This window comes from Hordeum vulgare, chromosome 2H (assembly GCF_904849725.1).
Source record: "Hordeum vulgare subsp. vulgare chromosome 2H, MorexV3_pseudomolecules_assembly, whole genome shotgun sequence".
NCBI lineage: Eukaryota > Viridiplantae > Streptophyta > Magnoliopsida > Poales > Poaceae > Hordeum > Hordeum vulgare.
Window position 1 is genome coordinate 239,555,955 of NC_058519.1, and position 72,089 is coordinate 239,628,043.

General features: G+C 43.1%; 2 protein-coding genes and 3 pseudogenes across 2 annotated transcripts; 1 reads left to right on the plus strand and 4 right to left on the minus strand.

Annotated features, from left to right (window-relative positions):
* Positions 1-22,808: 22,808 nt before the first annotated feature.
* On the minus strand, positions 22,809-23,101 carry LOC123429979 (ATP synthase subunit 9, mitochondrial-like). The gene has a single exon (XM_045113940.1). It carries the CDS (start codon positions 23,075-23,077, stop codon positions 22,835-22,837), a length of 243 nt encoding a protein of 80 aa, XP_044969875.1. The 5' UTR covers positions 23,078-23,101; the 3' UTR covers positions 22,809-22,834.
* Positions 23,102-23,562: 461 nt separating this feature from the next.
* LOC123426250 lies at positions 23,563-25,001 on the minus strand (annotated as a pseudogene).
* A 4,521-nt stretch (positions 25,002-29,522) lies between these two features.
* Positions 29,523-30,336, minus strand: LOC123429980 (annotated as a pseudogene).
* Positions 30,337-52,275: 21,939 nt separating this feature from the next.
* On the plus strand, positions 52,276-55,282 carry LOC123426252 (annotated as a pseudogene).
* A 719-nt stretch (positions 55,283-56,001) lies between these two features.
* Positions 56,002-61,143, minus strand: LOC123426253 (NADH-ubiquinone oxidoreductase chain 1-like). The gene is made up of 2 exons (XM_045110051.1): positions 61,133-61,143; positions 56,002-56,479 (listed from the first exon to the last, which is right to left on the minus strand). Exons 1-2 carry the CDS (start codon positions 61,141-61,143, stop codon positions 56,002-56,004), a joined length of 489 nt encoding a protein of 162 aa, XP_044965986.1.
* Positions 61,144-72,089: the final 10,946 nt, after the last annotated feature.

Genomic DNA, 72,089 nt, shown 5'->3' on the forward strand with positions numbered 1-72,089 from the left:
TCTTACGATGAAGGTGCCTTAAACCGATGAATATCCCAAGCACTTGAGTAAGCTGTTGGCGCGCATTGAGGATGAAGGGAACGCGCTTCTGTCCTTCTGTCATTAGACTGATCATTTATTTTTGCTTTCTAGGCCATAGATTAGTGAACTTTCTCTTCCAATGAAATACATCTTTCAAGTTTTCATATGAGTCTACTAGTCATATGTTTCTATTTTTTTTAGTTCTACTGGAGATAGGTATGGAAACCACTATGAGTATATATCCAAGTTGTTGGAAATATGCCCTAGAGGCAATAATAAAATGGTTATTATCATATTTCCTTGTTCATGATAATCGTCAATTGTTCATGCTATAATTGTATTAACAGGAAACAGTAATACGTGTGTGAACAAATAGATCACAAGGTGTCCCTAGCAAGCCTCTAGTTGGCTAGCTCGTTGATCAATAGATGATCATGGTTTCCTGATCATGGACATTGGATGTCATTGATAACGTGATCACATCATTAGCAGAATGATGTGATGGACAAGACCCAATCCTAAGCATAGCACTAGATCGTGTTGTTCGTATGCTAAAGCTTTTCTAATGTCAAGTGTATTTTCCTTCAACTGTGATATTGTGCAACTCTCGGATACCGTAGGAGTTCTTTGGGTGTATCAAACGTCACAACGTAACTGGGTGACTATAAAGGTGCACTACGGGTATCTCTAAAAGTGTCTGTTGGGTTGGTACGAATCAAGATCGGGATTTGTCACTCCGTGTGACGGAGAGGTATCTCTGGGCCCACTCGGTAGAACATCATCATGAGCTCAATGTGACTAAGGAGTTAGTCACACGATGACGTTCTATGGAACGAGTAAAGAAACTTACCGGTAACGAGATTTAACAAGGTATAGGTATACCGACGATCGAATCTGTGGTAAGTTCTATACCGACAAACAAAGGAAATTGTATACGGGATTGATTGAATCCTTGATATCGCGGTTCATCCGATGACATCATCGTGGAACATGTGGGAGCCAGCATGTGTATCCAGACCCCGCTGATGGTTATTGGCCGGAGAGGTGTCTCGGTCATGTCTGCATGCCTCCCGAACCCATAGGGTCTACACAATTAAGGTTCGATGATGCTAGGGTTATAGAGAATTGTTATACGAGGTTACCAAAGGTTCATCGGAGTCCCGGATGAAATCCTAGACGTTACGAGGACATCCGGAATGGTCCGGGGGTAAAGATTGATATATAGGTTGGATGGGTTTGGACGCCGGAAATATTTTTGGAACCACACGCAAAGTGTCGGGACCACCGGAAGGGTTCCGGAGGCCCACCGGGAGGGGCCACAAGCCCCAGGAGGATACATGGGCCAAGTGTGAGAGGGAACGAGCCCCTGGGTGGGCTAGTGCGCCCCTCATACCTAGCCCAAGGTGCCAAGAGAGGGAAGGGGGGAAACCCTAAGTCAGATGGGCCTTAGGCCCACCAGGGGTGCACCACACCCTCCTCCCCTCCTGGCCGCCACCTCCTCCCCCCATCTAGGGCTGCTGCACCCCTTGGGGGTGGGAACCCTAAAGAGGGCGCCATTGGAGACACGCAATTTGATCTCTCTCTCGGCGCAGCCCTGTCTCTCTTCTTCCTCCTCTCCCACGCTGCTTGGCGAAGCCCTGCCGGGAGACCTCATCGCTCCATCGCCACCACGCCGTCGTGCTGCCGGAGCTCTTCCCCAACCCCTCGCTCCTCCTTGCTAGATCAAGGTGCGGGAGACGTCAACGGGCTGCACGTGTGTTGAATGCGGAGGTGCGGTGGTTTGGGACTAGTTCGGAATCACACCGCGATCTGAATCGCAGCGAGTACGACTCCATCAACCGCGTTCTACCAACGCTTCCGCTTAGCGATCTTCAAATGTATGAAGATGCACTCACCCCTCTCTCGTTGCTGGTTTCTCCATAGGAAGATCTGAATATGGCGTAGGAAAATTTTGAATTTTTGCTACATTACCCAACAGTGGCATCCGAGCCAGGTTTTCTATGTGTAGATTCTTTGCACGAGTAGAACACAAAAAGCTTGTGGGCGCTGATTTTGTCAATTTCTTGCCACTGCTAGTCTTATTCTTTTCCAGCGGTATTGTGGGATGAAGCGGCCCTAACCGACCTTACACGTACGCTTACGTGAGACTGGTTCCACCAGCTAACATGCACTAGGTGCATAAGGTGGCTAGCGGGTGTCTGTCTCTCCCACTCTAGGCAGATTGGATTTGATGAAAAGGGTCCTTATGAAGGGTAAATAGCTTTGTCATATCATCGTTGTGGATGTCACGTAGGTAAGAAGGCGTTCTTGCTAGAAACCCAAATCAACCACTTAAAACTTGCAACAACAATTAGAGGACGTCTAACTTGTTTTTGCAGGGTTTTACATGTGACGTGATATGACCAACAGATGTGAAATTACATGTGTGATGTATGAGATGATCATGTTCTTGTAATAGGATTCACGACTTGCATGTCGATGAGTATGAAAACCGGTAGGAGCCATAGGAGTTGTCTTAATTTATTGTATGAGATGCAACGCCATGTGTTTACTACCTTTACTTCATTGCAAACGGTTAGCTGTCGTAGTAGTAGTAGTCGTTGGCGTGAAGAATTCAGGGAGACACGATGGTGGAGATCATGGTGTCACGCCGGTGACGATGATGATCATGCGATGCCCGAATATGGAGATCGAAGGAGCAAAGGTGATAATGGCCATATCATGTCACTATATGATTGCATGTGATGTTTATCATGTTTTTCATCTCATTGCTTAGAACGACGCTAGCATAATAAGATGATCCCTCATAAAATTTCGAGAATATATTCCCCTAAGTGTGCACCGTTGCGAAGGATCGTTGTCTCAAAGCACCACGTGATGATCGGGTGTGATAGATTCTAACATTCTTTTACAACGAGTGTAAGCCAGATTTACACACGCGAAACACTTAGGTTGACTCGACGAGCTTAGCATGTACAGACATGACCTCGAATACGAGAGACCGAAAGGTCGAACATGAGTCGTATGGTTGAATACGATCAGCATGAAGTTGCTCACCATGACGACTAGTCCGTCTCACGTGATGATCGGACACGGGTTAGTCGACATGGATCATGTATCACTTAGATGACTTGAGGGATGTCGATTTAAGTGGGAGTTCATACTTAATTTGATTAGATGAACTTAATTATCATGAACTTAGTCTAAAAGTTGTCTTTACAAATATTGTAGATCCAATGGGGAACGCACCTGTCAACCTGAATTTCAACGTGTTCCTAGAGAAAAACAAGCTGAAAGATGATGGTAGCAAATATGCGGACTGGGTCCGCAACTTGAAGCTTATCCTCATTGCATCCAAGAAGGCTTATGTCCTTGATGCGCTGCTAGGTGACCCTCCTGTTCCCGCGGCATTCCAAGATGTTCAGAACGTTTGGCATGCGCGGAGTGATGACTACTCTCTCATTAGGTGTGGCATGCTATACAATTTCGAACCGGGGCTCCAAAGGCGTTTTGAACAATGTCGTTTTGACGCTGTAATTGACAGAATCCTCCAGTCTCTCCCACCAAGCTACAAGAGTTTTGTGCTGAACTACAACATGCAAGGGATGGAGAAGACCATTCATGAGTTGTACTCGATGCTGAAATCTGCAGAAGTAGAAGTCAAGAAAGAGCATCAAGTGTTGATCGTCAATAAGACCACCAGTTTCAAGAAGGGCAAGGGTAAGAAGAACTTCAAGAAAGACGGCAAAGCTGTTGCCGCGCCCGGTAAGCCAGATGCCGGGAAGAAGAAAAAGAATGGACCCAAGCCTGAGACTGAGTGCTTCTACTGCAAGGGAAAAGGTCACTGGAAGCGCAACTGCGACAAGTACTTAGCGGACAAGAAGGCTGGCAACGTTAAAGGTATATATGATATACATGTTATTGAAGTGTACCTTAGCAGCGCTCATAGTAGCTCCTGGGTATTTGATACCGGTGTTGTTGCTCACATTTGCAACATAAAGTACGAACTACGGAATAAGCGGAGGTTGGCCTACGACGAGGTGACGATGCGCGTCGGGAATGGCTCCAAGGTCGATGTGATCGCCGTCGGCACACTGCCTCTACATCTACTGTCATGATCAGCTTTAAACCTTAATAATTTTTATTTAGTACCAGCTTTGAGCATGAACATTGAATCAGGGTCTTGTTTAATGCGAGACGGCTACTCATTTAAGTCAGAGAATAATGGTTGTTCTATTTATATGAGTGATATGTTGTATGGTCATGCTCCGCTGGTGAATGGTTTATTCTTGATGAATCTCGATCGTGATGTCACACATATTCATAGTGGGAACACCAAAAGATGCAAAGTTGATAATGATAGTCCCACATACTTGTGGCATTGCCGCCTTGATCATATTGGTATTAAGCGCATGAAAAAGCTCCATACTGATGAACTATTATAGTCTCTTAACTTTGAATCATTTGACACATGCGAGCCGTGCCTCATGGGCAACATGACTAAGACTCCATTCTCGGGAATAATGGAGAGAGCAACCGACTTATTGGAAATAATACATACTGATGTGTGTGGTCCAATGAACGCTGAAGCTCGTAGTGGCTATCGTTATGTTGTCACTCTCACCGATGATTTGAGTAGGTATGGGTATATCTACTTGAGGAAGCACAAATATGAAACGTTTGAAAAGTTCAAGGAATTTTAGAGTGAGGTTGAGAATCAACGTGACAGAAAAATAAAGTGTCTACGATGTAATCGTGGAGGAGAATATTTGAGTCACGAGTTTGACACACACCTAAGGAAGTGTGGAATTGTTTCAAAACTGATGCCGCGTGGCACACCGCAACGTAATGGAGTGACTGAATGTCGTAATTGCACTTTATTAGATATGGTACGATCTATGGTGTCTCTTACCAACTTACCGCTATCATTTTGGGGATACACATTGGAAACTGCAACATTCACTTTAAATAGGGCACCGTCTAAATCCGTTGAGACGACATCGTATGAATTATGGTTTGGCAAGAAACTTAAGCTATCGTTTCTTAAAGTTTGGGGCTGCGATGCTTATGTGAAGAAACTTCAACCAGAGAAGCTCGAACCCAAAGCGGAGAAATGCGTATTCCTAGGATACCCTAAGGAAACTATTGGGTATACCTTCTATCTTAGATCCAAAGGTAAAATCTTTGTTGCCAAGAACGGATCCTTTCTAGAAAAAGAGTTTCTCTCGAAAGAAATAAGTGGGAGGAAAGTAGAACTTGATGAGGTAATTACACCCCCTCTCGAACCAGAGAGTAGCGCACCGCGGGAAGTTAATGATGATGATCATGAAGCTTCGGATCAAGTTGCTACTGAACCACGAATGTCCACAAGGGTACGTTTCGCACCAGAGTGGTACGGCAACCCTGTAATGGAAATCATGTTGTTAGACAATGGTCAACCTTCAAACTATCAAGAAGCAATGGCGGGCGCGTATTCCAACAAATGGCTTCATGCTATGAAATCCGAGATAGGATCCATGTATGAGAACAAAGTATGGACTTTGGTGGACTTGCCCGATGATCGGCGAGCCATAGAGAATAAATGGATCTTCAAGAAGAAGACTGACGCAAAGGGTAATGTGACCGTTTACAAAGCTCGACTTGTCGCAAAGGGTTTTCGACAAATTCAAGGAGTTGACTACGATGAGACTTCTCTCCTGTAGCGAAGCTAAAGTCAGTCTGAATCATGTTAGCATTTGCCGCTTTTCTTGATTATGAAATTTGGCAAATGGACGTCAAAACAGCGTTCCTTGACGGGTATCTTAAGGAAGAGTTGTATATGATGCAACCAGAAGGTTTTATCGATCCTAAGAGTGCTAAAAAGGTAGGCAAGCTCCAACGCTTCATCTATGGGCTGGTGCAAGCATCTCGGAGTTGGAACATTCGCTTTAATGATGTGATTAAAGCGGTTTGGTTCATACAGGTTTATGGAGAAGCCTGTCTATACAAGAAAGTGAGTGGGAGCTCTGTATCTTTCCTCATACTGTATGTGGATGACATACTGTTGATGGGGAATAATATAGAGCTATTGGAGAGCATAAAGGCCTACTTGAACAAGAGTTTTTCAATGAACCACCTTGGAGAAGCTGCATACATATTAGGCATCAAGATCTATAGAGATAGATCAGAGGCACCTCATAGGTCTTTCACAAAGTACATACCTTGACAAGATATTGAAGAAGTTCAATATGGAAAACTCAAAGAAGTGGTTCATCCAGTTTTGCAAGGTAAGAGATTGAGTAAGAATCAGTCACCAACCACGGCAGCAGATAGAGAGAACATGAGTATTGTCCCCTACGCTTCAGCCGTAGGCTCTCAAATCTATGCTCCTATCCCACAGAAAAAGCGCCAGAAATTGACACGTTGACAGAGGTTGGGCTTGCGTTGGTTCTTCCCTTGAAGAGGAAAGGGTGATGCAGCACAAGAGCAGTAAGTATTTCCCTCAGTTTGAGAACCAAGGTATCGATCCAGAAGGAGGGTCTCATCAAGTCCAGAGTACCTGCGCAAACACAAACAAGCTTGCACCGAACGCTTCAAAGGGGTTTTCAATCCCTTCGAGATTGTTTGCAAAGTGAGATCTGAAGGCGGAAAATGCAACAAAGTAAAAAGTGTAAGTCTCAAAATATGGTGTGGAGTAGACCCTGGGGGCCTTAGTGTTCACTAGAGGCTTCTCTCAAAATAGCAAGTATTACTGTGGGTGAACAAATTACTGTCGAGCAATTGATAGAACCGCGCAAAGTTATGACGATATCTAAGGCAATGATCATACATATAGGCATCACGTCCGAGACAAGTAGACCGATACTTTCTGCATCTACTACTACTACTCCACACATCGATCGGTATCCAACATGCATCTAGTGTATGGAGTTCATGACGAACAGAGTAACGCTTTAAGCAAGATGACATGATGTAGAGGGATAATCTCAAACCAATGATGAAAACCCCATGATTTTACCCTTGATGGCAACAACACGATGCATGCCTTGCTACCCCATCTATCACTGGGTGAGGTCACCGCACGGTATGAACCCAAAACCAAGCACTTCTCCCATTGCAAGAATCATAGATCTAGTTGGCCAGACAAAACCGACAACTCGAAGAGAATTACAAGGATATTAAATCATGCGTAAGAGAGATAAGAAGAAACTCAAATAAGATTCATAGATAATCTGATCATAAATCCACAATTCATCGGATCTCGACAAACACACCGCAAAAGAAGATTACATCGGATAGATCTCCATGAAGATCATGGAGAACTTTGTATTGAAGATCCAAGAGAGAGAAGAACCATCTAGTTACTAGCTGTGGACCCGTAGGTCTATGGTGAACTACTCACGCATCATCGGAGAGGTCATGGTGTTGATGTAGAAGCCCTCTGTGTCCGAATCCCCCTCTCGCAGGGCACCAGAACGTGCCCAAGATGGGATCTTACGGAGAGAGAAGGTTGCGGCGGCGGAAAAGTACTTTCGATGATCTCCTGATTTTTTCTGGAATTTATGGGAATATATAGACGAAAGTCCTAGGGCATAGGGTATCTAGGTGGCCCACAAGCCTGGATGGCGCGCCCCCTGGTCGCGGGGTGGGGGCTTGTGGGGCCCCTGGGGCTCCCCTTCCTTGGCTCCCAAGCTCCCCGATCTTCTTCCGTTTGGACTCCATTTCAAAATCTCCTTTGAAAGGGGTCAAAAACGTGGAAAAAAAACAGGAACTGGCACTTGGCACTGAGTTAATAAGTTAGTCCCAAAAAATATATATAAGGCATGCAAAACATCCAAAGTTTGACAAGATAATAGCATGAAACCATCAAAAATTATTGATACGTTGAAGACGAATCAAGCATCCCCAAGCTTAACTCTTGCTCGTCCTCGAGTAGGGAAGTGATAAAGAATGAATTTTTGATATGGAATGCTACCTAGCATAGTTGTCCTGTGCAACTTCTTTCACATGACATGAATGTTCATATCCATAAGATTCAAAACAATAGTTTGTATTGACATGAAAACAGTAATACTTCAAGCAAACTTGCAAAGTAATCATGAACTTTCAAAATAACAAGGCCAAAGAAAGTTATCCCCAAAAAACCATATAGTCTGGCTATGCTCCATCATCCTCACACAACTAATGTAAATCATGCACAACCCCGGAATTGGCCAAGTAATTGTTTTCGCACTCTTACTTTCTCAAACTTTTTATAACTATCGCACAATACATGAGCGCGAGCCATGAATATAGCACTATAGGTGGAATAGATTGTGGTGGTGGTTGTGAGACAAAAAGGAGGAGATGGGCACATTGACTCGGCGTATCAATAGGCTATGGACTTGGCCATTAATATATATCAATGTGAATGAGTAGGGATTGCCATACAAATGATGCACTAGAGCTATAAATATGTGAAAGCTCAAAAGGAAAACTAGTGGGTGTGCATCGAACTTGCTTGCTCACGAAAACCTAGGGCAATTTTGAGGAAGCCCATCATTGGAATATACAAGCCAAGTTATAAAATTAAGATTCCCACTAGCATATGGTAGTGACAAAGCAAGGAGCTCTCAATCATGAAGAACATGGTGCTAACGTGAAGTACAAGTGTCGAAAAAGATAGTAGCATTGTCCCTTCTCTCTTTTTCTCTCTTTTTTCATTTGGGCTCTTAGGCCTCTTTTTTTCTTTTCTTTTCTTTTCTCTTTTTTTTTGTTTTTGGGCTCTTTGGCCTCTTTTTTTTTATTTCCTCACATGGGACAATGCTCTAATAATGATGATCATCACACTTTTATTTACTCATAGCTCAAAGATCAAAATGATGATGACTCCATAGGAAATGCCTCCGGCAGTGTACCGAGATGTGCAACGATCTAGCATGGAGTATGACGTTGAAACATCTCGCTAGCTACCTTACGATCATGAAATGGCAATATGAGAGTGACGGCACAAGTCATGAGACGGAACGATGGGAGTTGCCTGGCAATATATCACGGAATGGCTATGAAAATGCCATAGTAGGTAGATATGGTGGCTGTTTTGAGGAAGGAATTCGGTGGGTTTGTGCACCGGTGAGAATTGCGTGGCACTAGAGAGGCTAGCAATGGTGGAAGGTGAAAGTGCATCTATACCATGGGCTCACATTAGTCATGAAGAACTCACATACTTGTTGCGAAAGTTTTTATTAGTAATCGAAACAAAGTGCTAAACGCATACTCCGAGGGGAAAGGTTGGTAGGTGTAAACCATCGCGGGATCCCGACCTCAACACAAAGGATGGCAATCAATAGATCAATTATGCTCCGACTTCCTAACATAGCGGTTCACCATACATGCATGCTACGGGAATCACTAACTTCAACACAAGTATTTCTAGATTCACAACACCCTACTAACATAACTCTCAATATTACCGAATCCACGTCTCAAAACTAATTGAGAGGAATCGAAACTTCTATTTCTACTCAATGCACATGAAGATGGAGGTTTTTGCATCTTCTTTCGGTACCTAGCACGTTTGGGACTACTTTCATAGCATAAGCCAACTACAAAATCATGCACCCCGTGCTCTAAAGATATAAGTGAAGCACAAGAGCAAAAATATCTAGCTCAAAAGATATAAGTGAAGCACTATGAGCATTCTAGCAAAAATCACGATGAGTGCATGTCTCTCTCTCTCTCTCAAAAAGGTGTGCAGCAAGGATGATTGTGACACAACAAAAAATAAAAGACTCCTAAGATACAAGACGCTCCAAGCAAAACACATATCATGTCGTGAACAAAAATATAGCTCCAAGTAATGTTACTCATGGATTGAAGACGAAAGAGGGGATGCCTTCCCGGGGCATCCCCAAGCATAGGCTTTTTGGTGTCCTTGAATTTGGCTTGGGATGCCTTGGGCATCCCCAAGCTTGAGATCTTTCCACTCCTTATCTCTTTGTCCATGAGAACATCACCCAAAACATGAAAACTTCACAACACAAAACTTAAACAGAAACTTGTGATAACATTAGTACAAGAAAACAAACTACCACTTCTTTTGGTACTATAGCAAACTTGAATTCCATCTATATTCATGATGGGATACTATATTCTCACTTTTCCATGGCTAGTAGCCCCCGATACTAACCATAGTTTCATCAAAACAAGCAACCAACTCAACAAAAACAGAATATGTGAAAAATAGACCAGTGTGTAGCAATCTATATACCTCGTATACTTCTGGTACCTCAAAAATTCTGAAAAATTAAGACGGTCGGGGCAAAAAGCATATCTATCAGCAGGAAAAAGAATCAACTCAAAAGCTCTTTCTTACAAAATTGAAAAATCATCTCCTGAGCGAAAAGTTTCTGTCTTTTTCCAGCAGGATCAAACAACCATTACCAAGACTAGTCATAAAGACTTTGCTTGGCTCAAACAAAAAAGAAACACAAAAAACCCAATCACAACAGAATTATGAAAGTGTGGACGCAACAAAACAGAAATAAAAAGATAAATTCATTGAGTTGCCTCCCAACAAGCGCTATTGTTTAACGCCCTTAGCTAGGCATAGAAGCGATAGAATCACGTATCGTCGTCTTTGGTGCTCAAACCATAAGTGGCATGATCACTTATCATCTTAAGGTTTTCATCTTTCTTGGTGGATGATTCACCACTACTTCTAGGAACCAAAACAGACTTGGTGATCTTATTGTGGGGAAAATTTGGAGTATTCTGCACAGCGGAAAAAGCGGAAGCCAAGTTGGTTATAACATCCTCCAGTTTGCTAATCCTAGCGGAATCATGACCTAGCTTTTCGTTAACTCTGGGTTCCTTCTCCTTTAAATTTTTCAAAACCATTCCCACCTTTGATCCGTTCTGAGTGATTTGATTGTGGATCTTTTTATCCAAATTCTCAATGAGTTCAATAGTAGCAACTTTATTTTCAATAAAGTCCAGCCTACGCATCACATGTTCCAGAGTTAAGGTATTTCCACTAACCAAGAGTGGGGGTGAGCCTACCAAATTTATCACTGCTCCGTAAGAATCAACGGTATGGCTACCCAAGAAATTTCCACCTACGATAGTGTCAAGAATATACCTATTCCAAGGATAAACACCCACATAAAAACTGTGAAGCAAGACAGTAGTGGATTGCGTATGAGTAGATCTACTCTGAGCGTTGCAAATCCTATACCAAGCGTCCTTTAAGTTTTATTCCTCAATTTGTTTGAAATTGAGGAGTTCGCTCTTGGGAGTATCGTTTGAAGTGGTGGATCTAGCCATTAGGATAGACTATCCCACACAGACGAGAAAAAGCAAGCGAGAGAAAACGGCGAACTAAAGGGCGAAAAAGGCAAACGAAAAAGGCAAATTGGTGAAGTGGGGGAGAGGAAAACGAGAGGCAACTAGCAAACAAAGTAAATGCAAGAGATGAGTTTGCGACACCTGGTTGGGTGAGTTCTTGACTTGATCTTCCTCCCCGGCAGCGGCGCCAGAAATTCTTCTGCTATCCCACAGACAACAGCGCCAGAAATTGACACGTTGACAGAGGCTGGGCTTGCGTTGGTTCTTCCCTCGAAGAGGAAAGGGTGATGCAGCACAGGAGCATTAAGTATTTCCCTCAGTTTGAGAACCAAGGTATCGATCCGGAAGGAGGGTCTCGTCAAGTCCAGAATACCTACGCAAACACTAACAAGCTTGCACCCAACGCTTCAAAGGGGTTGTCAATCCCTTCAAGATTATTTGCAAAGTGAGATCTGAAGGCGGGAAGTGCGACGAAGTAAAAAGTGTAAGGCTGAAAATATGGTGTGGAGTAGACCCTGGGGGCCATAGTGTTCACTAGAGGCTTCTCTCAAAATTGCAAGTATTACGGTGGGTGAACAAATTACTGTCGAGCAATTGATAGAACCGCGCAAAGTCATGACGATATCTAAGGCAATGATCATACATATAGGCATCACGTCCGAGACAAGTAGACCGATACTTTCTGCATCTACTACTATTACTCCACACATCGACTTCTATCCAGCATGCATCTAGTGTATTGAGTTCATGACGAACAGAGTAACGCTTTAAGCAAGATGACATGATGTAGAGGGATAATCTCAAACAAATGATGAAAACCCCATCTTTTTACCCTTGATGGCAACAACACGATGCGTGCCTCGCTATCCCTTCTGTCACTAGGTGAGGTCACCGCACGGTACGTACCGAAAAACAAGCACTTCCCCCATTGCAAGAATCATAGATCTAGTTGGCCAGACAAAACCCACAACTCGAAGAGAATTACAAGGATATTAAATCATCCGTAAGAGAGATAAGAAGAAACTCAAATAAGATTCATAGATAATCTGATCATAAATCCATAATTCATCGGATCTCGATGAACACACCGCAAAAGAAGATTACATCGGATAGATCTGCATGCAGATCATGGAGAACTTTGTATTGAAGATCCAAGAGAGAGAAGAAGCCATCTAGTTACTAGCTATGGACCTGTAGGTCTATGGTGAACTACTCACGCATCATCGGAGAGGTCATGGTGTTGATGTAGAAGCCCTCCCTATCCGATACCCCCTCCGGCAGGGCACCAGAACGTGCCCAAGATGGGATCTTGCGGAGACAGAAGCTTGCGGTGGCGGGAAAAGTACTTTCAATGATCTCGTGATTTTTTCTGGAATTTATGGGAATATATAGGGGAAAGTCCTAGGGCAAAGGGCTTGCACGGGGCCCACAAGCCTGGATAGCGCGGCCCCCCTGGCCGCAGGGTGGGGGCTTGTGGGGCCCTTGGGGCTCCCCTGCCTTGGCTTCCAAGCTCCCCGATCTTCTTCCATTCCAAAAAATCTTTTCGGGGATTTTCTTCTGTTTGGACTTTGTTTCAAAATCTCCTCTGAAAGGGGTCAAAAACATGGAAAAAACAGGAACTGGCACTTGGCACTGAGTTAATAAGTTAGTCCCAAAAAATATATAAAAGGCTTGCAAAACATCCAAAGTTTGACAAGATAATAGCATGAAACCATCAAAAATTATAGATACGTTGGAGACGTATCATATGCCATGCTGTGTACCAGACCTGATATAAACCTTGCCATAAGTTTGGTAGGGAGGTACCAAAGTGATCCCGGTATGGAACACTGTACAGCGGTCAAGATTATCCTTAAGTACCTGAAAAGGACTAAGGAGATGTTTCTCGTTTATGGAGGTGACGAAAAGCTCGTCGTAAAGGGTTACGCCGATGCTATCTTCGACACAGATCCGGATGACTCTAAATCACAAACCAGATACGTGTATGTTTTGAATGGTGCGGCAGTGAGCTGGTGCAGAAGCAAGCAAGACATCGTGGCAGCATCTACATGTGAAGCGGAGTATATAGCTGCTTCGGAAGTGGCTCATGAAGGGATCTGGATGAAGGAGTTCATCACCAACCTTGGAGTGGTTCCAAGCGCGTCAGGTCCAATGACACTCTTCTGTGATAACACTTGAGCCATTGCCATAGCCAAGGAGCCCAGATTTCACCGGAAGACCAAGCACATCCAACGCCGATACAACTCCATCCAGGACTAGGTCCAGAGAGGAGTCATAGATATTTGTAAAGTACACAAGCATCTGAATATTGCAGACCCGTTGACTAAACCTCTTCCACGAGCAAAACATGATCAACACCACAATGCTATGGTGGTTCGATACATCATAATGTAACTAGATTATTAACTCTAGTGCAAGTGGGAGACTGTTGGAAATATGACCTAGAGGCAATAATAAAATGGTTATTATCATATTTCCTTGTTCGTGATAATCGTCTATTGTTCATGCTATAATTGTATTAATAGGAAACAGTAATACATGTCTGAATAAATAGATCACAATGTGTCCCTAGCAAGCCACTACTTGGCTAGCTCGTTGATCAATAGGTGATCATGGTTTCCTGATCATGGACATTGGATGTCATTGATAATGGGATTACATCATTAGGAGAATGATGTGATGGACAAGACCCAATGCTAAGCATAGCACTAGATCGTGTTGTTCGTATGCTAAAGCTTTTCTAATGTCAAGTGTCTTTTCCTTCGACCGTGGGATTGTGCAACTCCCGGATACTGTAGGGGTACTTTGGGTGTATCAAATGTCACAACGTAACTGGGTGACTATAAAGGTGCACTATGGGTATCTCCGAAAGTGTTTTTTGAGTTGGTACGAATCGAGATCGTGATTTGTCACTCCGTGTGACGGAGAGGTATCTCTGGGCCCACTCAGTAGAACATCATCATGAGCTCAATGTGACCAAGGAGTTAGTCACAGGATGATGTGCTACGGAACGATTAAAGAGACTTACCGGTAACGAGATTGAACAAGGTATAGGTATACCGACGATCGACTCTCGGGTAAGTTCTATACCTAGAGACAAAGGGAATTGTATACGGGATTAATTGAATCCTTGACATCGTGGTTCATTCGATGAGATCATCGTGGAACATGTGGGAGCCACCATGGGTATCCAGATCCTGCTGATGGTTATTGGCCGGAGAGGTGTCTCGGTCATGTCTGCATGCCTCCCGAACCCGTAGGGTCTACACACTTAAGGTTCGATGACGCTAGGGTTATAGGGAATTGTTATACGAGGTTACCGAAGGTTGTTCGGAGTCCCAGATGAGATCCTGGACATCATGAGGAGCTCCAAAATGGTCCGGAGGTAAAGATTGATATATAGGTTGGATGTGTTTGAACGTCGGAAATGTTTCGGGCATCACCGGCAAAGTGTCGAGACCACCGGAAGGGTTCCGGAGGCACACCGGGAGGGGCCACAAGCCCAGGAGGCTGCATGGGCCAAGTGTGAGAGGGAACCAGCCCCTGGGTGGGCTTGTGCACCCCCCACACCCAGCCCATGGCGCCAAGAGAGGGAAGGGGGGAACCCTAAGTCAGGTGGGCCTTAGGCCCACCAGGGTGTGCGCCACCCCCTCCTCCCCTCGTGGCTGCCACCTCCTCCCCCCATCTATGGCTGCTGCACCCTTTGGGGGTGGGAACCCTAATGGGGGCACCACCCTCCCCTTCCCCCTATATATAGTGGGGGTTTTGGCCATTGGAGACACGCAATTTGATCTCTCTCTCGGCGCAGCCCTGTCTCTCTTCTTCCTCCTCTCCCACGATGCTTGGCGAAGCCCTGCCAAAAGACCTCATCTCTCCATCGCCACCAGGCCGTTGTGCTCCCGGAGCTCTTCCCCAACCTCTCCCTCCTACCTCCTAGATCAAGGTGCGGGAGACGTCACCGGGCTGCACATGTGTTGAACGCGGAGGTGTCGTGGTTCGGAACTAGATCGGAATCACACCGCGATCTGAATTGCAGCGAGTACGACTCCATCAACCGCGTTCTAGCAACGCTTTCGCTTAGTGATCTTCAAAGGTATGAAGATGCACTCACCCCTGTATCATTGTTGGTCTCTCCATAGGAAGATCTGGATATGGCGTAGGAAAATTTCAAATTTTTGCTACGATACCTCACACAAGTATGCTTATAACTTCATCTCACGCCATAAATGGAATCCTTATCATGAGCACAACTGTATTTACAAGTTCAATAGCATGAGTGAGCTATCTCCTCGATATGGATGTGGTGATTGTTCATAAACTCCTTGAAAATTAGACAGACTTATTAACAATGCTCCAAGCTCCATGTATTGGAGGGCTAAGATTACGTTGGTGTAGGCTCCCCTACTCCTTCGTCTGGTATTCGCTGATCGATTTCTAAATGAGCGGAATTTTGATTCTCTAACTACTCAAATAGCAACGGTTTCCTATTCCGCATTGATCCTAGGATTGGCAGCTCGGCTTAAAGAATATGGGATTCTCTTTCTGGTGGACAATTGCATCTCAAAATAAGACTCAACCTACTTTTTGAATTTTCATAGGCTATGAGATCCACTTTCTTTATTAAATGAGAAGGGAGAGGCAGCATTTCAACTCTGTGAGGATGGACTGTAGACCCGTTCATTCTAATTCCGTGATTGCAATTTCTCAAAATGGATCATAAAGTTGATCATGTTTACTAACTCACTCTCAAAGTAGAAGTACTGGACCAGGTAACTAGAAGATAAGGCCACTCGGAAAGACTGGACTAGTTTAACACGGCTATCTAGTGGAACACTATATACAGGACTTGTAGAGCTTGAAAAAGCTTGTTTTGGTCTTTTTTCTCTTTTCTCGGTATTGAACTTCATAGACAGACTTACCAACTGATGAGCCAAAGTAGAAAATTTCTTCTTCTTGAGAGGGGAGGACTCTATGTTGGTAGATCGGACTTCCATTTCTTCCTTCCATTTCATCTTTCCAAGTAGTCTCCTTTTCAAGTAGATAGGCTTTGATACCAGACTGTTGTGCATTCTATGCTTACCTAGCGAGCAAAGGAGCGAGCCAATTCCTCTATTCCGGTAGAGCCAACTCCTTTGCAGAATTGTTTACTTTCTTGTCTTTCCTCCAGGTATCAGTGGAATACCAGGTATCTTCATAGTTGGCTCTGGAATGATTGCATGCAGGATTTCATATTTTTCAAGTGATCAACGTAGTTGGAAGAGATAAATAGGTGAAGCGAATGCCAGATGTGTAGTGTGCCAATCAATCCAATTTCATGAGATTGAGTCAAGATAAGAAGGAAAAATTCTTTGGAGTAAAGTTGCGTGGAAGAAAGAATATGAATGGATCTAGCTATAGTATAGATACAGTGTCAAATGAAATGCTTGACAAGCCAAGGAAACCAAACTTCCACATCCTCTGTTCATACTACCTGGATTGGAGTTGGTTCTATCAAGATATACTGACTCGAAATAGGAATTTCTTGGTAAATGATGCTTCTTTGAAGCAAGTGCTTTCGGGTTGGCTCTTCTGATGTGTGTATTTGCTACCCATAGAGAACAATTTCATTGAAGTAAGATGGATGGGTATTCTCCACATTTGCCAGCACAGCACACTTTTTCTTCTATTTCATGATTCCTTTCTTTCTCTCGCCATTTGAAAATGGATTTCTCCTCCTGGTTTTGGTCACACACGTCTTTTCCACCTAGGAAGGATGCCCGTACGATTGTTCCATGCTCTGCCTTCACCCGAGCGGTCCCTAGGGAAGGAAGCCAATAATGGGAGTATCAGGGCGGAACTTCATTAATGAAAGGATTTGCACTGCCCGACCGTGCCACAGGGACGAACTTCAATAGACCATCATAGCACTCTCAGTCACGGGGTTAGGGAACTATTCAAGATATCGATAGATAACATTTCTTTTTCATAAGTTTTAGTGGATGCAGAGCCAACAAGTGTAGTTTTTCATCATAAGGGGAGGTTACAAAAAGGCCTATTTTGATACGCAAGGCATTGCAAACAAATATGAAGAGCAGAGAGCTAACCTAAGGAGCGAGCTTGTTGTAGTTGGTCTAAAGGGGAAATGAAGGACTGTCCGCTACTACTTCCTTGATTCTCGGGAAATGAAAGACTCAGGGTAAGTAACTCTTCATTCTGAAAAATCTATATCCCAGCTCGTTTTCATCGAGCCTTCCCCCATTTGGAGTATACACAAGTGTTAAGGCATTAGTTTTTTGTACCGACATGCAAAGGTTCGAACCCTTTTACTTCAGAGCATACTTATTCTAGAAAAAAGAAAAAAAGAAAGTCTCATCCCTATTAAACAACTGAAATTAGATTTACATTCTTTTTGTATTTCTAGGGGGAATGTTGAGGCAAACTTATGATTTTGACAAGCTGGTTTGGTGCCGATTGGATTAGGCATCACAGATTTCAGTTTAAGAATTGGGAATAGGTTAAGAACCTAGTGGAATCTACTGTAAGGGGAAGTGCTGAAGTACTTGGGGAGTATAATTTGAGCAAAGCAGTGATCTGATAGGCGACTCGTACAAGTCCTAGGCCAGAGCTAGGCAAGAAGCGTTGATAAGGAACTTGAGAAATTCTAGATACCTTAGAAGAAACTGGATATGTGGCAACAATAAGGGCTTAGCCAAAATCTTGAAACATGCACATAACATCCTGATGTGATGTACTTGAATTCATTCATGTTGTGTGGAGTCTTTCTTTTAATATTCTTATATTTTTTTTCACTTTCACTATGAAGAAAATGTGGTTCCAAGATGAACTCAACCTCGAAAATCAATTCAATTAGCTTTGTAGTTATCCCTTTTATCTTTAATAATTGGTTGAAATGGATGCTGCATGTCACTTGAAACTAAGGTTGTTTCATTTAGAATTCAGCAAGTTTCTTAGAAAATTGTTGTTAAACAGGTTGACGTTCCACTAGGAATGGAATAACAAAGGCTTTTGGCAGTTTGTGGATCGAGATGTGATTCTCTTTTTGAGTAATAGTTTCTTTCATTTTGTGTGCTCTTCCTCGAATTGGTAATAGGAAAATTTTGGTACATTCTACTTTGCTGTTACGGTATTTACAATCCTTGGATTGTTTGAACCTGACTCTCATTATCTGTCTTCATGGTCTGGTGGGTATTTTGGATATCATGGAGTTAACTGACGATGAATTCATCTCTTTACTCACCGACCTGAACAAGGAGTTTCCGAAGCTACAAGAGTGCTTGGTTAAACGGTGCCATTAAGTTTCAGTTCTCTTTAAACTTACTACTTCAAGTGCAATTATCAACTCCTTGCAAAATAGTTGTCGTTCTCATCTTTAGAAGGCAACTCTCGTATTCAAGGAAACAGATAATTAGGTTCCACTCAATACATCAATTAAAGCAACTGCATCTGGAGCACTTACGAGGGAAAATAGAATAAATAATGACATAGTATGAGGGGATTTTTTCTCACTGTTGTCATCATGCGTTAAGTTCTAAATTTGTAGTAGGAGAGAGACTCAAAGTCAATTTATTCATGTCCTTTTCTATAGAAATAGGCTTGGTCAAGTTCTTAAAAAGAGGTGACCTGAATGATTTCAATAAATTGTTATTTGGTCTGATTGGAACAATTGGATTCAAAAGGAAAGAAAGACTATGAACGAAGAGGGCCGCCCATGATCGATTGGAATTAACAAATAATGTAGAGGGTCCGTCCATGTCACCAATAGTCCACTGAACTAGCTGTCGTGAGTGTCGAATAAGGATTCAGTAAGAAGGAGAGTCTACTTATGGAAATGCAATCCTCTCTTTCCTTTATAACGGAGTGACTAGCTACCCCTACTTTTTATTCCAGTTCCATTCTTACGGGTGCAGGAGTCCAAAGTGCATCTTCCAACTCCCTAACTACGTCTTCCATGAAGTTCGGGAGACCCCTCACGTGCCACTGCCCGTGAGACTCGCCTTTGTACACTTTGTGCACCGCTTCGACTTGACCCCGCTACTAGCTCATTCTTTTTTAAGCCCTACAGCCTAAAGAACCATGTTTCCCGGGCCAAGCCAACCTATAAGTAAGTAGGTCTGAAGACAATTTGTTTGTTAGTTTTTCAATCTTCTTACTTCTATGCTTAGAGTAAGTGGAAATGACCTCCTTGATCAGCAAGTAAGCGAGCGGTAGTTTAGTCTTCGACAACTGAGGCCGAATAGCCCCGGGTGTCCTTTTCCTTTTAAACTAGCTACTCTCGCTTGACGCTTCTAGTGAGCAAGCAAACTGGTCGGGGAATAGTATCAGATCAAAGTAATAGCACTCACTCGTTGAAGGTAAGCCATAAACAAGGGTTGTCCTCTCCCTTACTTAAGTCCTAGTCCATATTTTTGTTCCCCAAAGGGAATTCAAGCAATAATGAGGGAACTTGACCCACACCTGACGAAAAAATTTGGTAGCTCGAAGGAAGCAGAAGCAAAACCTACTTTCTTTCTGTCCCAACCTCCAAGGGTTCCTCCCTGTATGACATAGTCCATTGGATTGGGGCAATGGTACGCACTTATGTTTGGTGTCTCCTCTCTCACTTCCTCGTCAGATCCATTGAGTCAGAAATACGGGGGGGGGGGGCTTTCATAAATTCCATTATGTAGCCGAACTAGCCCATGGATCAGCTCACATAGTGGGAGAGTCAGAGAGTCGTTAGGCACAAAAGAGGGGGTTGATATCATTCTTCGTGATTGGATCAATCAGATTCCCCCACAGGAAATGCCAAGGGCTCCCCTTTCTCATTATCATCTAGCACCCATTTCTTCATCATGTGTTGCTCCCTTAAGTGTGTAGAGTAGGCTCAGCTTCTTAGGTTTCTAAATATCTTGTACTATCCGAAGGTAGTCCAGCCCGCTTGTTAGATTGAATTGAATATTATATAACCTATGTAGCTAAAGAGGAAATCATAATAGTCTAAGTGGAGCTCTCAAAGGTATAGATAAGTAGACATTAGTCTTATTGGTTCAGTTTGTTTCTTTTTTGTTATGATGCCCACATTTCATACTTCTCAATTCTTATTTATTCAAGCGTTCGTATGTATTGAGTGACTCTAGGTTTATTTAGATGCACCTTCAAGAGATCTTTATATGGCCTTTGTATGACCGTCTTCCCTTCATGTCTATCTCCTATGGTTAGGTAGTTCTGCTTCCGATGTCAAAGAAGCCGGATGGGATGGAATAATAGTTTTTGAGTTTCAGATGTCTAAGCTTGGAATTTCCGCTTCTCTAATGTGATAATAAAGCAACAAGCAACAACGCTCCCATGTGCTCATCCCTTGCTTGTTTTTGAGCGCTAGTCATTCATCCCTAGCTGGGTTCTTGGGATATCTTGATTCTCTATCTGGTGATGTAAGGGTTGGCAACAATGAATAAGGAAACGATCGGAAGTTTGCGCCAATCGATCTTCTATAGGAGTAGGAGGTAGCTCTAATACCCTCTTTATTCATTTAGAAGAGTGTTGGACCTCCACAACGTTAAACATGGAACACAACTCCTTTCGGTCGAACCCTAGAAAAGATGACTTTACCTTTTTTGTAGATAGTCTGAGTTAGAGCTAATGTAGTCTTCCCCGTTGACCTTATTTTTTGGATAGAATCCTCAATGTGGTGGAAAGGACTCCCAAACTTGCTCCACAATACTATACCATACAACGTCACGCCCTTGTGATATGATAAGAAGATAAGGGGCCAGGTCACCCTCTTTTCTTTTTCGCACCAAGCCTTCTTGTAAAATCGGGTGTATAGCTCAGTTGGTATAGCATTGGGTGTTTAACCTAATGTTCGCAGGTTCAACTCTTGCTATACCCAAAACAAAAAAATCACTCTTGTATTCGTAAGGATGCACAGTAGCCTTCAAAGAGCACTCTTTGTCCTTCAGAAAAAGCCCCTTTCTCATTAACATCTCAACTTTGCTCGTTGTTTGTGGTAAGTATAAAGGAGATCATATCTGTCCCGAGAATCAAAGGAAACAGAAATATGGAATTGAGCATAGATTATAGAAAATAAGAAAACAAAATAGGTTGGATCCCATCCTTAACTGCACAGCGCAACAGCCTACTATTGATTGATGATCTTACCTTCCTGAGAGTCGAGGAATAGCATATGAGACCCCGAGTAATAGGTTTCCTTTTCTGGTATAGGCTTGAGATAAATCGGGAATTGAACTTAGCACTCCACAAGTATGGATTGGATAGTTTCATTTTGATACCAACTTTCATGGTGGAAGATAAGGTTGCCATAGTGGGAAAGGGGGAAAGGAAATAGGATCCCCTATCTTCTCTACATGAATGAACTTCTCATCGCCGACCACTGGCACCATACTTAGGTTAGGCGCAATAGGTGACTTAGGTTGGGTTGTCTAAAGCAATACTACAATGAATAGATCTCTTTCCTTTTAATGGAACACTCACTAGATTTTGCTAAATAAGGATAAGTGCAAAGATAAGCCAGGTCATCCAAAAATCTAGGAAATATTTCCTTGATTTTCTACATTGCATATTTCCTATCATTTCACAACCTACTTGTTTTCTTAGGTAGATACTATAGCACCTTCCGTTCATGGGGAGATGTTTATACCATCTAAGTTCATTCGTTCATTGATTACATACTTGATCTTCTTTCCCAGTGATTGGAATAGGGATTTCCATGGATTATAGGCCCTCGATTGTAATGATGGTATCAATGAAAGATGAAATAACATGATACCATTTGAAGCAATGGTTGATAGCACGAGGTCTAACCTTGATTGGGTAGATCGAGAAGAAAACCACTAAGAAACTGGACTGCAACCCCAAGAAAACAATTAGTTCAGAAAAGCAAGTCAGGATATGGTGGCGATGCAGCAACGATATGCATTCCCGCAAGGGGTAGTGAAAAGCGGCAGGATATGGTTTCTTATTCTAAGACAAATTACTATACAATAATGATATTACCATTATGACATGACACTTGAGAGGTAATTTAAAGTGATTAAACCCACTTTCCATGTTAGTTTAAGGAACAATGTCGCTAGGGACCAAAGTAGTGAGAACGACAGCTCCATTTTCCAAAACTTTATATATCATAAGACTGTGAAAGCACACAATTTGATATTCCCCTTGGGAAATAGGGAAAAATAGGCCCCGGATTCCAATAAGTTATGTCTCTCCTAGTGGAAACTACACAATTGACTAAGAAGATTGGAAGGTCGTATAAAAATACTCATCGGGTCTTTCGTTCCAGCAGTCATGATATAGTTTTTAGCTTTGACCGCTCTTAAGGTGCCCGCACTATTGCCTTGAATCGCCGACTTGTGTTTCGGTGTAACCAAAAAGCAGAATCCTATCATTTCATGACTCGATAGAGGCTCCTCATTCATCCATCGGATAGGACACCCCATATATGGAGAACGAGAACGAGATATTGAATTTTTTACATCTCTAACTACATTCTCACATTTCTTTTTTGATCTCATGACTTTTTATGGGATCGGAAAACGAATGAGATCAAAAAGGCCATCATTGGGGCAAACAATGCAATAGCTTCGGTGAGAGCAAAGCCCAAAATGGCATAATCAAATGATTGTTTAGCCAAAGATGGACTTTGCGCCATAGAATGAATCAAAGAACTGAGGAAGTTTCCAATACTGATAGAAGCCCCCACTAAAGCAATGGTAGCAGCTCTGACACCTATTGATTTAGCACCTTCTATCATCTCTAGTCGAGAAAATACTTTTCTTGTCACATTTTTCCTTCGTTGTCCTTTCTTGGATTTCTTGTTGATGATTCGAAGTACTTGGGCCGGCCCTCCGTCATTTTCTAATATTGGGTTATGCAGACCACTAATTTTATACAAATTACCACAATTTGCAAGGCTATCACATATTCAAGAAATTGAGCTACGGATTGGAAATAATCAAGTACAGGTAATCATCATGTATAGGTATAGGTAGGGGGTCTGTCAACCCTTGTGGGGCTGGGTGGGGTATGTTGAAATACTTGAGAAGCTCCCCCTTATGGTTGGGGTAGACTCTTAGCAGCTTTGTTTACGCATGGCATGAAAATCTCTCTATAATAATTATGTGAAAAAGCCAAAAATGGCCTATTGGGGTTCAATTAGAGAGAAAAGCCTTCTTCCTACATCTGTTAGTAAGGGGCAACCTTTTTGATTAATTCACACATAAGGCAAAGTGCTTTCTTTCAAAGAAGCATTTGTTTCCATCTTTCTTTCATTAGTTGAGCCACCTTTTCTAAGAAGGATTTTTGTAATTCTGGATTAGTAGTACTTAGAATGGCTTTTTCATATTGAGAAATTATGTCTAGTGGCATTCGATCATAGAAGTCGTTGACAACAGCATAAATCACAATGATTTGTTTTCCAATTGGAAGTGGTTAATATTATGGTTGTTGGTCGCTTCTATAAGCCTTGCACCTCTATTGAGTAACGTGTGAGTCGCTGAATCAAGGTCTAGCCCAAATTGAGCGGAGGCGGCGACTTCACGATATTGTGCCAATTCCAGTTTTAAACTACCGCATACTTGTTTCATAGCTTCCAATTGAGCGGAAAACCCGACGCGGCTGACGGATAAGCCAACATTAATAGCTGGTCTAATTTTGTGATAAAAGAGCTCTCTTTCCAAATAGATTTGACCATCTATAATGGAGATAACATTGGTGGGGATATAGGCCAATACATTTCCATCTTCTTTTTCAATCACGGGTAACGCAGTCGAGCTACATGCAGATGTCTAGTCCGATCATTTAGCGTCTCTTTCTAAGAGACGGGAATGTAAATAGAAAATAACCCCATGGGAATGCCTCACGGCCTGGTGGTCGGCATAACAATAATGACATTTATCGATATGCCACCTCCTATTTACTTAGATCATCATATATAATTAATGCATGTATTCCATTATCACGGAAATATTCCCCCATGGCACACACTTAATATGGGCCATAAATTGGAGAGGAGCAGGATATGAAGCGGTGGCTGCTACAAGAATAGAATATTCCAAAACATTTGCTTTTGAAAGAATTTGAACTAATTGTGCCAGAGTTGAGCATTTTTGTCCAATCGCAACATAGACACAATACAATGTCTCACTCCCATTTGGGCCCCTTGAGTTCATTTTCTTTTGGTTTAATATAGTATTGATAGCTTTGCAGTTTTTCCAGTTTGTCTGACCCTGATTATAAGTTATCGTTGACCACGGCCTATAGGAACCATGCTATCCACTTCTTTTAAGCCTTTTTGCATGGGTTCGTGCATAGATTTACGTTCAATAATCCCTGGGGCATTCAGTTTGATGTGTCTTCGTTCATGGTCGCTTAGAACCCCTTTTCCATCAATAGGTACTCCCAATAGGTACTCCCAATGCCTTTCCCACAAGAACATCCACAAGAGATCCATTGCACTTCACTAAATATCCTTCTTTAATAGCGGTATCACTACCAAAGACAACAATACCTACATTCTCATTCTCAAGATTTAAGGAGATTCCTTACACACTGCTCGCAAATTCCACCATTTCTCCTGCTTGAATCCCATTCAATCCATAAACACATGACATCCCATCTCCAACTGAGACCACTCGACCGATCTCATCCACTTGAAAATCCGTGTAAAAGTTGGTCATTCTACTTCCTAATAGAGTCATGAGTTCTGCAGCTCTGGGTGAGAATTCCATACTTTAACAAATTACATGGATGATATTTTCAAGGGAGAAATATGCTTTAAAGAAAAACCTCAATCTTCAGTAAACTTTACACAATCCAGATTTGACATAGCAACCCTTGATACAAAGTTTGTCAAATTAAGTAGATACGTCCAGACAGGGGAACCACTCGTGCCCCAAGGGCTGACTCTTCTTTCATTATCTACGGTTTTTTGCCTGATCCAAATTTATTGTAGGATGTCCGAGACAGGATTTCTCTGGTGGAGCTTATAGAAAACACCCTTCTTTATACTAATCTTAACATATTCTCTATACGTTAATAAGCTAAAATCAGACCCTCTACCAGTGAAATCACACAAGTCTGGCACTACCTATGTATCCTTAAACCTCCGACAATCCGTTCTCGTACCAAAAGGTAAGAGTTGGTGAACCATAGTCAAGCGCATAGTTAGTGGTAGAATGCTTATTTAAAAGAGAGGTTCCATGTGATTCACTTATAACTCTAAGGCATTTAACTTGAGGACGACAACTCTTTTCTATTGATGAGAAACATAAGTAAGAAAATTAGCTATGTTTCCACTTTCTCTCCATTTCCTATCGGATTGTTGCGTGTTGATGGTAGGTTTGTTCTAGAGGTTCTAGAGGCATTACTTTGGCTATGCGGAGTATTTGCGAATACCATATCTATCACATTGATCCCCTCAAGAGAATTTAGAAATATACCATTTATACGTCATTACATTCCCGGAAGAGTTCCTCCTGGAACAAATGTCTCATTTATGGATAAATTGGGAGAAAAATTGGAAACCCTAGCTAGTATTTATTTTGGAAAGGATAACTCATCAAAGCAACGTAGCTTTTTCTCTCTTTCCTTCTTTCCACCAACCTTCATTATTGAAGTTTACTTATAGTGCTTGGTTCTTCCCTTGTAGTGAATTGGGAGGCCTACTGTCCGAATTCGAACTGGGTGCAAAAGAACTCACTAAGGCTCCATTCAAAAAAAGAATGGAATAGGACAAGGTGGTGAGATTTTGGCAGATCATCTAGAATCTGGTTGGACTAATGCGCATTGGCAAAAAATAGTAGAAGTTTTTTACAGGTTTGGTTTTCCTTTCTGATCAATCGAATTGCTTTTAATAAACCTCAATTCATTCAATTAGCCTTAAGGCATAAAGAAAGCAATGGTATAGCGTTCCATTACCGATCATGGTGGTATCGGAAGCACGCCTACTTCTCTGGTTTGTCTACCTTACCTAAAAGGACAAGTCTTGCGAGTAAGTCGGCTCTCTCGTAGGGATCTAGGATAAGAGGGATCTTGGAGTCATTTCTAGACTGGATGTGTTGTTTAGTTGGGTAGACTGTGCATACGAGAGTGGATCCTAGATGATATGCTCAGTCGAGAGGGCGTTATACTTGGGTGCTACCTGAGTGTGGAGATTTGTAGTCTGGAAACCTAGTCGATAGACAAGGGTGCTTGTTCAAGGCGAGGGAACTCCAAGATGAGATAGGATACCTATATATGACAGTGGTTTAAGTCATGGGTGATAGACCATGCACTTGCCTTGGATAGTGAGGAGGCATTTTGTCAACAATGTATGGGATACTTTGTTGATCGTGTTCTCGAGGACTATGAAGACCAATGAGTCATGAGTTGTGATCCTATACTTAGTGTACTGGTTTAGTAGGGAAGCCTCGTGTTAAGGCGCCGTTAATAAAGGGGTCGTCCCAAACTTGTGGAGTGCGATGGGGGACTTGGATATAGATTGCGTGCTGAGTGAGGAGCTTTGCGGAGCGTACTCTGGTAGACATATTCCGTTGTGAGATATTGAGTGTTGTCCGTGCTAAGGACATGTTAGGTTAAGTGAGATGGTGGGACATGCTGAGCGTAGCACTGGGAGATATCCCGAAAGTGTTGGATCTGGTTCCACCATCATTGGAAAAGGCGAGCGGTTCAAAAAAATACCACGAGACCACTACAAAAAAGGTAAAATCACAGCAGGGCAGATGGATGGAGCGAGCCTATTCCAAATAATAGAGCTCAACATTTCTGAATTAGAGTATTTACTTCATTAACAATAGAATTCTCCATTTTCATATTTGTAAGTACATATATAATACAAACAACCAAATCAAGAAAAATAATACACATCCAAGGAAATTAGCATACTTCTTTGAACCAATGGGCAAAACCTTTGCCCTTATTGGGCATAAATGCAAAATTATGTGAAGTTTGGCTAGAGCTAATTGGGCCTTCTTGGTGTATGCGAAATTCAAACATTAGAGATTCATTTACATAGTCAATACGTATAGGGTTTCTTGGACAAGTTTTGTCAATGGGGTAAGACAAGACCCTATAGTTCACTTTTGTATCTTTAGCATTCCACTTCACTCCATATGGGGAATCATGGATGAAGCAAATCAAGACAAACCGGGCGTACTCCTTCCCAACCTTCTGAACACAAAGCTTCTCTTATGATTTTCGCTACTTTCTTCAGTTTAGTGAAAAATATCTTAGAGAGTGTAAGCCCGTAGTACCCTTTGAGGTTGGTGAAGGGAAGTGAAACGTAAGCGGGGTTTCAAAGAACGATACAAAATATACATCTTTCTCCCTCCTGTCTATATTCTTCGAAGTGTTCACAAGTTCCTCGGGGGTTCTGTTCCAGCCAATCCTAAGTGCTTCGATAGCATGTGAGCCGAGCGACTAGCTTTCAGGTAATATGCATTTCGTCAACAAGTAGGTAAGCACAATGATTTCCCAAGGTAGCAAACAAGTCCAATTCTAGGCGAAATGGGGTTCTGTTTTATTTGCTAAGGCAAGCAGGATAGTCAAGTAAGAAAATATACCAGAAGCCATCCATTATCTTTTTTTCCAAGGAAGGAACAATAAATAGCTCATAGTTTCCTTGCAACTTCTCTAAGAGTTGTCCTTCTATCATTGGCGAGAATTTACTTCATTGTCTATGCAGGCAATAATAGATAGACTTATGTACATAGTTGGGCCCAGGCTAAGAAATAAATAATAAATGGATTCCTCCCCCTTTAGCATATGCTTATGTAGCACTAGCTTATGGGAAAATACTAGAATATGCTTTTCTCCATTCGGAGATTTATATTCTTTCTCCTTATTTTGGAAAATAAGTTTTTAAGCAAGTGAGCAAGCCATACCATTCATCCTCCACCTCCTCGTCCATGAAGTCTGTTGACTTTGTTTTTCCGGTAAAGGCATCATATGCCCTAAGAGCCTATTTTTCCACATCAAGAGGAAAGGAATCAGTCCCACACACAACCCCAAAAGAATAAACTGGATGGACCCCTATTCACGCGCCTATCGACCGATGGTTCTCAACTAGTAACTAGTGCCCCCCTATGGACCACTCCTATGTAACTCCCACATAAAAGGGAGAGAGAATATAAATGGAATATTATGGGCTTTCTCATCTTAAGAAACTGAAGGAAACTCGTATAGAAATATAGGTTTTGCTTCCGCATAAGAAAGAACGCTACAAAGGTGGCTCATAGCAATTCTCTCCTATGGAGTGTAAAATCTAGTATGGAGCTTGATGCAACAGCCACTAGATTCCTACCTTTAGTGCTTGACAATGGATGGCCCTTCTTTCCCTTTTGGTATAGAAAAACGATTTATTGGCCATCTCACTAGTGGTCCCAATCCTTGACTCTAGTATGTATCTCATATCAGCTGCCCTACTCCTATTTATAGATTGATGCGTCTGGAGACTGATAACGCTTGTGATCTCTTTCTTTTTCTATTGGTTAAGGAATGCTAATAATGAAATAAGTGATAGAGCTACTAATGGAAATCATGTCCCTCTTGATCTCCATTCTCATTGGACGTTTTGACTTAGTCGCTATTTCACTTTTCACTTTGATTCGCATACTTTATTTTTTCTTTCACTACTTCCTTTCGTCTCTCTTCTTTGGGCCCTGTATTGGGAACCATTCTTTTCCTGGTTTCCATTAGAATAGCATTCCTTCCATTCTTCCAACTAACCATATCTCTTATTCCTAGCTCCGCTCTTTTAGAACCAATTTCCATCTTTCCACTGATAGCTGCGAAGAGCTCCCCTTCACTAGGTATGGTTATTTTTCGTTCATAATGGTGGTCTAGGAGAACCCGAAACTACAGCACACATGGGATATACATTTTTCTATGGTTTGTGATTGTTGCTACCACCTATCTCTCTTTTTCTTTTACTTTATCAGATATTTCATAAAACGTACTCTCTATGGATCCCCACCATAGAAGGGCAACAAGAGATAATGGACTCAGGTAGGGCAATAGATGATAATGACTCGTCAGGTTTGAATTGCCATTATTTATATACTAAGACATATATTCCATGAAGGAGTCATGAAACTTCTGATAGGTTCTTATCTGAGATTTTGTCTATATGGATCATATGTTGGTTTAGAATTGCTCGGGAATTCATTGATAGTGACTTTTGAAGTTCTAGGTTTTCTAGTCTACTCCTCATTTTTCTCGATCGAGTCGCTTTCCTTCATTCTACTCGTCCATCCCTCTTCATGAACTTGTACAATCAATGCCACAAAGATAGCAAACTCGATTATCGAATATATAAGGAAAGTGGCGACAGTTTGGCACCAGATATCAGGGTGTGTGGAAACAGGAGCTATGAAAAGCAGAAAAAACATCAAAAAAATGGCGAATGCTCGTGAAGGTTTCCACAGAAAGACCCCTTGGTTCTGGCAAACAGATCGCAATTATAGGTACGTGGGAGCATACCGATAGAATGAACAAAATACAAATAGTTAACATAATATAGTCAAAGATCTTAGTTTGTGACTTGATCATGACCGAATTCGTTGATGTTGCACCCATGAAGTATCGAAAGTGCAGAACATTGGGAACTACCCGGGGAGGAGTTAGGGGCTGGAAAAAGGAGAAGCGAGAACCACATAAATGAAGGATCCTATTGTATTTCTGCCTTTGTTCCCCATAGCAACTCGGGATCGAAAAGAACCAAATTTGATGACTTATTAAGGCAAAGATGAAGTAAGAGCATGCTATTGAAGAAGTTGCAACATATGTCGGGGGGGCGCATTGATTGTGTACAAACAAAATACTAGTCCAAAGGTAGGGTAATAAAGGGTTTAGCTAATTGAGAAATTGACACTTTCGGGAACTAGTAACGCATAAACCACGTGAAACCAAGACCGATCAATATCCAAATGGAACGGATTCGAACTTCTCCTAGAAACGTTTTCGGTGCAAAATTCAAAAACTGAGTAATTCAAAGGAAAAATGAATTGGAGGCATGCGCTGGACTGAAGAGACAGATTCCTTTCTCCGGGACCTTTTCTTTGTTTGCGTTAGAGAATCCCGCACCCTGTTTGCAATCAATGCAAATTAACATTGCTCAAGACCTCTAGAAGGCTCTAATAGAAGTGGGACCGTCTCTTGTGAGCGTTGAAGTCCCTTTCCAATTTTTGTAATTCATTTACGTAAAAATACGCTCCTAATTCCCCAACACCTAGTAGTCCAACCTGGGTTTTAGATAGTGGTTGATTTCCCTGGATTCGTAATTACCTCGCCCCCCCCCACCAACATTTTTTTATTATGATTCACTCATTTTGAAGGTTCGTTCTGCTTTTGGTCTTCAATAAATTCAGAATATTTTTGAATTCCCATTTTTATGCTGGGTCAAGCATGTCCCCCTCCAGAAAATCCGTAATGGGATCATCCTAAGCAGGCGGGGCATCCCGAGCAGGTGGGGGTCCAAAATCAATTCCAAAGTCTAATGCCAACTTCATGATCAAAATCAACTATCACCTTCTCAGGACTCGACCTAGAACTTCTTTCACTTTATTATGCCTCATTCAATCAGAAAGCATCTCATCGAAGAGGAGCACTAAAGAAGCACGCTAGACTTCCTACTTTTGGGGTTTTTAAGGTGATCGATGCCTTTCAAAAGTGTGTTTTGGGCCCATCCTTAGTACTTGACGCAGAATGGAGCTAGTTATCCATTTTCAAAACCGTGTCCAGTGATTCAAGAAGTAGAATTATTCATAGATTGTCCAAATAAAGATGAATAAAGACAAATGGAAAGGCGTGTGGACATGACCAAAACAAGGGCTAGTAGCACTTTTCTCAGGAATTGTCCCTGCAGACGGAGGACAAAGGGTTTTCATCTCGCAAAGAATCAGCAGTTGTGTTGTATATTGGCCACACGCGAGATAGAGTCTTTTCCAGAAATCGAGTTCGGACCGACTACTCATAGAAAATGACTACAAAGCAAGGCGAAAGCATGCTGAATTCAATACTGACAAGAAGGTATTAGTTATTGGGTGCAAACGAATTTTCCAACCAAGCTAGTGTGTAATTACGATGAAATATTTTTGGGCGGGGCATTACCAATACTAAGATGAAATTCGAAATGAGAAAGTGCTTCGAGCCTGATGCTTTTGGTTTTATTTGGTTGGGAAATGGCTCTTTCCTGATCTATTTTTGAAATAATTATATCCTGGTTTTCTAAGTACTTCAATTTCTCCTTAGTAACAATGTCAAAATCGGGTTTTTACAAGTTTTAACTCATTTTGACCCATTTGGATCATCCCGATCGTGTCGTCGTGCAGTCTTATCTTTGTGTGACTCCGATCTGTAGAAGCGATTAAACTTCTTCTACGGGTTATTCTTCTACTTCTTATTGTCGGACCCTTTTTTCCTCTTATATGGATTAGGAAAGTATTTCTATTATACGTATATTCTTAAACACATGACACCTTTGGCGCACACTTTATTCGGAGAGTGGGGCTCGATTCTCTAAAAGAGCTTATTAAAAAAACATAGAGGTAATAGCTGTTTCAGAAACAACATCTTCCTTTCTTGAAACTCAAACAACCTACTAGGCTACTAAAGGGCTATTCCACACAAAAAGATAGCGAGAAAATGACTCCTCAAGCCAAAGTAAGGGCGGGACCATCTTCTTTTCTGACCGTTTCGAGATGCTCACAAGGCCTAAACCTTCGTGTAACCCCTGGAGCATCATTAGAGCCTTTTCCTTCCCCATAGACGAGAGCTCAATTTACTTTCGCCACAACTCTAAAATAAGGAGAATCAACTCCATGTAAAAGGACTCATACTAAATTGATCTGGGTCAACACTTCATGTATCTGGTTTCAGCTTTATTTTGACTCCTTGTAGGGGCTCATGACAGTCCTATAGCGGATCCAAAGGCTTTCAAGGACTAGCAACATCGGGGCGGGAGAGTTGGTAATTCAATTGATCCTCTGATGTTGGCCCATCTGCATCATCCAACAATGCTTGGAAGTCTGAGCTATTAAGGTGCAGTTGACGGATAAGAGGCCTTCGATATGTTAACGGAGAGAGAGGAGAGTCATTCCAGAGTTGGGTGGGAATCATTGATAGAAATTTGGATTGTTCCTGAGGTACGATTGCGTCTAAACTAAAGAAAGGGAATGGAGAAAGTGAATTAGGTAAATGATACCAAGTGTAGGTTTGCTGAATGATTTTTAGGCGTATTTTCTTTGAATAAATAAATCTATAAATAAAACTGTATGGATCTTCCACCTATGCTATGAGTGAATCTAAACATCACTTCCGACTAATATCGTATCACCGTCTTCATCCTGAAAACATCTACAGAGCTAAGCGAGTGTAGGCTTTGACACTATTTATATTCACTACAAGTATTACACTCGCTTGGCTCCACTCTTCTCTTATGCTTCACATAGGCTAAATAAGTCGCTCATCCTAGCGAATCATACCCACATAGGAATGTGGAACCATCGGGGAAAGGCAAAACATATTCAATCCCAGGAGAGAAGTCATTGGTTCCATAGAACCAGGGAGAGGACCCTAATCACCTTGCCAATGAATTCAAGGCCTTAGGAAAATCATCCTACAATGGATCGTAGGGACTAAAAACAAACAAAACATAAAAATAAGGTTACGGGGATCAAAAGAAAACCTCCTCACATTCAAAGTCATCTTCAAGTACCTTTTTGATTCTTTACCGGGTATGGATGGATCAACTATAGGTTCGAGTTTAGCCAAGATACGTACACGGCTAAGTGTATGAAAATCCAAGAGAGGATCATAAAATCTAAAATCTAGGAAGGAGAAGACTGGGTCATTGAATCTGACTTGCTAACAAATCCTACTCTTCCTTAAGCGCTAGTTCTATTCACAATGGTTCAGTTTCGAGAGCAACTAAAGTTGTTACCTAATAAGATAGATGAATATTCCATCATCTACGATTATAAAAATGTTCTTATAGAAGTCTGGTTCTGTCGGGACCCCGATCCTAAGCCACAGGAATCCAGCCTGTAACACATCGCATCCCTTTGCGGTCTCACGCACGGTTAACCCCACGGCTGCAGCCTTACCTTAGCCGGGACCGTTTGCGTCTTTTGACTCACGTATGCAATTGTGTCGCTAGCATTCCAATGTCAAAGAACCTGGATCGACAAGTCTAGTCATAAACCAAAGTGGCAGTACCGCACAGGGACAGGCATACATGACCCAACAAAGCAGGTGTCGGTCACCAGCGAATGTAGACGAGTCGTAGCAAGCTACAAGGACTCCATTACATCGCGTGACATTTCCCCAAAGGGGACAAACACAGCAGCTAAGAAGGACACATGCCGGTCAACCAATGTGTCCGGAGCAGTAGCGAGCTACCATGGCTCGTTGGATCACAAAGGGACATTTCCCTGTAAGGACTGCTACTAAAGTTCACGGCTAGGTAATCAAACCCCATACATATCAAGTATGACACATGTACGCATGGCATACCGATATGTATAGATACATCGATGGCATCACAACATAACCATAAACATACAAGCTTTATTTAAGAGGCTCGGAAGAGCCACACACATGATGTTACACAGTAAGGGTCTCACGACCCATAATAGCAGTCATTCAGTTACAAGCCAGCGGAAGTGTTTAAAACTGTCTGAGTACAGATAGGTGCAACTAGAAGCCACATGGCGTGACTATACTACATACCCAACCTAGGGCCAGATCATAGCTGGGACACCAGCTACTCGTCGTCGTTGATGTCTAGGAAGAACCCTCCATTAGGGTCATTAGCAACCTCTGCAACATTTATTAAACAAACATGAGTACGGAGGTACTCAGCAAGACTTCAGGATAACTAACTACTCATGCAATGTATCAATAAGGTATGGTGGGGTTTCATGCGGAAAGCCAGCATTTGACTCGTGGCTAGACAACTTGCATTTTTTAATAATTTTGACAACTTGATTTCTCGCACACGAGTCCACTAACACCACAACAATACACCATCGTGGAATCATTCCATCTCCATACGGAAATGCCGTCCACGACACTCACGCTTATCTTGACAATTTTATGAGTAGCCATTGAAGTTATCTATGAACAACATATGTCTCCAAGTATTCCATATCCGCGGACGCGACTATTCGAATAGATCATAACCCTGCAGGGGTGTACTTTGTCACACACGCTCTCGCCACTTATCGCCATGTGGACGTCATGCACCTCGGCAACCTTCAAGCGGAAGCCCAGCGAGGGAGTCGGCCACGACCGTTAACCACACTAGTACCTAGTCCAGGTTTATCGCCTATCTGAGAGTAACCCGTACGGAAGTCCGGCCGAGGTTTCCGCCACTGCCTCAAACGATGTGCGCAGGGTTCCCAAGCCCACCATCCGTGTGCCACTTGGTACACCGTGCCACTGCCTACCACATCACAACCCACCTCTCAGGTCAGCACCATGCACGGCCTCCAGCATGACTATAAACACGAGAAACTACTTGCAACTCCTGGACCGAGTACTAAACGATTAATAAGTCGAGAGGGTCAATTAAGTATCCCAACGTGTGGTAGTATCTAGTCTTGGCTTACATACACGGAACTCAGTTCCTAAGGACGGTTCCAATGAAACAACCCGCCATGTACTCCTACACAGCCTTTCACCGGTACCTTTACCAAATAATGTTCAACACACAACCTTTGCTTACCGAACACATTCTCACAATTCTAAGCATAGCATGCATAGCAGGATAAGGCACATCATGGCTCAAGCAACTACCATGTATGCTAGGTTGCAAGGTTCAACTATTTACTGTGACAAGGATAGGTCATGCAAAGGAAGTGGGTTCAATTAACGTGGCAAAAGCAGTTGAAGCATTTGATCCTGATGCAATAAGTAAGTGGAGGAGCAAGAACATGGGATTTATCGGGATGATCAAAAATGGTTGCTTGCCTTGTTGCTCAGAGGAGTGACAATATCCGTCAGACGGATATTCGGTGGAATCCGGGGGAGCGAAGCCTACCGAAAGGAATGACAATAACCAATATCAAACATATGCAATCAAGATGATGCATGAGCATGGATGAGAATGCAAGATGGTAAACTATTATAGATAACATCTATTAGGTTTGAAGTTGATTTGAATCAAATTCAAATACCACTTCAAACGAGGTATTCTCGGATACCATTTTAATTGATTCGACCTGATGCTCAGATCGACTTGATGTTAACATGCATGGGATGACATGTTAGGTTGTTGGTTTGTAGTTAGGACAGTGTTTGATCATGTCATTTATAGTGAAATTTAAATATTTTCCAAATTCCATCTACAAAGTATTTATAAGAATTAACTTATTCATTAAACTACATGTTTGAAAATGACATATTCAGATTCCTTGAATTTTTCTTATACTTTTTCACATATAAATTATTTTCATTGGAGTTACAGATTAATTTCTATGAATTTTAGAAGTTTTAAACATTTCTGGAATTATTTTTATACTAGAAAACCCCTTTATTGCGTCAGCCTGACATCAGCAGGTCAACTGACGTGTTCAGGTCAAACCTGACAGGGGGGCCCCACTGGTCAGCGTCTCACGGGCTAATCCCGCGCTGACCAGCCCCTAAGTGGGTTTGACTTGGCCTTGGGCCCACTGGCAGTGATTGTTTAGGCTTTAAACTTCTGGGTTAGGCTGGCCACGTCGGCCCCTACCGGAATATGGCCGGTGGCGACCACGGGCGCGGCGGAGGGCTCACCGGAGAGAGCTAAACGGCGCTACGGCCGTCGGTTTTGGGCGCAGAATAGTGCTACGGGAAGCTAGTGAAACGCCGCATCTAAAGGGAGTGGAGCTGGACCCGGTGGTCACCGGAATCTACGCCGGCGATGAGGTCAGCGGCGGCTGCGGCAAGGGCATCGACGGGAGTGCCGACGCAGGGGACTAGCAAGCTAGGAGAGAGGCCCTACGCCATCTACAGAGCTCGAGGAGCTCATTCCTGAGCTCGGCCTCGCGAGCTGAGTACCACAACGACGGCAATGACATGGCCGGCGACGAGGTCCTTCGGGCTCCGGCGGCTAACGTGGTTAACGGAGGGGGAAAGCCTCGGGAAGAGGGGTCACGGGAAGAGGAGCTCACGGTGGATCTTGTGAGGCTGCCGGCAGGGTCGGGGGGACCGGGAGACGACGGATCGACGACGACCGGAGCTTCGGAGGCAGAGAGATCCGAGAGGGGGAAAGGGGATCGAGGCTTAGGGGACAGGATAGAGCCGCGGGGAGGAGGATAAGAAGGCGCACGCGTCGTGTTGGCGCTTCTGGAGGCCTCCAGCAGCGGGCACGCAGGCAGGAGGTGGCCGGGCTCGGCCACCGTGCTCATCTTCTCCCCTGCCTACTCGTAGGAGGAGGAAGATGACCGGGGAGCCCCTGGTGGGCTGGGCCGGCGATAGGTAAGGTTTTTCCTTTTTTTCTCTTTTCTTTTCTGTTTTGTTTCTGTTTTGCTATTTCATTGACTTACTATTTATTTCAGCTCCCAAATAGTTTGTAAAAACTATGTTGAACACCCCAGAATATTTGTTGGAATATTTCCAACCATTCCTAAAGTTTTCAACATTTTTGAAAGCTTAAAGTTTCTGATTTCAAATTTAAAGCTTGAAACCAGTAGCTTTTGCATTTATTTAAAATGCCAAGAGAATAAAATAAATGGTTTCCTTTATTGCTTATTTGTTTTCAAAAATTATCAGAAAAGTTGAACTTTTCTTGAGGCCATTTTGCGTTCATTGATTTTAATTAGTTTGAAATTTCCTTTATTTTAAGAAGTAGCTAGGGTTTTGAGTTTTCCTTCACCACTTACTTTATTCTTGTTGAAAATTTCCAAGGTGCAATGCAAAGAAAACATGAGCACAAAGCTAACTTGCTTAAGGTGTGAGGGATGTGACAACTCACCCCCACTCAAAAGAATCTCGTCCCGAGATTTAGAAGTCGTCGGGAATAACGCAGGATACTCAAGTCGGAGACGATCCTCTCTTTCCCAAGTTGCCTCCTTTTCAGAATGATTTGACCATTGAACTTTAAGAAACTTGAGGTTTCGACGTCAAGTGGTACGCTCAGCTTGATCAAGAATACGCACGGGGTATTCTCGGTATGAAAGGTTATCTTGGAGATCAAGCGTTTCGTGGTCCACTTCACGGATAGGATCCGAAAAGCAACGCCCGAGTTGTGAGACGTGGAAGACATCATGAACCTTCGAAAGATGCGGAGGAAGTTCCAACTGGTAGGAAACTTCTCCTCGTTTGGCAAGAATGCGAAAAGGACCAATGTAACGAGGAGCCAACTTGCCCTTGATACCGAATCGATGGGTACCCTTCAAAGGTGTAACCCAAAGGTAAGCCTTCTCGTCAACTTCAAAGGTCACAGCCTTATGATGACGATCTTATTGGCTCTTTTGACGAGACTGGGCTGTTTTCAACTTTTCACGAATAATGTGAACCTCCTCTTCTGCATCCTGGATCATATCCGGGCCAAAGAGTTGCCTCTCTCCGGTTTTTGACCAATTAAGAGGTGTTCGACATCTTCGTCCATGGAAAACTTCAAAAGGAGCTTTGCCCAAGCTTGATTGATAACTATTGTTATAAGCGAATTCGGCGAATGGAAGGCACTTCTCCCAATTCATACCGAACGATATTACACAAGCTCGGAGCATATCTTCTAGGATTTGATTCACTCTTTCTACTTGACCACTTGATTGATGATGGAAAGCAGTGCTAAAAGATAAGTGAGTCCCCATGGCATTCTAAAAACTTTCCCAGAAGCGAGAAGTAAAGATACTCCCACGGTCCGAGTTAATCTCCAGGGGAACACCATGAAGAGACACTATTCGAGAGGTATATAAGCTAGCTGGCTAGCTGTGATACTCTCACGAACGGGAAGAAAATGAGCCACTTTGGAAAGACGGTCAATGACCACAAAGATAGCATTATTTCCTTTCTTGGTCTTGGGAAATCCGGTAATGAAATCCATACTAACTTTATCCCATTTCCATTGAGGAATAGCTAAAGGTTGAAGGGTGCCAGCAGGCCTTTGATGTTCTGCCTTAACTCGATGACAAACGTTGCAGTTAGCAACGAACTCAGCAATTGCTCTCTTCATCCTAGTCCACGAGAACCTCTGGCGTAGGTCCTGATACATCTTAGTACTACCGGGATGAATGGTGAGAGGAGAATCATGAGCCTCCTTAAGGATCAATTGCCGCAGACGTTTGCTCTTAGGAACCACTAAACGGTTCTGAAAGAACACAACACCTTTCTCATTGATGGAGAAATCCCTAGCGTTACCGATAGCAATATTCTCCTTGATCCGAGATATACCCTTATCATAAGCCTGCACAACTATGATTTGATCCCTAAGAGTAGGTTTCGCCACCAAGGTAGAAAGGAATCCTTGAGGAACAACATGAAGATTCAACTTCCGAATGTCCTCATAGAGATGTTGTTGACCTTGTTGTAGCATCAAATTGTTACAATAAGATTTACGACTTAGTGCATCAGCCATAACATTGGCCTTCCCTGGGGTGTAAGTTATCCCTAAGTCGTAATCCGAGATCAACTCAACCCACCGTCTTTGCCTGAGATTCAAATCTGGCTGGGTGAAGATATATTTCAGACTTTGGTGGTCAGTGAATATTTCGCAACGGTTACCCAGAAGGTAATGTCGCCAGGTTTTTAGTGCATGGACCACAGATGCAAGCTCAAGGTCACGTGTGGGATAATTATCCTCGTGTGGACGCAACTATCGAGATGCGTATGCAATCACATGACGATCTTGCATGAGAATGCAACCTAATCCTTGTCGCGAGGCGTCGCAATAGATAACAAAGTCCTTAGGAAAATCTGGTGGTAGCAACACAGGTGCGGAAGTCAGGCGTCTTTTCAGTTCCTGAAAACTATGCTCACACTGTGGTGTCCACTCGAACTTTTTATCCTTCTTGAGGAGTTCAGTTAGAGGCTTTGCAACCTTGGAGAAATTCCCGACAAAGCGGCGACAATAGCTCGCTAGACCAAGAAAACTCCTAACTTGCTTAACCGATTCAGGTTGAGTCCAATCAAGGATAGCTTGAACTCTCTCGGGATTGACAGCAATACGCTTACCAGAGATTACGTGACCTAGATAGGTCACTTCTGGTAACCAAAATTAACATTTTGAAAACTTGGCATAAAGGCAATGCTCTCGAAGTTTCATCAATACCAGCCTTAGATGCTCGGCATGTTCTTGTTCGTTCTTCGAGTAGATGAGAATATCATCGAGGTATACCACGACGAATTTATCCAAATACTCCATGAAGATTGAATTCATGAGACGGGAGAAGGTGGCTGGGGCATTGGTTAAACCGAAGGACATGACGGTGTACTCGTATTGGTCATAACGAGTAACAAAAGCCGTTTTTGGAATGTCCCCGTTCTTGATCTTGATTTGATGGTATCCCAACCTCAAATCCATTTTTGAGAAGACTGAGGACCCAGCGAGCTGATCGTACAGGTCGTTGATCCTGGGGAGCGGATACTTGTTCTTTATGGTGACCAGATTAACTGGTCGGTAATCTACAACCATCCGATCCGTTCCGTCTTTCTTCTTGACGAAGAGGATGGGACAAGCCCAAGGAGAAGAGCTAGGACGAATGAAACCTTTATTCAAGGCCTCATCTAGTTGCTTCTTAAGTTAGGCTAGCTCCAGGGGTGCCATCTTATATGGTCTTCTGGCTATTGGGACAGTTCCCGGAACAAGATCTATCACAAACTCTACATCTGTGTCAGGTGGAATTCCTGGCAGTTCCTCTGGAAAAACATCCGGGAAGTCACAGACTACCGGAATGTCTTCAAGTTCCGGAAGAGGGTTGGAATTTAGGGAATAGAGTTGGCATTTGGCAACTCGAGTAGAGACATTTACTATCTCACCTGAGGGATGGGTAAGCTCAACATTTCTAGAATGAGTATCAATCTTGGCATAGTGAGCTGACATCCAGTCCATACCCAAGATGATATTAATATCCGAAGATTTCAAGGCTATCAATGAGGCTAGAAAAACTAGCCTGTCTACTAGAATTTCATTGTCATAGGTTATCATAGAGGTTTTCCATTTACTACCACGAGTTTGGACAACCAATGGAATTGTCATATCACAAAATGACATGTTATGCAAGTGTGCATAACTTTTTGAAATGAAGGAATGAGAAGACCGAGTGTCAAAGAGAACAGACGCTGGGTGATGATTAACAAGAAGCGTACCCAGTATGACATCGGGATCCTCTGCAGCTTCTTCTGCTGAGACATAGTTCACACGGCCACGTGCAGGAGTTGGCTTCACATAGTAAGCTTTGCCCGACTTGCCTTGCCCGACGGACTTTCCGGGTTGCTTGGCACCCACATTTTGAGGACACTCACGGGAATAGTTCCCTGGTTCTCCACACCTGTAGCATATCACTTGGTTGGAACGTGGTGCAGGATTGCTAGCTGGACCACCATAAGTTTTTGCTGGAGGGTTGGGCTGATTCGTCTGAGGCGCCACGTAGGATGGCCTCGGAGTGTATCTTGGCGGCAGAGAACTGTTTGGAACCCACAACCTGCGTTTGGGAAACGCGGAACCCGAAGACGAGCCAAAATCACGGGAGTGCTTCCTTGTGGCTTCAAAGTCAGTATGACCAGTCTCGGCACTGATCGCCTTGTTGACCAGGGCTTGAAAGCTTGCACACTCGTGGAGGCGCAGATCACGACGAAGCTCACGGATCAGACCCTTACGGAATCTTGCTTGCTTCTTGGCGTCAGTAGACACCTCCTCTATTGCATAGCGGGCGAGGTTACCGAACTCGCAGCTATAGGCATCCACGGTCAACTTTCCCTGAGTGAAGGCACAGAACTCCTCTCTCTTTCTGTCCATCAGGCCCTCTGGAATATGGTGTAGACGAAAAGCTGCACTGAAGTCTGCCCATGTGGCTGCTGGTTCAGCGGGACGCATAGCTTCAAAGTTCTCCCACCACAGATTGGCGAGTCCTTCCAGAAAATACGCCGCAAAGGTCACCTTGTCGGCCTCAGAAACATTCGCGGAGCGAATCTTGCGTGAGATGCTGCATAGCCAGTCATCAGCGTCGAGGGGATCGATAGAATGATGAAACTTTGGAGGATTCAGCTTCACAAAATCGTTGAGGGACACTGCAGCATTCCTAGGCTGACGAGCCGTATTCTGCTCAATACGCTCTAATAGTCGGTTCGTCTCCCTTTTGTTTCTCTCTGCCTCAAGCATAACTTCCGCCAGAGAGGGCGGGTGAGGCAGGTCTTCCTGCGACGCTTGACTACCCTCACCTTGCTCATGAGCAGGGGCACGGTTCAACCTCGTGAACACCATCCTGACAAACAGACTCACAGCTTAGACCAATATCATATCAATACTAGCTATGGATTAAGAATGTACTGAACACACGGAATGCGGAAATGAATATCCGAACAATATGGTAACAAGCAACTGCTATATATACACCATGGTTCATACACACCCTTACATAGTTCAGTACAACCTTACTCGAAGAGCAAACTACTGAAATTATGAAACTACTCATCAGAGGCTTACAAGCTTCCTATACATTATTTATCTAGGCCTCCGGGATTCATTTCACATCACAGGCATACTTCACAAGTCACGCAAGACTGTGAACGTACGGCTACTACCATACTATCCTTTCGCTCACAGCTCAGGCATCCGCATAGAACATCTCATAGAGATTACCTCCATGGCCTGGAAGCTCAACCTGCGGATCAGGAAACACTCAGGCCTGAGATCCCTGGGATCCATAAGGACACGGATGTGGCCTTGGTCCCCTGACTGGTGGTAAGAGGGGTCCCCGAAGAGGGGTGACTCCTCCTATAGCTGGCCAGTCAACGTGGGCCGGAAGATGGGTCCTAACAGGGTTCAGCATATCCATATCTCCGTACCCTGTCTGGGCTACCGGTGCCAGCTGCGTCAAAGCCGTCCATAGACGGGCACGGGTAGCATAAAGCTCCATGCGGAGAGCACGAGCATCCCTGTCTCTGTTCTCTAGCATCTCAACAGTGGACTGCAGAAGTGGATCCTCCATAGAAGAATCAAAATAGACTCCACTGAGGTATCCCTCTTCACCAGGCTGAGAGGCCGGAACATAGCAGAACTCTGAATTCTGCAGCAGTGCATGTCTCGCCCTCATAATGGTCAGCATTGAATAGGCAGCATCTTGTACTGCCATGTCAACAGTGACTCCCAACCCATAGGACCAATGGATTGGCTCCTCAGCTCCAGGGTAGTCTGGAAATACCCTAACAGTGCAGATGTACTGGCTCTGGTTGAAATCTCGGTACTGTTCCTCCACTGTGTACTCGGGGTACCAGCGGTAACCGCACACCGACAACACCCTGACCAGCGTGGCCGTATGACCCGGTACATCAATGCACCTGGTTAGACGTACCACCTGACGAGAAGGACGGCCAGGCATCTGTAAATAGGGAGTAATGCAAAAGCATTAGAGCTCTGAATGCAAAATTGGGCAGCATAACGGCTGTAAATGCTCAAAAACAAATTTTGAGACAACCAAAATGGAATAGCATAACCACTCAACTATCAAGTTCAACTCTCTGATCATCAAACATACTTCCTTTTTCCTAGGAATGAAAGAGACCCAAATATCTCTTGACCCATAGTCCTATAATCTACCGATCAGAAACACGAGCCTAGAAGAAGATGAGTAACCTAATCCTTAATTTCCGTAGAAAAGACGAGGATGACCAGAATAGAATAACTTGAGGAGAGAACAAGAGTCTTACGTTCCCTTCCACAAAAAATTCCCTTCTATATAACTAAAGCAATTCTAGACTCAACTTCGACCAGTTTGGCTTAGTAATCCTACAGTCAGTCAGGCTCTGATACCAACGCTGTCGGGACCCCGATCCTAAGCCATAGGAATCCAGCCTATAACACATCGCATCCCTTTGCGGTCTCACGCACGGTTAACCCCACGGCTGCAGCCTTACCTTAGCCGGGACCGTTTGCGTCTTTTGACTCACGTATGCAATTGTGTCGCTAGAATTCCAATGTCAAAGAACCCGGATCGACAAGTCTAGTCATAAACCAAAGTGGCAGTACCGCACAGGGACATGCATACATGACCCAACAAAGCAGGTGTCGGTCACCAGCGAATGTAGACGAGTCGTAGCAAGCTACAAGGACTCCATTACATCGTGTGACATTTCCCCAAAGGGGATAGACACAACAGCTAAGAAGGACACATGCCGGTCAACCAATGTGTCCGGAGCAGTAGCGAGCTACCATGGCTCGTTGGATCACAAAGGGACATTTCCCTGTAAGGAGTGCTACTAAAGTTCACGGCTAGGTAATCGAACCCCATACATATCAAGTATGACAGACGTACGCATGGCATACCGATATGTATAGATACATCGATGGCATCACAACATAACCATAAACATACAAGCTTTATTTAAGAGGCTCGGAAGAGCAACACACATAATGTTACACAGTAAGGGTCTCACGACCCATAATAGCAGTCATTCAGTTACAAGCCAGCGGAAGTGTTTAAAACTGTCTGAGTACAGACAGGTGCAACTAGAAGGCACATGGCCTGACTATACTACAGACCCAACCTAGGGCCGGATCGTAGGTGGGACACCAGCTACTCGTCGTCGTCGATGTCTATGAAGAACCCTCCATTAGGGTCATTAGCAACCTCCGCAACATTTATTAAACAAACATGAGTACGGAGGTACTCAACAAGACTTTAGGATAACTAACTACTCATGCAATGTATCAATAAGGTATGGTGGGGTTTCATGCGGAAAGCCAGCATTTGACTCGTGGCTAGACAACTTGCATTTTCAAATAATTTTGACAACTTGATTTCTCACACACGAGTCCACTAACACCACAACAATACACCATCGTGGAATCATTCCGTCTCCATACGGAAATGTCGTCCACGACACTCACGCTTATCTTGACAATTTTATGAGTAGCCATTGAAGTTATCTATGAACAACATATGTCTCCAAGTAGTCCATATCCGCGGACGCGGCTATTCGAATAGATCATAACCCTGCAGTGGTGTACTTCATCACACAAGCTCTCGCCACTTATCGCCATGTGCACGTCATGCACCTCGGCAACCTTCAAGCGGAAGCCCAGCGAGGGAGTCGGCCACGACCGTTAACCACACTAGTACCTAGTCCAGGTTTATCGCCTATCTGAGAGTAACCCGTACGGAAGTCCGGCCGAGGTTTCCGCCACGGCCTCAAACGATGTGCGCAGGGTTCCCAAGCCCACCATCCGGGTGCCACTTGGTACACCGTGCCACTGCCTACCGCATCACATCCCACCTCTCAGGTCAGCACCATGCACGGCCTCCAGCATGACTATAAACACCAGAAACTACTTGCAACTCCTGGACCGAGTACTAAACGATTAATAAGTCGAGAGGGTCAATTAAGTATCCCAACGTGTGGTAGTTTCTAGTCTTGGATTACATACACGGAACTCTGTTCCTAAGGATGGTTCCAATGAAACAACCCGCCATGTACTCCTACACAGCCTTTCACCGGTACCTTTACCAAATCAGGTTCAACACACAACCTTTGCTTACCGAACACATTCTCACAATTCTGTTCATCTCCCAGATGACAGACCATACACAACTATAAGCATAGCATGCATAGCAGGATAAGGCACATCATGGATCAAGCAACTACCAGGTAGGCTAGGTTGCAAGGTTCAGCTATTTACTGTGACAAGGATAGGTCATGCAAAGGAAGTGGGTTCAACTAACGTGGCAAAAGCAGTTGAAGCATTTGATCCTAATGCAATAAGTAAGTGCAGGAGCAAGAACATGGGATTTATCGGGATGATCAAAAATGGTTGCTTGCCTTGTTGCTCAGAGGAGTGACAATATTCGTCAGACGGATATTCGGTGGAATCCGGGGGAGCGGAGCCTACCAAAAGGAATGACAACAACCAATATCAAACATATGCAATCAAGATGATGCATGAGCATGGCATGAGAATGCAAGATGGTAAACTATTATAGATAACATGTATTAGGTTTGAAGTTGATTTGAATCAAATTCAAATACCACTTCAAACGAAGTATTCTCGGATACCATTTTAATTGATTCGACCTGATGCTCAGATTGACTTGATGTTAACATGCATGGGATGACATGTTAGGTTGCTGGTTTGTAGTTAGGACAGTGTTTGATCATGTTATTTATAGTGAAATTTAAATATTTTCCAAATTCCATCTACAAAGTATTTATAAGAATTAACTAATTAATTAATCTACATGTTTGGGTTCTGTAACATTTTCAAACATGTTTGAAAATGACATATTCAGATTCCTTGAATTTTTCTGATACTTTTTCATATATAAATTATTTTCATTGGAGTTACAGATTAATTTATAGGAATTTTAGAAGTTTTAAACATTTCTGGAATTATTTTTATACTGGAAAACCCCTTTATTGCGTCAGCCTGACATTAGCGGGTCAACTGACCTGTTGAGGTCAAACCTGACAGGGGGGCCCCACTGGTCAGCGTCTCAGGGGCTAATCCCGTGCTGACCAGCCCCTAAGTGGGTTTAACTTTGCCTTGGGCCCACTGTCAGTGAGTGTTTAGGCTTTAAACTTCTAGGTTAGGCTGGCCACGTCGGCCCCCACCGCAATATGGTCGGCGGCGACCACGGGCGCAGCGGAGGGCTAGCCGGAGAGAGCTAAACGGCGCTACGGCCGTCGGTTTTGGGCGCAGAATAGTGCTACGGGCACCTAGTGAAACGCCGCATCTAAAGGGAGTGGAGCTGGACCCGGTGGTCACCGAAATCTACGCCGGCGATGAGGTCAGCGGCGGCTGCGGCTCGGGCATCGACAGGAGTGCCGATGCAGGGGACTAGCGAGCCGGGACAGAGGCCCTATGCCATCTACAAAGCTCGAGGAGCTCATTCCTGAGCTCGGCCTCGCGAGCTGAGTACCACAACGACGGCAATGACATGGCCGGCGACGAGGTCCTCCGGGCTCCGGCGGCTAACGTGGTTAACGGAGGGGGAAAGCCTCGGGAAGAGGGGGAACAGGAAGAGGAGCTCACGGCAGATCTTGTGAGGCTGCCGGCAGGGTCGGGGAGGACCGGGAGATGACGGATCGACAGCGACCGGAGCTTCGGGGGGAGAGAGATCCGAGAGGGGGAAAGGGGATCGAGGCTTAGGGGAGAGGATAGAGCCGCGAGGAGGAGGATAAGAAGGCGCAGGCGTCGTGCTGGCGCTCCTGGAGGCCTCCAGCAGCGGGCAGGCAGACAGGAGGTGGCCGGGCTCGGCCGCCGTGCTCATCTTCTCCCCTGCCTACTGGCAGGAGGAGGAAGATGACCAGGGAGCCCCTGGTTGGCTGGGCCGGCGACACGTAAGGTTTTTCCTTTTTTTTTCTTTCTCTTTTTTTTCTGTTTTCTTTCTGTTTTGCTATTTCATTGACTTACTATTTATTTCAGCTCCCGAATAGTTTGTAAAAACTATGTTGAACACCCGAGAATATTTGTTGGAATATTTCCAACCATTCCTAAAGTTTTCAACATTTTTGAAAGCTTAAAGTTTCTTATTTCAAATTTAAAGCTTGAAACCAGTAGCTTTTGCATTTATTTAAAATGCCAAGAGTATAAAATAAATGGTTTCCTTTATTGCTTATTCGTTTTCAAGAATTATCAGAAAAGTTGAACTTTTCTTGAGGCCATTTTGGGTTCATTGATTTTAATTAGTTTGAAATTTCCTTTATTTTCAGAAATGGCTATGGTTTTGAGTTTTCCTTCACCACTTACTTTATTCTTGTTGAAAATTTCCTAGGTGCAATGCAAAGAAAACACGAGCACAAAGCTAACTTTCTTAAGGTGTCAGGGATGTGACAGGTTCTTTCTTATTTTATAAAAGGAAGTCTTGCTCTACTTTCTTGCCACTACTTGCGTTCTGACCCAATCTTCAAACTATTATGAAGAAGTCGTTTACTCATTAGATCCTTGGACGTGGAAATATTTCGGCATGTTTTCTCTCAGGTTAGTATGAGAACTTGACTCTACTCGTGCTATAGTCGGGGATGTACTTATACTACCCTAAAGAGGGATCAATTAATGGCGTGGATTTTACTTAGGGAAATTCTAGACAAGACCCTTAGTTACAGGGTTTGTTCCTCGCAACCCAGCATTCTTTATCTTGGCGTAGATTGGTGTGATGGGACGGATGCTGTGAAAAAACTATTTTCTTTGACCAGAATCAACAGGTGTGAACCCATCTAGTATGTGTCAAACATAAGGGGGAGGGCCTCCTCGCAATATTCGGCATACTAGTAATCGGTTATTTGGCCTTTTGTTATCAAACAACCTATGAACATTTCTAGCCTACATAACCTACCTACCCAGACCAAGGGTAGAAGGTATCAGATCACTGTAGTTCTAGACCCCTTTTTTTACATAAAGGAAGTGACAACATTTTCCCTAAGAGGTTGAATCAATAGTAAGAAGATACCACCCAGACAGAGAATCCAAAATAACAATCAGTAACAGGACTAGGAGAATGAGGTCTAATTTACGGAGTAAAGGTGTAACTGAGCTTAGTGCTCCGATTGCGTCTTAGGACTAGGACTGATAGCTAAATGCCCCTTACTCAACCAATCAAGGCGGGTAGGGATTTTCTTTCTTTTGTTTAGGATTGGCAAGAGGATGTTTGCCTCGGCTTCAAAGCTTTTAAAGAATGCTCTCTTATTACTACAGGGACGCGAGAGAAATTCCTCGACAGTAGTATTAAAGGGATGGGGCATTACCGGTGTTAGCGGAGAAGGGATTGTGTGCAAGATAAGGTTTCCCTGTTAAGATATGAACATAGGGCATGCGATGCATAATAGTAAAAAAAGGGCACAGAAGAGGATTGATGGACAAAAGGAGCTGGAGGCCAACAAGGAACCGAAGAGATTGTTCCACTCATAGCTCTGTTTTAAAGCTTAACTCACATTTCGGTAGCGGATGTTGTTCGAGGTAAAGATATGCCCCCCAACGATTGAACAACTCTCACTTGCCTTGGCCGATAGCTTAGATGACCGACCGTTAGGCAAGGTTACCAATGATTTCATAGTATATATCTTGTTTAGTGACCCAACCGGCTTCACCCGAGGATGAAGGTAGTAGAACAAAGAGGAGGTGCATCTTTTCTTGACCGGAGAGGAATCAAGGTCCATCTCATTAAGGCCGAAGATTTAGTCTCGTTCACGATATCAATGGGGAACGTCTGGTCTTGTTTTGTTTTTGTTTCAAGGATTTTGTCTTTCTTGCAATTCTATGAACTTTGAACGCATCATTTCCTTCATTTCTCGGAACTTATCACAGAATCTAGGAGCACTAGGACTCGGCGGGATTTCTGGTAAATCAAGATCTCTCAGGGGTGGAAGACAGTCCCACTACTCGATGTTATCACTCTGCAGGATTCGACAATTGATTTATCTTCCTCGATCTCTTCGCACATTTCCAGTCCTCCTATTTTCCCCGAGTCTTCTTGAGTAATATGACCCATGAGGATCAACCCTTTCCCTTCCCCCCTTTGCACTTTCAAATGAAAAAGAGCTACCAATGCAAAAACAAAATGAAATGAACAATTCATATTTCTTTATTAAATTACACCAAAAAGAAAGTTTGTAAAAAACAAGAGCGAACCTAAAACTTAACTACCCCTTGCCCTCCCACTAAACCCTTCTTTATATCTAAAAAAGGAAGGGCGCACCCAAAAAAGAATCCAGAAAAAACTCCACAACTTACGTTCTCATTGCGGCAATGCTTGTTAAAGTGGAGGTAGGAAAGAAAAGACAAAAAAGAAGGTTTTTTCAATAGATGTGATGACCAGAACCAAGAGGTCTGATCATCCTTGCTCGTCCCCCTCTTTTTCCAACCGTTAAAAGAGCATAGCCCAGGAATGACCCATATCGATCTAAGGTTGCATGGAAATAAGAAAGGGTAACCAGACCACAGGAATCTTTTGACCAAATCAATCAGAGAGGACAGTTAGGTTCTTTGATGCCTTGTAACGCCCAAGATGGAGTCCTATCCTTATTTTAATGCGAGGGCCTCGACAGGGATAGAAACACATCTCGTCGTTTCGCAAGAATGGATATCGTTACAAATACATGTACTGAAAAGATGAGTATAAGGAGTTGGCTTACACTCGCCACAAGCTACATTAATATCACATCAATACAACAATATACAGTCATCATGAAGAAGAGCAGGGTCTGACTACAGACGAACACAAATGATAAAAGAACGAAGTCCATCCTTTATATCCCAGGCTGTGAGCTTGGAACCCATCCTAGATCGAAGAAGAAGAAGAATAACTCCAAATAGAACAATCAGCGCGCTCACGTTAAAGTAACTCTTTACCTGTACCTGCAACTGGTGTTCTAGTAATTTGTGAGCGACACGGACTCAGCAATCTCATTTCTAAGGGTATCAAGACTAGCAAAGCTTAATGGGTGAGGTGTCGTTAAGTGGTGAGGTTGCAGCAAGCGACTAAGCATTTATTTGAGGTGGCTAACTTACGAGTACAAGAACAAGAGGGGGGATGATCTACGCATTGCGGACGTGAAGTACCGATGATCAAATGACTGTTCCTAAAAACCTACTTACGTCAGACATAACCCCACCGTGGCCTCGATCGAAGAAGGAGCTCGCGAAAGAGACACTCACGGTTACGCACTCTGTTGGCAAGTTTTTAATTAAGGTTACTTCAAGTTATCTAGAACCGGATGTTAAACAAAGTTTCCATGTTTTCCACATAACCGCGGGCACATCTTTCCGATAGATTTAACCCTGGAGGGGTGCTCCAACTAGTCCATCAAAAACTACCACACGTTGCAACGGAATGGCCTCGATCAGGAATAACCCGTGATCTCCTCCGTTTCCTATTGGAAAACCTCATCCTCGAGATAGCTCAGAGTATTGGAATAAGACGTTCGAGTAGAGGAAAACAAGTCCATCAAGGAAACCCAGTGAGCCAGATCTGCATCTAGAGCCACGCACTCTCTATCTACGGGCGTCAACCATCTCTGCAAAGTGGACAATAGCCTGAAAATGCCTCGAGTTGCCCCGAGGTGGCACCGCTGCTGCTAGCTGTGTGGACCAACACTCATGAGGAGCACTGGCCTAGGGGTTGATTAATATCCATGAGGTGGTCAAACCCTGTGCATATTTTAGTTGTTATTAAGCAAATAGTACCAATGTTGGGCCTTGCCAGATGAGCTTTATCCCAAAACGAAAATCTAAGGGGTCCCCATAACAACCCCAAGCATGTTAGAGGCGCTCAATTATGGAACATAACACCGGTACCCGAAACTAAGGCGGAAAAGGTGGAACGGAACACCAGGCTAGAAAGACCGAGACTTCCATCTTTTACCAAGTATATAGGTGCATTAAAATAATTAGCAAAAATATGGTGATATAACAAGGAACCCATGTTTGCGCATGGAAGCAACTGCACCTGCAACTAGCAACGCTATCCAATGGTTAAGAAGACGGTTACATAGCCAATCAATGGTTTGCTAGGTTGTAGAAAGGTTGAAGGTTTTCGTGGTAATGTTGGGAGGCTGGTATTTAACAGGTGGTAGGCAGCGAGACATAATGATAGAAACGAAACAACTAGCATGGCAATGACAGTAATGGTATCTAGGGAAATGATCATCTTGCATGTGATCTCGCTTGGAAGAAGAACGAATATGTGAAGCAGACGAAGCGACGTAGTCGAAGGGATCCTCACATTCCAACACGCTTGTGGAACTCTATCGAGACGAAGCAAAATGGAAACAATAATCAACACACAATATTCACCACGGCACTTGCACGACATTATGCATTTCACATATGATGCATGATCAGTTTGAAATATGCAAGGCAGGGCATCGAAATTCACAACAGTCAAACGCTACACTTTAAGTGAAGCTCAATATGCAACTCGTTGCATATTGACGGAACTCCACATTTAATTATTTAGTTCACTCCCATTTATTTACATGGCAATATTAAATTTTGTTAAACATGACACGAGGCAAAGCACAAATAAACAACCTATCTAGGCATTTTAAATGAGGCCGGAAACGACATATAGCATCTCCGAAACAACACCACGCGTTAACTTTGTAATCTGTACAGATTTGTCCTAATCACATTTTATGTTTGTTAAACGTCAAAACAAAGTGGTTCACGTGAAACTACACGTTGTTCTAGTCCATTTACATATATGGCTCATCTCCAACGGAGCTACGAATAATTAACTATGACCTAAACCGTTTTTAACACGTCGACATGCAAACCAATGCAAATAGCACGCTAAACAGTTTTCAATATGCATGAGAGTTGAAAAATATTATTCTACGTGAAATTATAATCACTGTACATATATAATTTGTCGCGATCCAACACACGGTTTAAAAACTACGGGGTTTGAAAATAAAAGAATTAAATCGGAGGATGGAAAAAAATACTATGGGCCTAAACTATGGGCGCAGTGTAACTAAATCACGCCAAGGCAAGGGATAGGTCGGTCTACTCACTTCAGGACGAGGCCCTCGTGGAGAGGAGGCTGGGCCGAAGCAGCGTTGGAGCTGGGTTGGCGTGGCAAAGCAGGGAGGCAAGCTGGGTCGGGGCGAGGCCGGACCACTCGCGCAGTCCACGGCTGCAGCGGACTGGATCCGGATCCACTCGATCTAGATCGGTGACGAGGTGTCAGAGGCATGGCGGCGGTCGGCAGGAGCTGGGACGACGACTTTCGGTAGGAACGGGCACCCGCGAGCGGCGGTAGCGGCGGCTGCGGCTCCGGCCGGCGGCGTGCACGCGGGAGGAGCTGTAGTGGCCACTGCATGGGGCTGGGAGAGAAAGATGATGCGACACACGGGGCTGGCCTCCGGCGACTAGGGAAGGTCCGGCTGGTCGGAGGCGACGCAGCATGGCGGCGGGGCGCACGAGAGGCGGAGGCGCGGGGTGCGACACCTAGGGAGCAGACGAGGTGCTGGTGGCTGCTGGCTCGGGGTGCGTGTGGTTGCCCGGACATGTCCGGTAGGTGGGGTTTGGGGCGGTTTTGGGCCATTGGCTCCTCCATGGGATGGTTCTTATATAAGGTTTGGTTTAAGGTGGGATGAACCTCGTCTGTCCGATCGTGATCCACGACCACGAATGGAGGAAGTGGCTAGATGGCTCTAATGGGTTGTGTAGTTGGGCTATGTAGGGATGAGAGGGCAATCGTGCGGCATGTGATAGAATTTTTAAAACACCGAATGTCCGACAATAAACCGGCTATAGTGCCGCTATATACTAAACAGTACGGGTATCAAACGATCGCCGATTGCGACAAAACTTGGCGGGCGGCCTACCTACAAAAAAATAAGACTGCATGCCAAGTTTCAACCCAATCCGTGGAAGTCTCATACACATTCTAAAAAATAATATTTTAACGATGCCGTGGGTGCGTGTGTGTGGTTGGTATCAAAACGGTCAACGACAAAAACGGAGAGAGCCAGCAACTAATTACTGATGCAAGTTTTGAAAACTGGTGGCAACGGAGTTCCGATGCAATGCGGATGATGCGAATGATGTGAATATGAATGCGACAAACAATCTAATCACACGGCGGCAACGGAATAAAAAGGGAATCTTCTAGAGCGTCGGTCTCGGGCTTTCACATGCCTCATCTGCTTAGCTCATAGAATTACACGATTTATCACGATAGGCATTCCACTCAATAGTTGGAGGATTAATGCCATCGAACTATTCCATTCCACTCTTGAATGATAGAAACGGAAGCTTTTTCTTACTGATGGACTTATCCTGGGAGTTTAGACTGACGGTTAGATGGTTATTCGCTTGTGTGCTTATTTTTCTTCCCCACTCAAAAACAAGTGTTACAGAATGTTCTTCAATTCAAATAGGTATGATCCCGTCCATCCTTCCAGAGCTAGGTACCTGCTTCTGAATGAGAATCTTCAACGGAGATTGATCCTTTAGTTTAGCAATCAATTAGATCCATACTGACTTAGATTGAAGCATGGCTTGCCATTTTGAGGCTCGATGCTACTCTTGGGAACATTATTAATACATCGACTTTCAAGCATCTCGTAGTTGAGTGGTACTGCCATCAACAGTACCAAGATGGAAAGAGACTACTAAACATGGATAGAACGGGAGTCGAACTCACATGTCTCTCCTTTCCTATTAGTTAGGAAAGAAAGCCGATATAAACAACTCCATATTAGTGAATTGCCTCTCACTACTCTTTCGAGGCTGGTCAAACTATAGGATTCCCATTCACTTAGTAAACTTATTAGACAGACGGGTCAACCACTTGACCGAGGAGAGTAAGGTTCGTCACCACAGTCCCGATAGAAGGTCAAGTTTAAAAACAAACCAAAGACAAAGCAACGAATGAAAGGAAGGACAGCTCTCTTCGCTTTACAACCAGGGCGGGTCTCGCTGCCCTATCAATCTACAGTACACATCATCTACAAACAACAATAGAGAAAGCCAACCAAGTACGAAAGAACCTGGAAACATACCCGGGAGTGAATACCAAACAGAGTAAGATGGAGGAAGGGCTGAAGGCGGCTTACTAAGCGAGAAGGCCCCGGGCAATAACGCATTAGAAGGGAGCTTGCTACTTTGCAACCTAAGAGGTATAGCTAAGCTTACTCATCAAGGGCAGAAAGATTGGAGTGAATTTTAGTATGCTTTCTAAGATGAGAGGAGGAAAAGAATGCAGGTGTGGGCGGGAATGAGGAGGCAAGGCCCCCCTCAATTTGTATTCGACTACTCCTTACGGAACCACCAGTTGATCCGATTAGACTCCCCGCGGGGTAGCGCGGGGAACTTGGTGAATCAACTCCTTTGAATCGGAGGCGTGACTGAGGGTCAATCCTATGGTCACCTCAACCTAGGAATGCGTGTTTCACTTCCTTAACAAAGCCAACTAATATGTTGTATCTCGATGTTGACCTAACATGGATTGATTCTAAATTATGAATCAAAAATCCTGATCTTGCAAAGGATCTGCAATAGTTGTATGTACTCGAGAACTCTTAGGGAAAGAAAAGCACTTCCTCTCTCAGCTGTTAGATGGGCTATGGGTGGATTGGTTATATATTGTCCCTTCCTTCTTCGAACATTTTGGTGTGTATTGCCCCCTAACTATAGATCAGATCCACCGGACCAAAAACTCAATTCCGCACTGCTGCTGAGCCGTTGGACTTATCCACCTCAGGGATTCATGGAATTTCCATATTTGAATTGCGTTGGGGGAAATCTACCAAAGGTAGTCAGATAGATTGACTCATTTCCCGCTGCTAAGGGAGAGAAAGAAACTAAATCAAATGATTTTTTTTCAATAGTGCCCTTTTTTGCAGGTACTAAGAGTCCTCTCACTACCAACCAGCAGACATCATTATCTGGCTGGGTCTGGCCAGTATCAACAACGAGAAAGAAGAACCAAATGGCAGCAACTAGCTATGGCTCTTGCCCCAAACAACGTCCTAGGCATAGAGGATATCAAAACAAGAAGTCACGCCTAGACGACGACGCTCGTCCTGGGCTGCAGTAAGTAGATCGAGAGGTCATTATGTCCCTTGTCCCCGAAGATGGGTACTATGTTCTCATACAATGTTGCTCCAACTTTTTCTAGAGGGCCTATGTGGTGAGTGATCCAATTTCGCTGTAGAGAACAAGACAGCAAGCGAGTGTACCTTTGATTGCTTCTTTTCCACCAAGCACCGAAGTTTAAGGAGAACTATAGGTCGGTGGCTACCTAAGGAAACTCCAATTCGATCCCCCTGACTAGTTGGCATCTACTTCATCCCGATCACAAGGATAGGTTCACCATGATGGGGGGCAGGTACTTTAATTCTTTGCATTCCGGAAAGAATGAAATGCATACGAGACCATCTTTTTTTACGGCATGCGTTCTGATTTATGAATTCCCAGGGGGCTGAGGGCCAACCTTAGTTGACTGAAAATGACAAAGTCTTGAGAAACAAAGTAGTGGCTTTGAAATGGAATCTTAATTAACTATTAATGGTGCAAAGTAGCTTAGCCCCGGGGAGCTAAAGGTTATACATTTGTAAGCAAACTTTCTTAATTAACGTCGAGCTAAGTGACTTTGTGTAGCATAGTAGAATGAAGGCTATGTACGCACTGACACTCTCTTATCCCTAAGCCTCTTCATTAACTCGCTCGCCAACAAAAATGAGTAGGCAAGGCTAGGCAAACTCATCCGCTGACTTTGACTGTGTTGTAGTAGACTTTCTAGCCTTTTAATTTAGAGCCCTTTCTCATGTTCTTTCATCCCTCAAGTAGGTGAACTGTCAGGTACTTAGCAGTGTTGACAAAGAAGAAGAGTCGGTGAAAAAAGAAAGTTAGAATTTCCAATAGTGAGACCAGCTTGACAAGATACCTTTCCTCTTGATATGAGGTGTGAAGAGAAACATCTCTTTTTTATGACTTCCACTTCTCGATCTCGGCCCGGAAAGTGATCGTCCCCTTGATGAATGAAAGAAAGGGTTTATGAGCCCTAGCCCTGTAAGACCACACCTCTGTAGAGTAGATCATTCAAAACCTGCGGCGCACAACCCCATTTTTGACCAATTGGTGTGTATATCATAGGTGGCCGAACGGCCGCCCACCGTCTTACTAGACCAACCTGCTATAATTATTCCATAAACACCTAGTGAAGATATGGTAAACAAATAAAGTAGCCCTATGTTCGGATCTGACAATAACATACCATAATCAAAAGGTACAACGGCCCAAGCGACCAGACTTAACATAAATGTAGCCACTGGAGCCATTCTAAAAAGGGAGAAATTAACACTACTTGGTGAAAAAGGTTCTTTTAGAATCAATTTCAAACCATCTGCTAGAGGTTGTAACAATCCGAACAATCCCACTACATCAGGACCCTTTCGACATTGCACAAAAGCCATTACTTTACGTTCAGCTAGCACTAAAAAGGCTACTCCTCGTAGAAGTGGTAGAATTAAACAAAGTATTTCCGCTGGAACAGCTATGTACGTTTTCGATTTTCTATTCACGCATGATCAAGCCTGACCTAGTCGACCTGATCAAACAATTTCACTTATGATCTGACCAGGTTGACACATCATGATACTAAAGGATGGGATCTTTTATCGAAAAACTCCGGATTCAAAGAAGTTCTGAAGATGGTGTTCCTATTACATTACATCGAATGGAATCCTCACTTGACTAAGCATAAGAGAAAACGTGGCTGAGAGTAAGCAATCCCATTTCCTAGTGGTTGAGTTATGATCAGAAATATTGCGAAAGAAAGTGAAATGTCCTATCATTGTCCCAATTTGGGTAATCCACGATGTCTCCATTTTATGTATCCATCTTGACTTGTTTTTGGTGTATTGATAGTTCATTGTAGTACACTTTGAACTAACCTAGAGGCCGTGCTTAGGAAAAAATAGACAACAGTGAAGTAATCTCGGGACTCTATAAATCATGAAGAATTTATTCCATTTTGTAAAATATCACGAATATATTGGAAAAACTCTAGAACGTTCCTTTGAATGGAATTGTTCTTTTTGGAAACTAATGCCAAAGGGGGAGAAATATCAAAGCTTCCAATAAGCTTCATTCAAAGGAGGAGATATATATACCTAAGGTGTGGTCTACCTAAGGGGAGATCTGCCAAAGGGGGATATATATCAAACCTTACATATTCAGGGAGAGAAATTCCATTGAGGGGGAGAGAGATATAATTGCTTATTGCTATATTTGGATTGAACTTGTCTCGCCCTTCCTACCCCCAATATCTACATGCTATGATTCAGGGGGACAGATAATCTTAAATACTCACTCTAAGGGGAGAAAGTTCTAAAATATTCTTGGAGACATATTTATCATCAAATCAGATTTCTCATATGTTCTCCATAGTACTTTTCAAGTTCGTCGCATCTATACAATAGAGTACTCTTGTGTTATCTTACATTTGTTTTCCAAGTATACTCCTACTTCTAAGACGCTCAAGAACCTCAAGTTAAGTGTATGCATCTTATCCTTGTTCATGCTCATCTCTTGTCTCTTGCACATATTGTTTGCAAGAGTGAGTTTTGAACATGGAAGTTCTTCATTAACATATGTTTGATGCATGTAACTAGGATTTATATGACTTCCTTCTACCATGTGTGTGCCCATGCAGTCCAAAGCAACTATCCTTTAAAAAGGGATTGCACACATTTAGGGGGGCTTGTACTAGTAATGTATCTTTCAAAGTTGTGATATTCTAATGCATATCTTTAGTTGAAGCTTTGATTGTATGTTGTCATCAATTACCAAAAAGGGGGAGATTGAAAGCACATATGCTCCATTGGTGGTTTTGCTAATTTATGACAACATAAATTGTCTCTTGGACTACCACTTTTACCTAGTATATTTTAGGTATAGTCCAAAAAGAGCATTGACCAAAGCATTGTGATGAGAAGCCCCTTGATGCTAGGAAAAGAATAGGATTGGCTCAATCTTCAAGCAAGAAGACTATACATTTTACATTTGTGAGAAATCACTTTTGACTCCATAGGAAAGCCAATACTATTAATGGGGGGTGAGGTACTATGATGAATTGGTTGCTCAAGTGCTTAGAGATAGACACCAAAAATATTCAGTCATTCTCCCGTAAAATATCTCTGTCCAAACCCAAACAAGCAAAATTGGTGCCACCAACTTTCTCCACTCGGCCCTACCGATTTTTCACCAAACATATCCTTTGCCAAACTCTAATCTCTTGGTACCACCAACTTTTATATCGGTGCCACCAAGATTAGTGACCAATTTTTTGTTGAGAAAATTCCAAGAATCGGAATTTCTGAGATTGGAATTGGTCTCACCGAGTTTTGGAAACTGCTCTAGGTCATCTTATCGGTACCACCGAGATTTATATATCGGTCTCACCGAGAATTCAAAAGTTGCCACATTTACTGCAACTCGGTACCACCGAGATTAATTTTGGTGTCACCGAGTTGGGGAGTAATGTTGTAACGGTTGGATTTTGGAGGATGCCTATATATACACCTCCACCTCCTCTCATTCTCAGAGGAAGCACTCAGAACACACTTACACTTGCTAGATCCATTTTTATGAGAGAGAGCCACCTACACATGTGTTGAGATCAAGATATTCCAATCCAACCATTTGAAACTTGATATCTAGCCTCCCCAAGATGCTTTCCACAAAATCAAATCTCTCCTACCCATGTCAAATCTATGAGAGAGTGATTGAGCATTGAGGAGACTCTTTTGAAGCACAAGAGAAGAAGTTCATTGTTCTACCGCATCTATTACCTTTTGGAGGGTGGTGCCTCCGAGATTGGTTAGGTGTTGCCTGGGAGCCTCCTACTTCGTGTTGTGGAGTTGAACCAAGAAGTTTGTACGGTAAAGGAGATCGCCTACTTCATGAAGATCTATCGTGAGTGAGGCTAGTCCTATGTGGACGTAAGCCTTGGTGGAATAGACAAGGCCGCTTCTTCGTGTACCCCTTGTGGTTGGATCCCACTGTGGACTCCCACAGTCGTTCCCCTTCGTGGGTTGAAGTCTCCACTAACATGGACGTACGCTAGCACCACCTATTGGAACCATGCCAAAAATTGCCGTGTCTTCTTTGTGTTTGATCTTCCTAAACTCTACTCCTTACTTACATATGCAATGTCTTTACTTTCCGCTTCTATATTGGTTGACTAGCATGTGTAGGGTGCACTAGACTTGTTAGAATTCCTAAAGTCCGGCAACCATTAAAATTGGGAAAAGGCTAGGATCTTAATTTATGCAAGTATATTATTCACCCCGCTCTAGCCAACCCTTCTATTGATCCAATATTCTTCATCATTCATCATAGGATGGGTTCCAAGCCGGCAGCCGGGGATAGCAAGGATGGACGTCATTTTTATCATTTGATTTTGTTCGTAATCGGACCCTACTCTTCTGATTGGTGACTCAATGTATGCTTGTAATGAGATGGTCATGATTAGCTTGTGGCGACTGTAAGCCAATTTCATACACTCATCTCTTCTTTACATGTATTTATAACGATATCCATTCTTGTGAAACGACGAGATGTGCTTCTATACGTATCGAGGCCCTCGTGCCAAAATAAGGATAGGATCACATCTTGGGCGTTATAGTATCACACCCCAAGTACTTTGACTTTAATAGTGATGAGGATGACTTACTAGGAGATGATGACTTGTTCTTTGATAAAACTAGTGATAGGAATGAAAATGAACTTGATTGTAATCATGCTAGTCCAGATAAGTCTTGTTGATGATGATTAGAAGGAGATTGACGTCTAACTAAAGAATTAAACAGTCTTAAGTTAGCCCATGAATCTACTCTAGAAGATCACAGAGATCTTGCAAGAACTCTTGAGAAGCTACACTTCGAGAAGCTAAATTTATAGCAAGAGTATGAGTTTCTAAAAGCAATTAATGATGATCTTCGAAAGAAGAGTTCTTCTTATGTAGCCAAACGATTACTCTTGTCTACTTTTGTTGCAGAAGTTAAACCTAAGCATACTAGTAACAAAGGCAAGAAATTTTCTTCATATAGTAACAACAATACTAATGTTAAATCAAATGATGTTGTTGCCAGTAGTTGAGGGAGCTCTGGATTAAGGGGTCCTCAGGCGGTTGGGTTATCCCTTATGGGCCGACCATATGGGTTGTATAATTGAAGACCGGATTTCGTGACAAATTCGTAATCAAGATGGAAAGCTCTGAATACTAGGCGTGCACTCCAAGTCAAGAGGACCAGTTCGACCCATCTATCCCCAGCTAAGGTCGGTAACATGTCACCCTAGGAACCCTGGTATTTATATAAACCATAGATTCTTATGCATAGAGGCAGGTTATCTCATCTAGGGTTTTAGCTCATACGATCTCGAGGTAGATCAACTTTGTAACCATCCTTCCCCATCAATATAATCAAGCAGGACATAGGGTTTTTCATCCTCAAGAGGGCCCGAACCTGGGTAAATACCGTCTCCCCTTCTCTCTTGCAACCAATCGATCCCAGGTCTACTGTTTGGGGGCCCCTACCAGAGTTCTACCGGTTTTGACGTTGACATTGCTGCTTTCATTGAGAGTTCCGCCGTTGGATCACTAGAAGGATCGATGGCTCACTTGATCATCAGTGATCGAATATGCAACAGGGGCATCTTCGTCCCTGGACAGGTCCCCACGCTTGGTAGCAACACGCTGCACACAAACTGAGCTGGCCTTTCCGGCCAGATCGAAGGTTTCGTCCCCGGTCAACAAATAAGGTTTGGAGACTTTGAATTCTCCGCCGACTCGCAGGGCAACTAGCTCCCCGTCGAATTCACGCCCTCGGCAAATGAAACTCTAAATCCCGAAACCTTGACTCCGGGTCCCGTGTCCGGTCACAGCCTCGTTCCCCTCCTTGCCGAAGAGTTACCCTTGAGCTAGGAGCTGACCAGTGTGTGTGAATAACAGGAAATGGGCATTGCTGAACTTGCATCCTTACGGAAGTCACGGAGGTAAACTCCGAAAATCTCAAAAAGATCGGTCAGTACTGACTCTCGATGTTAAACGAGACGCTCAACTAGATCCATTCACTTCAAATCTCACTTAACTGAAACCCGACATGTGTGAAGACCGGCTCTGAGGTGGATTATGAGGACTTCTACACACCAACCACCACCCACTTGATCGCCATAGTCGAAGAATTAACCGACGATTGGACTATGCCTCCGAAGATCTAGAGGACATGGACGATGAGGCGTACTACCCCACCCCCCCCCCCCTAAACACTTGGCAATGGACCGCAACGTCCACCTACTACGTTTACATGGTCGACACGCCCCATGACACGGGCAACGTCACACCCAAGCAAAATGGCGATAAGCCCATGGAGGAGCCCTCAAAGCGCCGAAAGTCGGGTAAGCGTGCCAAGGAAAATAAGGGAAGAGGCTCCACACAAGCTACAGGGGAAAACATGACCCCAGAAGACCATGGCAACCATGAAGCTCCCGAGCAACAACCAGAGGAACCATCTAATGCCGATCTCGATGACCTCAACAATTCAGACGACGATGACTACCTCACCCCCGTCAACGATGAATACGGCCTTGAAGCTGTAGACTTCGTAATCCCCGAAGGCCCCGAAGGCCAGGAGAAATTCAGATAGCAATTTATAGCTACAGCTCAAAGCTTAAAAGCAAAGCAATGACAGCTCCACGACGAACATGACACTATTAACAGCAAGTGGTCCAAAATCCTGGCGACCGAAGAGGGGTACGACATGGAGTGGTCGGACCAAAAGAAAACCTACCCATGCAGACGCCTGCTCCCTCAATTCGACGACGAGGCCCCAGAACACGTGTCCCCCCGATGCACGGACAGTGACCAACCGGACCGCCCACCCTGAGTGCGCGACAAAGCAGTGAGAGAAAACTAGTATAAACCTGAGCCTCCCTGTTGTAGGATCGATAGAAGATGTGTCTAGAGGGGGGTGAATAGACTACTTGTCAAGATAAAATTCCTAGCCTAACCCAATTTAAAAGAAGGCAGAAATCCAGAAGTCCTATCAAGTCTAGTACACCCTACACATGTTAGTCAACATATATGGCAGCGGAAAAGTAAAGACTTTGCACATGTAAAGGAGTAGACTTTAGGAGATCAAACGCAAAAGAGGTTGACACATCGATTTTTTACATGGTTCCGATAGGTGGCGCTATCGTACGTCCATGTTAGTGGTGACTTCAACCCATGGAGGGTAACGGCTGCAAGAGTCCATGGAGGGCTCCACACACAATGGGTCCACGAAGAAGCGGCCTTGTCTATTCCACCACAACTTCCACCCACGAAGGACTAGCCTTACTCACGGTAGATCAACATCTTGGTTCAACTCCACAACACGAAGTAGGAGGCTCCCAAGTGACACCTAACCAATCTAGGTGGCACCACCCTCCAAAAGGTAATAGATGTGGTAGATCAATGAACTCCTTCCTCTTATGCTTCTAAATATAGTCTCCTCAACACAAAATCACTCTCTCACAGAATAGGCATGGGTAGGAGAGATTGATTTGGTGGAAAGCAGTTTGGGGATGCTAGAGATCAAGTTTCAAATGATTGGATTGGAGTATCTTGGTCTCAACACATCAGTAGGTGATTTTCTCTCAGAAAATGGATCTCGCAATGAAGTGTGTGTTCTGACTGCTTCTCCCACGAGTGAGAGGTGGGTCAAGGGGTATATATAGGAAGCACACAAAATCCAACTGTTACACCTAAAGTAGCAAACTTGGTGACACCGAAGTCACAAACTCGGTGGTACCAATTAGCACAAAAGGCTGCAACTATTGAATCTCGGTGGGACCGATATACACAACTCGGTGCAACCAAAAATGTGGCTAACGGTTAAATGACCAAAATCGATGGCACCGATACTCTAAGTCGGAAATTCCGATTTTGTGTACCGAGGCAACAGAAAGTTGGTCACCCTGAACTTGGTAGCACCGACATGGATCTGGTTGCACCGATTTGGTGGGAAGGGCTAGGGTTTCTGTGTGAGGTCAAACTCGGTGGGTTCGAAATACGAAAGTTGGTGACACCGAATGTGAGTATGTGGAATTGGACAGAATTCTTATGTGGGAAAATTACTCAGTATTTTGGTGGCTAACTTTGAGTACTTGAGCACACAATTTATTTTACTACCTCACCCCCTTTTAATAGTATTGGCTTTCCTATGGACTCAAAAGTGATTTCTCACAAATATCAAATGAAGAGTCTTCTTGAAGATTGAGCCAATCCTATTCCTTTCTTGCATCAAGGGGCATCTCCACATAAACCTTTAGCCAATGATATCCATGGACTATTCTCGAAATATCTAGGTAGAAGTGTTAGTCCAAGAGACAATGTATGGTTTCATGAATTATCAAAACCACCAAGGGAGAATATTATGCTTTCAATCTCCCCCTTTTTGGTAATTGATGAAAACATACAATCGAAGCTTCAAGTAAGGATAAGCATTAAAATATGACACCTTTGAAGGATACATGACTAGTACAAGCTCCCCCTAAGTGTGTGCAATCCCTTTATAGGATAGTTGCTTTGGAATGTATGGACACACACAAGGTAGAAGGACCAGACAAGACATAGACATCCTGGCTATATGCATCAAACATGTGTGAATGAAGGGCTTCCATGTTCAAGACTCCCCCTTGCAAACAATATGTGCAAGAAACAAGAGATCATCATGAACAAGGATATGATGCATATACTTACCTTGTGGATCTTGAGTGTCTTAACATAGGAGTACACTTGGGAAAACAAATGTTACGTAACACAAGAGTACTCTATTGTAAAGATGCAAAGATCTTCAAAAGTACCAAGACATTGAAGCCATATTGAAGATATGATTTGATGAAAGATATGTCTCCAAGAGAAATAATAACTTTCTCCCCTAAGGATGAATATGTAATAATTTCCTCTCCCCCTGAATCATAGCATTGTAGATATTGGGAGTAGGTAGGGTAATAAAAGATCAAACCAATAAAACAATTTTATCTCTCTTCCCCTTAATATGTAAGGTTTCATACATCTCCCTTTAGGTAGATTTCCCTTTGGGTAGACCTTCATTTAGGAACATATATCTCCCCGATTGATGTTTCTCCCATTTTTGTGTAAGCTTAGTGCTCACATTTTTCCCCTATAAATAGATTCATTGGAAGGAAGCTTTGATATTTATTCCTCTTTGGCATTAATTTCCAAAAAGGACAAAGGGTAAGGGCTCATTGAGAGAAAGGGATCCTGGATACTTCTCTCTTTTATAAGTGTTCCTTGAATTTTTCTCTTCTCCCCCTTGGATAGTCTATAAGGTTGATCGAATGTTCTCCCCTTTGAGATGGATAAGAGTTCCTTCAATTATTTCCCCCTATGTCGGGGATCCTAGATGATTCTCCCTCTTATATTGTATGGGGTCGGTGATATTTTTCTCCCCCGAGGGAAGTTTTCTCCCCCTAGAAACATAATGGAAATTTTTCAATAAGATGTTATGAGGAGATGAAAGATGGGATCATTGATAATCTATCTCCCCCTAAGACAAAAATCCAGAAGAAAATATCAGAAAAGCTAAGGCAGTTATAATATCGGAGTCACCAAGGCAAATTGGTTCGGTAGAACCGAGAATGAGAATCAGTCCTATGGGAGAAATCCGTAGGATCGAGTTTCCCAGATCGGTGAGACCAAGTTGCGATGAAAAACAACTCTTTAGCTAAAAATAGGTAGATAAGAATCGAAGAATTGTTTCAAGATATCAATTGTAAAAGATACCAATTGTGAAAAAAACAAAAGTAAAAGAAAAACATAAGGTAGCAGCAAATATATTTTTTATTATTTTTGAGAATATACATAAAATAGATGAGAATTAAATGGTTCCAAGAATGTATGAAATGTCAAATGTGAACCAATCAATAATCTCCATCTAGATGTGGGCGGTGACTAGGTTACCTATATTAGAGTATTTGACTTGAGGAATCAAGCAAGGATGCTTGATCATAGGTCGTACTCATCGTTAAGCGTGAAATGGGGTTACCATTTTCGATTAAGCATATCAATGTCTTCATATCTCTTGAGTTTCTTTACCTCATGAATTGGTGTAAAGCGTTATCAAGGATATGAATACATACCTTCGAATGATGTTGATGACATGGAATGTAGGTGAACTTCTTGTGGATGCTCAAAGTTGATGAAGATCATCTGGAGTTGGGAGCTATCCATGTCATTTGGGTTCACTTTTCGCGTACAATGGTTGGTCATGCAAGGAATACCATAATATATCCAAATGACATGAGCAAAATTTAATATGATAGAATTGTCAAGGATAAGATTTTGTTGTCTTCTTCCTCCATCTCCGAAGAAAAGGTTGTTCAAACTTGGTCATGTCAAGATTCCTTTTGATGTGAGTTGATGGAAATCTTGTGGAGCGTATTTCTTCCATGCACCTACAAAAGGTTAGATGCAATACAAGGGAGCATCGTTTCCCAAGATATAATATAGTCATATCAATGGCATCATGGAATGGGCGATCAAGCTCATGCCTGTGCATGCATCTGAGTGAGTCTAGCACAGGTTTGAAGCATCAATGATGTTCAAATCACTCCTCAAATGACAGAACACTTTCTCATCAAGTGGTTTGATAAAGATATTAGCTAATTATTTGTCAGTATGAACATGCTTGAGATCTATATCTCCTTTGCCAACACGATTACGAATGAAATGATGTCGCACTTGGATGTGTTTTGTTTTAGAATGTTGCACGGGATTATAGGCAATCTTAATAACACTTCCATTGTCGCATAACAATGGAACTTTTCTAACATGAATGCCATAATCCTTAAGCGTTTGAGTCATCCAAATTAATTGTGCACAACATGATCCAGCGACAATGTATTTAGCTTCAGCAGTAGATAAGGATACTGGGTTTTGTTTCTTGGATGACCAAGACACAAGAGATCTCCCAAGAAATTAACATGTACCCGAGGTGGATTTTCTGTCAACCTTGTCTTCGGCAAAGTCCGAGTCGGAATAGCCAACAAGATTAAAAGAAGATCCATTGGGATACTATATGCCAAAGTTTGGTGTATGCATAAGGTATCTCACTATCCTTTCAACAACCAATAGATGACAGTCTTTTGGTACATCTTGGTATCGGGCACACATGCAAATACTCAACATGATGTCAGGACGGGAGGCACATAAATATAGTAATGAACCAAGCACTGATCGATAAACCTTTTGATCAATTTGGTTGTCCTCCTTAGTGAGGTTAAGATGTCCACTAGTAGGCATTGGAGTTCTCATACCTTTGCATTCTTGCATGTTGAACTTTCTGATTAAGTCCTTGGTGTACTTGGTTTGAGAAATAAAAGTACCTTCTCTCGATTGTTTGATTTGCAATCAAAGGAAGAACTTCAGTTCACTCATAATGGACATCTCATACTTCTCTCACATTAGCTTTCCAAACTTTTCACTAAAATGTGGGTTAGTAGAACCAAAGATAATATCATCCACATATATCTGGCACACAAAGAGTTCTCCATTACCCTTTTAGTGAATAAGGTTGCATTAGTTTTTCCAATCTCGAAACCTTTTCAATGAGAAAATTCGTTAGGCATTTGTACCAAGCTCTACGGGCTTATTTTAGACCATATAAAGCTTTATGAAGATTGTAAACATGATATGGTTTCTTAGGGTTCAAAAATCCTGGAGGTTGTTTAAGATAAACTTCCTCCTCAAATTCTCCGTTGAGAAAGGCACTTTTGATATCCATTTGGTAAAGAGTAATATCATGGTGATTGGCATAAGCTTGAAGAATGTGAATAGCTTTAAGTCTAGCGACAGGAGCATAAGTCTCACGGTAGTCCATACCTTCAACTTACGTGTATCCTTGGGCTACAAGACGTGCCTTGTTGCGTACAACTTGTGTGTCTTCATGTTGCTTGTTCTGAAACACCCATCTTGTACCAATGATGTTTTGCTCGCCTTCAGGCTTTTCAACAAGTGTCCATACTTGGTTCCTCTCGAAGTTCTGTAGCTCTTCGTGCATGGCATTCACCCAATCCAAATCTTGAAGGATATCTTCAACCTTCAAAGTTTTAATTCTAGAGATGAAATAATAATGCTCACAAAAGTTAGTTAAACGAGATTTAGAGCGAGTGATTCTACGCGTTTGTATGTCATCATAAATTTGATTCAATGGATGATCTCTGTCCACTCTTGCTCTAAGTTTTGACATCATATTCCTATTGTATGGTGGAGCTTCTTCTTCATCATCATCATCTTGCATGTTTTCGTTGACGCTGTCATCTCCTTGAGGTGGTGGTGAGGCAGGTTGAGATGGATCATCACGATGTTCTTCTTCCTCTTCTTCATCATGTCGAGTACCGCTTGTGGATGCTTCCATATCGTTTTGTGGTTCGCCTTGACGCGGAGTAGGATCTTCCACTTGAATTGATGAAGTACTTTCCTTCACCTCTATGGGATGAATCTTCCCAATGGACAAGTCTTTGATATCTTCCGAAGGTTCCTTATCTCCTACATCATTTGGCAATTGTTCGACTTGTGAACCATTAGTCTCATCAAACTTGACATCTACCGTCTCTTCAACTTTTCGAGTGAATTTGGTGTAGACACGGTAAGTGTGAGAGTTCCATCCATAACCGAGTAGGAAACCTTCATAGGATTTAGGAGCAAATTTAGAGTGAGGATGCTTATCAAGAATATAGCACTTAGAGCCGAATACCCGAAAGTATCCAACTTGGGGTTTGTTGCCGGTGAGTACCTCGTATGTTGTTTTACCTAGAAGCTTGTGCACATAGAGTCGGTTTACGCAATGGAAAGCTGTTTCCACGGCCTCTACCCAAAAGTGTCTTGGAGTCTTGTATTTGTCAAGCATCATTCTCGCCATCTCTGTGAGAGTCTCGTTCTTCCTCTCAACAACTCCATTTTGTTGAGGTGTGTACGTCGCCAAGAACTCATGTGAGATACCTTCTTCGACAAGAAAAGTATCCACATTCGTGTTCTTGAACTCCATTCCATTGTCGCTCCAAACCTTCTTGATCTTCACTTCAAACTGATTTTGAGCTTTCCGAGCAAAGTTCATGAAGATCTTTTGTACCTGCTACTTATAATCAAGAAAGAACACCCATGTAAATCTGGAAAAATTATCAACAGTAACTAAACCTTAAGAATTTCCACCGAGACCCTTGTAAGCATTGGGACCAAAGAGATCCATATGAAGTAGCTCGAGTGGTCTTCTAGTAGTCATGATGTTCTTCACGGGATTACTTGCACCAACTTGCTTTCCTGCTTGACAAGCATTACAAAGTCTATCTTTGTCAAAGATAACATCTTTAACACCGAGAATATAATCACCTTTGATAAGTTTGTCAAGATTACGCATACCAACATGTCCTAACCTTTTATGCCATAAGCAGCCTTTAGAAGATTTTGCAATAAGACATGTACGGTTTTGGATATCTTAGAGAAATCAACAAAGTATAGATCACCTCTACGGAAACTAGTAAATATAGTGTTTTGATTGTCGCTACGAAACACTCGGCAGTCAACTTTCGTAAATAGCACATTGAAACCAAAGTATGCTAGTCTAGATACGGAAAGAAGATTGTAGCCAAGGGATCCAACAAGCATGACATTTCAGATGGAACTATCATGAGATAGGGCCACCTTACCAAGACCAAGTACCTTACCCTTGGAGTTTTCTCCAAAAGTCACATACCTTCGAGGTCCATGGTTTGGTGTGATCTCATGGAACATGTGTTTATCTCCGGTCATGTGATCGGTGCATCCACTGTCGAGAACCCATTCCTTTCCACCAGCCTTGTAGTCTCTAAGGTTCGACATAAAACTATGGTTCCTTATGGTCTTCTCATACTCAATGTCAAAGTCCCTATCTTCATCGTAGTAGCCATGCTCCACATAATCATCATCGAATGAAGTTCCCTCATAAGAAATAATAGTTACATCAGACTTTTAACAATGACAATGTTCATGTTTATGCATTCGAATGGCTTCAGCAATGATACTGTTAATACTAATGACATCTCCTTCGGCACGCATGAGGTTATGAAGCTCAAATAGGCATTTATCGAAATTAGGATCGATTGGCTTCATTTTGTGAAAAGGGGTGCATTTGTGGACAATGATATAAGGATTTTTCAAGCAATAATTTGGATATCTTTTCTCTAAGTCTTTCCACAAGGTATGAGCACACTCAAAGTTTTGCAACTAATTATGCACATTTCTTGGTTGTCCTCCAATGATTAGATTGATAGAGTTAAGATTACCAAGCATATCAATTTCATTATCATGAGAAGGATGTATGGGATCAATGGGAGGCGCATAGGGATATTCAACATACTTGCGCAAATGGAACTCATAAAATATATCAAGCATTTCGTATTTCCATTATCTAAAATACTCCCCATCAAGAATAGGCACTCTACAACTAAAACTCCCAGAACTAGTAACACTCATCTTCCTCCAACAGTGATTAAACCAAAGGTTTTGGAGACCTTGCTGTGATATCAATCGTAGGATTAATGGAAAATGTGTCTAGAGAAGGGTGAATAGACTACTTGTCAAGATAAAATTCCTAGCCCAACCCAATTTCAAAGATGGCAGAAATCCAGCAGTTCTATCAAGTTTAGTACACCCTACACATGCTAGTCAACATATATGGCAGAGGAAAAGTAAAGACTTTGCACTTGTAAAGGAGTACAGTTTAGGGTATCAAACGCAAAGAGGTTGACACAACGATTTTTGGCATGGTTCCGATAGGTGGCGCTATCGTACGTCCATGTTAGTGGAGACTTCAACCCACGGAGGGTAATAGCTGCAAGAGTCCACGGAGGGCTCCACCCACAAGGGTTCCACGAAGAAGTGGCCTTGTCTATTCCACCATGACTTTGGCCCATGAAGGACTAGCCTTACTCATGGCAGATCTTCACGAAGTATGCGATCTCCTTTCCCTTACAAACATCTTGGTTCAACCGACAACAAGAAGTAGGAGGCTCCCAAGCGACACCTAACCAATCTAGGAGGCACCGCCCTCCAAAAGGTAATAGATGTGGTAGATCAGTGAAATCCTTGCTCTTGTGCTTCTAAAGATAGTCTCCTCAACACAAAATCACTCTCTCAAAGAATAGGCATGGGTAGGAGAGATTGATTTGGTGGAAGGTAGTTTGGGGAGGCTAGAGATCAAGTTTCAAATGATTGGATTGGAATATATTGGTCTTAACACATGAGTAGGTGGTCGTCTCTCAGAAAATGGATCTCGCAATGAAGTGTGTGTTCTGAGTGCTTATCCCATGAGTGAGAGGTGGGTGAAGGGGTATATATAGGAAGCACACAAAATCCAATTGTTACACCTAAAGTGGAAAACTCGGTGACACCGAAGTCACAAACTCGATGGTACCAATTAGCACAAAAGGCAGCAACTTTTGAATCTCGGTGGGACCGATATACACAACTCGGTGGCACATAAAAGTTGCTAATGGTCAGATGACCAAACTCGGTGGCACCGATACTCAAACTCGAAAATTCCAATTTTGTGTACCGAGGCAACAGAAAGTTGGCCACCCTGAACTTGGTAGCACCAATATGGATTCCGTTGCACCGATTTGGTGGGAATGGCTAGGGTTTCTGTGTGAGGTCAAACTCGGTGGGTCCGAAATATGAAAGTTGGTGACACCGAATTTGAGTATGTAGAATTGGACGGAATGTTTATGTGGGAAAAATGACTGAGTATTTTGGTGGCTAACTTTGAGCACTTGAGCACCCAATTTATTTTACTACCTCACCCCCTTTTAATAGTATTGGCTTTCCTATGGTCTCAAAAGTGATTTCTCACAAATATGAAATGAAGAGTCTTATAGCTTGAGGCTTGAGACAATCCTATTCCTTTCTTTCATCAAGGGGCATCTCCACATAAATCTTTAGCCAATGCTCTCCATGGAATATTCCTGAAATATCTAGGTAGAACTATTAGTCCAAGAGACAATGTATGTTGTCATGAATTATCAAAACCACCAAGGGAGCATATTGTGCTTTCACCCGCAGAAAAGGCAAAGAACATCTGCACCCTGGGGACACACCTGACCCATGATACGTCAAATTAGGTCGCAGCAGATCCATCTATAGATCCAGGAGGTACTCCCCACTCGATGGAACGACTAACCACCTCTGGTCGCTAAAAAAAGCACAGGCCGGGAACCGTACCAGGCTCAACCCATAGTTGATCTCTGGCACAACATAGCCCGGATCAAAGGCGCCGCTCACCCATTGTGTTTTATAGATGAGGTCATGCAGCACCAGTTCCCGAAAGGTTTGAAACCCGTAAGAGTTGAACAATACGACGGGATGACAGACCCCGCCGTGTGGATAGATGATTTCCTTCTCCACATCCATATGGCCAGAGGAGACGATCTCCATGCCATAAAATACTTTCCCCTAAAACTCAAAGGACTGGCACGGCACTGGCTAAACAGCCTACGTGAAGACTCCATTGGAAGTTGGGAAGACCTCAAGGATGCATTCCTATCTAACTCTCAGGGAACATATGTTCGGCCACCGGATTCATCCGACCTAAGCAACATCGTTCAAAAGGCGGGATAATCGGCCACAGAATTATGGAACCGGTTCCTCACCAAGAAGAATCAAATTGTGGACTCTTCGGATGTCAAAGCAATATCCTGTTCTAGGCACAACATCTAGGATGAATGGCTGGCCAAACAACTCGGCCAGGACAAGGTGAGAACAATGTCTGCCCTTACTTCCCTCATGACCCGCTTTTGCACGTGCAAAGACACTTCGATAGCTCGGTGCATCCACAATACGGACGACCCCGGAACCTCCGAAGTTCAGGACGGAAACGGCAAGCCAAGAAAAAAGAAAACAAATGCCACCGCCATAACGGTGATGCCGACGACACAGAAGTAAATGTTGGATTCTGCAGTTCAAAACCTGGAGAACGTAAGAAACCCTTCAGAGGGAACAGGGACGGACCGACTCCCTGGGATAAAATTATGGAATGGTCGTGCCAGATCCATGGCACCCAAGACAAGCCCGCCACCCACACAACCC

Coding starts and splice junctions, on each gene's coding strand:
- LOC123429979 (XM_045113940.1), bottom strand. CDS start 23,077: ATGATAGAAGGTGCTAAATCAATAGGTGTCAGAGCTGCTACCATTGCT.